The following is a 60,948-nucleotide window of genomic DNA, read 5'->3' as shown; positions in this document are numbered from 1 at the left end:
TGGGTGTTTGAGATTCTGTACATCACACTGTGTTTTGCAAACTGATTTTGGGGTGTCGTTATAATACACACCCGCAGCAGTTCATATCAACAGGGTGTGATTATTTGTGTGTGAACCCGGGCTTAATATGTAAGACTCCAGTTACCACCCTTGTTCAGTAAATGCATGGCCTACTGTACCTACAAACAAAACAAATAGGAAACCTTTGTTCCTAGAGAGACTTTATTTTACAATCAAGGCTCACAGAAGATTCATTTATTTAAAAACAGTCTGTAAACAAAACCCCAAACCAGTGCAGAGTACCCCTTTCATCAGCACAGAGGGTGCAGAGAAAGAAGATCAGGAATGTTGCAGTCTCCCTTGTCCAATACCAAGGGAGGAAGGGGTAGGGGTACTTCCCTTTTTATGGGTGGTGTAGAGGGAGGTGGGTGACAGGGATGCCAATTTGAATAATGGTTAGGCCAGTTTGGCCTTGTGCTAGCTTTATATCTGAATGCACAGAAGAGCTGAGTATGTCCCCTGAGGTCATAGAGCAAAAAGCGGGAGAAGACGGCTGTCTGGTTCAGTTTGCATTATCCCTGTAAGAACAAAATGGCCGTCATCCCGCTTCCTGCCGTTACTGCACCTTTTGGTCTATTCTGAGGAATAAAATCACATAGTTGCAATAAGTACATAGCCTACCATCACTGCCTTTGTGGATCTCACAAACCAAGGCAACAGATAAAACCCACCCATTGTTTTAATTTCCCCAAACAATCACTTAACTTGGCAGCTACAGCTAATGTCACCCCTGCAAACCAGGCCAACCCTATCACCCACTGCCCCCTCACCACATTCAAGAGGCCACATGGGTCCAGGACAGCTCCGTCATAAAAAATGCCAGACTTAAAACCTTCTCTCTACATAAAATCAGAGGGAGCTGTCATTGTCAAAGGAAAAATGTGCACTTTGAGGTCTTCAAGGCCCAGGTGGCATCTGACATTTACAGTTACGCACTCCCACCACCAGGAGGCAATAACTGCATAAGCTACATCCTATTAAAAAAAAGTGCCTTTATCTGCATTAAAAACCCACACGGAGGCACAGGATAGCTCCTACCCCAAGTGCATTGTGGGTGAGGAACAAAGAGCCAGGTGAGTTGCAGGTCAACAGGCCAGTCAAGGAGCTTTATCACCAGGAGCCTCTTGTTCCTTGTGGGTCCAGAGATCCTTGTGAGGGCGGCGTCCAAATCCTTCGTCGTAGTTTCCTTTGCTCTTGAAGAGTTGCTGGAAGTGAGGTTTGCAGTAAAATTCACCATGGAGGGCAGCGTAGGAGCCAAGGCTGATGGGAGAGAAACAACGGTCAATGAATGTATACATCTGGCCAAAGGTTGGCTTTCTCTTCCATAACTATGTACTGTATAATAAAACAGACATCAGATTAATGGGGCAGTGCCATTTTACCTTTAGACACGCAGCAGGAGAACAAGGATGAGCTTCCTAAGGCATCATCGAATCAAAAAAAAATAAAAAGCTACCCTCAAATTTTTTTATTTAAAATATGACTGATCTATTTGGAAGAGCTAGGCCAGGTGAAGCATCTTTGACGCATGCAGAGATATTGGATGCTGAAGATTCATTGTCTGGTGAGGACATTGCTGTTGCCGCACTGGTATGTATTGTATCTCAATAATTAAAATGAATGTTTTAAGCCATGTGTAGCTTCGAATTGTACACGGGGGCAGCCCTATTAGCTCATCAGGCATGCCATGCTTTCCAATTCGCTCCTCTCTCTGTGGGTGAGACCCAACAATAGAATAACAATCTCTGAAATCTTTCAGGAAACCTGTACTGAGAGCATATGGAAACTTCCAATGCTGGCTTCCCATGAAAATGCTTGGCACCTAACTGTCCTCCTAATCCACTGTCCTCCTAATCCACTATCCTCCATGAGTCGCTTATTGGGAGCAAAGATGCAGATTTGTAATTTTAGAAAATTTTAAATAAATCGCCATCTTTCCAGGTCAGTAACTTATGTATTGAAACCAGAACGTCAAATATTATTATTATACAGGATTTATATAGCGCCAACAGTGTGCTCAGCGCTTTACAATATAGTGGGAGACAATACAGTTCAATACAAGAGGATTAGGAGGGCCCTGATCCTGAGAGCTTACAATCAAATAGGAGAGCCCATGTTTTAAGCAGTACATCCTCCCAGTAGTGCAGCACAGTTCCCTCTACTGAATGTGTATGGGTGCAGTTCTGTCCATATACAGTAGTTCTAATTACAGGATATCTAAACCCCAAAAGCAAAGATGTAACATATTGAAGCTTACCGGTCCTCAGATGTGGTGACTGCATACGTTTTCTTTTTTTCAGGCTAAGAACATTTACAGCAAGAACAGAAAATGTCACTTGATCTTGCCAGAAATGCTGCGTCCTTGTCATGTCATTTCCTGTGAGCTGAGAAGAAGCACAAACATTCGTATTGTTTCAGTGTAAACTACCAGTCCCATCAATCAACTGTAATGGAGATGAACAAAGGCAGACACGTTTTAAAACCAGACTGTGTGTGACAACCGTACAGTGTAGGCCCAAAACTGAGTTATTCACACCAGGTGAAAATAAAGGTAAAAAAGGGTTAAAAAAAAAGAAAACTAATGCAGCTACCACATTGAGGCAAGCTGCAATATGTTATTTTTATTGTTTTGGGGTTTAGATATGCTTGAAACATTGCATACTGTGATTGTTCTGCACAATGGACATCAACTAAAAAGGAGTGCCCACAAATCCTGGTATGAAATATGATCATGAAATTGTGACAAAGTAAACAAATATAATTCTAAAAATGAAAGGATCAGTCCACCCAAAAGTGTAATTTTTTTTTTTTTAAATGGTTTTCATTTAGAATTAAGTTAGCTTGCACACTTGTCAGATCACACAATGATAGGTGACCACGTACACTAAGCCGTGGTTCACATATATGCGGCCGTGTAGGCTGCATTTTGCGCGGGCACAAGAGCCCATTCATTTGAATGGACTCCCGTGCCTGGGGGCACGCAGGGAAGAAGTCCCTGCACTTCTTTGGAGACTACAGCCCCCACGGGAACCCCGGTTGCAATTTCCAGTGCGGGCGGCGTGTTGTTAGAACTAATGGCACTCGCCTGCGGGTCCGCAGTCTTCTGCGCAGGTGGTGCAGCTGCATGGATTTTCATGTGGATCTGCAGCAGCACCACCCACACATACGTGAACAAAGCCTTAGGCTCCGTGCACACAGGGCGTTTTAATAACGCTGGTAGCGTTAGCTATGTAAAGTCACATTTAAAAACGCAAGTTTTTCTGCATTTTGCCGTGTTTGCATTTTTAGCGGTTCTTAACCAAAAAAAAAAAATGGTCCAAAAACACCGGTTTACCATGTTTTTCAGCTAAAAAAAAAAAAAAAAAAACTCCTAGCAACCTATTAGTCCTGAGAATTTTTTCCCCAGCCAAAAAACACTGATTAAAGCCTACATGTGCATGGACACCTAGGATAAACATGCTGGGGGGTTTACTGACTGTAGAAAAAAACCCGCCAAAAACAGTCGCCGTAAAAACGTCCAGTGTGCATGAGGACTTATTGTGCAAATGTAGTTAATGTAAGCAGAAGCAATCAGTCCTTCCTGTTTTATGATAACTATCTGTGGAGAACTTAAGAAATGACTACATGTTCTAAGAATACAGAACGTATCACCTACAGCATCTTATGTCAAGTACAACAGCAGTGTAGGCAAATACAAAAGAGTAATACGCTGTATACGATTCATCATGATAAAGTGTAAAAGGTGCACCAATGGAAGCATGCTTTATGTGGTTATTAACCAGTGTAATATAATGTGGAAGGGACATGATGCCTAAAGCCGTTCTTGGAGAACATCAACTCTGGAGGGACAAATTATATTAAGATTTGTATCAAGGGATCCAGAGAAGTTGAAAAGTCATGAATTCTGGTCGGAAGTTCCTCACACCTCCACGATACCATTCCTTAAATTAGAGCAACACAGTTGGGGATATACCCTGATCTCAGTCTCAGAGGAATCTGACATTATCACCTAGGAGTATATGATTTCTTAGTTTCCTTGTAGACTGTCCGTGTGATATTCTGGAAGGGAAGACCCAGGAGGAAATTTATAAGACTCAATGGGAAAGTAATCCAGATGAGAAACCATGATCCAAAATGGATCAATCCATGAAGTACAAAGATATTGCCTTGGCATTTCCAACATCTGTTTGAGATTATATAAAAAGGGCCAATATTTTTGTATTGGGTGTCTTTATGGATAATTTCCACAGACTTTTTCCCAAAGTTGGAAAGTGTCAATTTGAAGCTTGTTCAAATATTAAATGTTAAATATTGGTGGCCGTATAAAACTCCCCTCTATGTGTAATCAAATGCTTTTGACCAAAGCCTGAGGAAGCAACTTTTTTTTTTTTAATTGGTGCATTTGGCCAATATTTTGGGTGGGGGCTTTAGTTGTAGGTGAACTTAGTTGGCTGGGTTGCCACTGGGCTTCTTACATATCTTTGGTATTTCACCAGTGTGATCTCCCTAACATAATTACCAACTTTGCTCCTGTTCACCTGAAGTTTTGGGTGTTTCCAACCACTTTTTATTTTTTTTTATATATATATATATTAGAGAAGATAAAACGCAAAACAACCAGCAGGGAGAGTAAGAACCCCTCATAATGGCTGTGGCAGCTATGCAGAACCTGGATCTCACCAAGGAATGTATTCTTCTCCCCCGCCCCCACTGGAGCAAAATGTACCGTGCTTTATAGGGCTACTCTGCCTTCCGCTGGATCAGTTGTGGGTATAGGATTCTATATATGGAGGTTTTCTATTTATTCTGTTTTTTTTTACATTGGTTGAACTGGATGGACTGATACGTTTTCAACCTATGGGACCAATAGAAGACTCTACAGACTTACGGTAGGGTCAGCATATATTAAACACTGAATATCAGTTTTGGTAGGAGTGATCCTTCAATTACACATAAAATGGGCACTTTTTTTTTTTTTTAACAGAGTCAACTGTGTCATCATTGTGCACCCTGGGCTAACCTTACACCTACCTCAGCTTGGTACTGCAGTGCTTACAGCAGAAGCATCTGTTGTGGAAGATGTGCTTGTCGGCGACTAGTCTCTCCATAGGGTACACAGTCGTCTGACAGGATGAGCAGAGTTCTTTAACAGCAGGCTTCATACTGAAGGACTGTGGAGAAAGAAAGGGACATTAGAGGCGTCTATGTGTTATCTGTGCAATACATATCAGTCATTATACAAGGACTATACCTGCAAAGCTTTATTCGATTGGATGGGATGGAGATTGTGATGTCAATGCCCCACCTCTCCACCTTATTCAATCACAGAATGCTTGCATTCGTTGAAAACATTCAAGTTGTTCACTGAATGGCCCCTGTGCTGAGTGAACAAGTGAATGCCTGTGTTTGGCAGGCAGCTGCTTGGCATGGGACTTGGAAGCTAGCAGAGATCACTGGAATAGCTGTGCCTATTACAGTGACTCCCAGTTTCCAGGGGGATCCAACAAGTACCCTGGCCCGAGCTGGAACAATGTAACTAAAGTTGAAGTTTTAGGTTGATCATTTTTTACATAGAGTTTTCCCTTTACCAAAGACAAGCATGGATGGGGAGTACTAGATCTGAGGCTGGGAGATCACTTATTCCCAAAGGGAAGTTTCTTCTGGTGTAATAGTGCTAGACATTCTCTATTGTGAATTACAGGTTTCATTTTTGCGAAAAGCCACTAAATACAGAAAAGGAACACAAAAGGAGTGTGTGTGCTCACCTTTGACCTCTGAACCACACTTGCTGCAGGACTACAGGCAGAATCCTGAAATAGGAACAAAGCTAGTTAGATAACAAGTCCTCTACGTGTTTCCTGTTTCCAGGCTCTGGAAGGAATCTCTGTTATAGTTTGATCTTTAGAATTCTACATGTCAGCAGTCCTGGCAAAGACCTGGAAGGAATTGGCAAATTTCCTCTTAGCTGGATGCCATTTTTTTTTTTTTTTTTTTATTTTCCCCATCGTTCAACTTTAAACCCCAAACTGAACCCCCTATGTTGACCATAGGCATAGCAATTTTCAGCCAATTTTAAACGAGTATTCACTCCTTCATATGACTGAAAAGGTTTGTAGGACAACCAAACTAGTAAATGGTAGGTTTCCTGGGCCCCTTCTGCACTCTGTGGTTACTTCCATTGGCTCATAAGTCACTACTATGATTGAAAGAGCAAAAATAGATTTAATACACAAAGAATAACTGAGATTGAATGTAAAATCAAGCACAAACAAACAAACAAAAAAAAAAAAGGATATCAGATTTGCTTGGCTGGCCTTGCCAGTAGTCATTCAAAAATTTGGAATTGTTCATGTGATCCCAAAAATTTCTAGGTCTATGGCCAACATGAATGCTAACTTCATCCTAACACAAATTAAAGCAATGGTCACCATTTCTTTGCAAAAGATGAAGAATATTTACCATTCTGATCGGTGGTGAATTCTAATTTTGCTCTTTTGAAGACCTACAATGGCTGGAGAATCTTGTGCATCTGACACTCAGATATGTGGGATACCTGGTGACCGGATACAAGCTATGGTTCCACTCGTGAGACCCATACTGCACTTCATAATTCTGTAGTGACGTATGAGCCAGTGGATAGAATCACAGGAGTACAGATGGGGCTCAGGTATCCCATTAGCTTCAACTAGGGTTCCTCTAAAGCACGGGTGTCAAACTGGCGGCCCTCCAGCTGTTGCCAAACTACAAGTCCCATGAGGCATTGCAGGACTGACAGTTACAAGCATGACTCCCAAAAGCAGAGGCATGATGGGACTTGTAGTTTCGCAACAGCTGGAGGGCCGCTAGTTTGACACCCCTGCTCTAAAGGTTGCTAGGGTTTTTTCAGCAATAAGTTTCTTCCTCTTAGATATGTGACCACTGAAACCAATTAGCTTTTTAACCATCTGCAAGGTAGGCATTCTTCCCACTGACCACCAAGCTGATGTACCATGAGCAGTTTTTCTTGGCAGGGGTTCCCCAAGACCTAAAAAGTTATTACAAGGGTTCTTCCATGTTAAAAATAAAAAGAAGAAAAAGGCTGCACAGGACTCTTTGGGAGCTGAAGCTCCCCATGAGAGCAAGCCAGCAGCTGCTGGACTAATAATATTTGATCTTCTTTTGTGGGAGAAAACCGCCAACAAGAGTTGCATTATTTATAATACAGATACGGTCATTGTGCAGCATATGGCATGATTGACCAATAACACTGGTATGTGTTGCCATCTGTCTATATGTTGAGATCAGGGGTATAGGGGGGCAAACAAATGCTGATCAGATTGAACATTATCAGAAAACATCATTTATCTGTGTATGATTTCCATTCTATGTGTCAAATCTTTGAGTATGGTGCCTTGCTTGCACTCACCAACTCCCTATGGCTGGGCTAGTCCTGGGGCCATTGTTGGATATTTTTATTCTTTTTAAAGGTGACTTCAGAAGTTGTAAATAGGACATGCTCATAAGCATGCAAGGGATTCCGTTTATTTCTAGACATCCCTTCCTAGTGTGCCTGTCCTGCACAAAAGATGGAAACAGATATTACTGTGCTTATATACTTTGGGAGTTTCTGTCCTGGAATAAATATGCAGGCTGACTTTTCTCCTCATTGTCATACTGGTTCGGGTCAGTGACTAAGGTATGAAGCCAGGGAACTAGCATGTTCCGAAGGAGCAGCCACAACCCTCATATTTTTTAATACAAGTTTCCTTTAATTTGGTTTTCTTCTGTCCATAACTAAAGTATTCACTGGCCAAAGCCTTTGTGTGACATCTGCCGTCCATGACGTATTTACTCTAATGTGTAAACTTTACATTCCCTTAAGAGTCCATAAACAGTGACAGAACAGTGCTTCCATTGTGAGCTGCATTTTCCAGGATTCGGAATTTCCACTTAGCCATAAAAAGACCTCTACAGAGCCTTAGTCACCGAGCTGAACTTACATGGCCTGTGGCAGTCGTGGTTGGAATTTTAGCTTGAAACATCTCTGGCTGGACTGCTGCTCCTGGATGGATCAGGTTTATTTAATTCTCATCTGTAGAGAGAGAAGAGAAAGGAATTAGAACGTATCCATCGCCTGAAGTAAACACTGCACCAATATGAGATCATAACCCAGCCCGAGAGAGAAACGAGGAGACAGAAGCCATATTACACCAATATGAGATCACAACCCATCACTCCAGCCCGACTGAGGAAATCAAGCGGTGAGAGAAGCCAGATTGCACCAATATGAGATCACAACCCATCACTCCAGCCCGACTGGGAAAACCAAGAGGAGAGAGAAGCCATATTACACCAATATAAGATCACAACCCATCACTTCAGCCCAACTGAGAGAACCAAGAGGAGAGAGAAGTCATATTACACCAATGTAAGGATTGTACCAATATCAGATCACAGCCCATCACTCCAGCCCAAAAGAGAGGACAGAGAAGCCATATTACACCAATATAAAAATGCACCAATTTGAGACCAAAACTCATCATCCCAGCCCAATAAAAAGAACCAAGAGAAGAGGAGAAATTAGCCATAATACACCAATATAAGAGGGGACAAATATGAGAACACAACCCAACCCATAATCCCAGCCCAATAGAGAAAACCAAGAGAAGAGGAGAAAGAAGCCACAATACACCAATATAAGAAGGGACCAATATGAGAACACAACCCATCACTACACCCTGAGAGAGAGAGAACCAAGAGGAGCCACACTACACCAATATGAGACCTAACCTATCACTCCAGCCTGAGAGACAGAACCAATACAAGACTGCACCAATATGAGACCACAACCCATTATTCCACCCTGAGAGAGAGAACCAAAAAAAGGAGGAGAGAGAAGCCACACTGCACCAATATAAAACCACACCAATAGGAGATCACAACCCATCACTTTAACCCAAGAGAGACAAGGAAAGAGGATGAGAGAGAAGCCACACTAAACCAATACAAGACTGCACCAATATGAGAACATAACCCATCGCTCCACCCTGTGAGAGAGAACCAAGAGAAAAAGGAGAGAGAAGCCACAGTGCACCAATATGGGACCTCAACCCATCCCTCCAGCCTGAGAGAGGAGAAAAGAGAAGAGGAGAGAGAAGTTTTGGCTACAGATATATTTTTCCTTTATGCTCATGTCCTGTATATAGCAGGGCAAAATGAAGGCAGATCTGCTTGCAGTGTACATTGACACCTGTGTATATGTGGTTCAATCCAACTATTTAAATATCCCAATTATATCCATGAAAAGATCTTCAATATTTTACAAATTTAACGTTCCTTGTAAAGTAGCCACAGCCTGAGTGGAAAAGTCTGTCCCCCGGCAGCATGCTGTAGAGAAGGAACCTTGCTCTCTTTGTGGAAACAGTGGTCTCTCAGGCTTTGGCTGCTTTAAAAAAGACAAGGAAATGTAAGATATGAACTGTAAGATGTTTTCTTCCTTTGTGAACATAGAATGCATTCAGCTGTTTCAAACTGAATATTGAAATGGACTTAAACACTTCCCAGGTAGAATCAAGAAAAAGCGATTGTTGGAAAAACAAAACAACAAAAAAAAGAAATCCTTCAATTCTTTGTATAGAAAAAAAGGGCTGAGTGAGTGCTTGAAAATGAGTCAACTCAAAAAAAAAAAAAAGCATATGTTTACGACATTGAACGAGATGCTTCCAAACTTTTTAAAACTTCCAAACGGTACAAAACATCTGGTCTGAACAGATGGCTGTGGCTAGCTTTTAAAGAATGGGAATTTAAGAGAGCAGTCAGACTAAGGATATGCATTATATCTCCAAACTGAAGCTTTACTGTAGCACAGTCTCACTTTCTGGTAGTGGATTTCACTACTTGATCTCCATGTAGAGGAGAGGAGAAGAATAGCTTTAAGAGAATGCCCACTTTCCATAGAATAAAAACTATTCGCACATCTTCATCCAGTCCCCCCACCCTGAAGTCCCGAATTGAACCGTTACAGATCACGCCTAGTGTAGCAGTGCCACCAAGCAGCCCTTCCATATTAACCTCTACCTTGTGGGCCGACACAGTCTATCCTTGGAGATAGATCAATGAGCAAATTACATTAAAGCCCTCATGGACTGATCAAATTTTAGCCAAAATCCAAACTGTGGCTGGACTGGTTGGCACCACCAGGCTCAACAAAAGTTGGAAAGGCTCAAGAGTGGTGTGTAAAAATGGAATGTGTCAGGTCTTCAGCACACCTTGTGCTGGCATAGGCCTTGCTGCCCTCTAAGGGTCGGGGGAGTGCTCAAAGAAAATCGCTGTAAAGATAGGGAAGAAGAGGGCGCACCAGCAAACAATGTGATAGGAGAACAAAGTCCAAAGAAACTAATTGCCCGTTCGGCTCCAAATTGCAAGAGGACCCTCAAAATGGCTGATGTGTCAAGAAGCAGTCTCCTTTTCCTCAGAGCCCTGAGACTGCTCCTCAAAATGCATCAGATTTTTGAGGGTCCTCTCGTGATTTGGAGCTGATCCAGTAATTGGTTGCTTTGGACTTTGTTATGCTCTTTTATCACCATCGTTTGCTGGTGCGCCCTCTTCTTCCTGGTCTTTTCAACAAAAAAGTTGGGTCAGGAGTAAAATGTATAAGCCATCAGAAGCAGTCGCTGTTCAGGTATTCAGATACATTTTACTCCTGACCCAACTTTTTTGTTGAAAAGACAAGGAAGAAGAGGGCGCACCAGCAAACGATGGTGATAAAAGAGCATAACACAGTCCAAAGCAACCAATTACTGGATCAGCTCCAAATCATGAGAGGACCCTCAAATCTGATGCGTTTCGAGGAGCAGTCTCAGGGCTCTGAGGAAAAGGAGACTGCTTCTTGATACAAGTCAGCCATTTTGAGGATCCTCTCACGATCTGGAGTTGATCCGGCAATTGGTTGCTTTTGACTTTATGTTCTCTTACCACAGTCGTTTGCTGGTGCGCCCTCTACTTCCTTGTCTTTTCAACAAAAGTTGGGTCAGGAGTAAAATGTATTGGCCATCAGAAGCAGTCGCTGTTCAGGTATTCAGACACCTGTGTGTATTGTGCCTTTTAGAACACAAAAGCCGGCAGTGGGGATTCCTTCATACATGCGGTTAGTGTAGATGGGGGTATGAACGGATTTTCTTCAGGCCACACAAGAGAGAGTCCAGCCAGCAATGGCCAGCTAAAGAGGATAGCACTTGACGTACGTTAGGCTTCATCATTTCATCCCTTTCATACCAGAGAGAAGCAGATTTTACCCAAATAATGAGCAGGATGGCTGTACCCCTGTTGTTTAATTGCAGCCGTCAAGTGAGATTGTGTTCCAAGCAGCAGCTGGGAGTGAAGCAGAGAATGTGATATTACAGTAGACTTGTACTTGCAAATATGAGCCTGTTCCTGGAATGGGATAACTAAATACAGACGTGTGCATCAATTGGTTGTAGAAAGGGAAAACGCATGCGCTGGCTGCTATTGTTTTCCTGCAGCCTAGGAGCGAGGGAAAGACAGTGAGAGAACTGAAAGTGGGAGAGAAGCAGACAAGATCACATTAGAGAAGTGTGATCAATACACTGTAAAGGACAGATTTTGATCCTTTTGATGTGGATGTTTTTAGATCACTTTTTCTTTTTTTTTTTAAGGATCGATAGGCGCTGTAGACTTATCAGGTTCCAATTTCTGAGATCTATGGCTAGAAACGTGTATTCTCATTAGTAAATCCACAACACAGGCACCCTGTTGTCAGTGAGGTGGTGTGTGCGGAAGGGTGTGAAGGCTTGGAGTTCATCACCTCTGCAATTTCCTGTCACCCTGTGGCTTCTGCTATTTCCTGCATTGTTACTGTGTTCCCTCTGCAGGGTCAGCAGAACGGCCATCCTCCATGGTGACGGGCCTGTACCTACTCCCCTGCCCTGGGGACACCTGCATGCATGGTGACACGGAGCAGATTCAGACATGTCCGGAAAGTGTAAGGAATCTGCACACATTACTTTATACCTGAACTCACCAACTCTGATCATGCATTGTTCTGCAAATATCCATTTCCAGCATTCCATATGAATTTAATGTTTCACATCTATGCGGCCGTGCGAGCTGCGTTTTGCTCGGGCACAAGAGCCCATTCATTTGAAAGGACCCCCGTGCCCGTGACACGCAGGGGAAGAAGTCCCTGCACTCCTTTGGAAAACGCAGCCCACACGGGAACCTCGGTTCCCAGTACAGTTGTGGCTCCCAGTGCGGGTGGCATGCCATTAGAACGAATGGCACCCGCAATTCTCTGCGGATTCTCTGCATGGATTTTCGTGGGGATCCGCAGCGGCACCACCCGTACAGATATGAACCAGGGGTCAAGTAGTAGTTGTCAGGGTTTGGAATGATAAATTATTGTTCAACCAGGAAATGATTGCAGGGTTTCCTATACCCTCCTTAGGAGGAGAATACACTGGTTTACTTGCAGAAAATCCCATATTGGGGGGAAAGAGTGATTAAAAACGTGACGCAAATACCTGTTTTTAGCCCCTCCCAACCACAGGTGTAAAGGTGGCCTAAGGCCATTCTAATAAAAAGACTGCATGATTGACTCACAGACATTTTCCAGCATGCTGGATGATTCACATGACCAGAGCTAGCGGTGTTTGTGTCCTCAGAATCCTGTTGTGTAATGACCAAACCACAAACTGACAACATTCAGAAAGTGTTGCATCACTTGTGACAGTTACATAGCACACGGACTAGGGTCTCCGTACAAATGCAACCATGTGCATCACACCAGAGTATCGCCTCCGACACCCATAACAGTCATGGGCAGAGCTGTACATGAACCACACACACGTGATCTAAATTTTAGCTCACCAGGCTTGAGGCGTGTTCCTGTACCCAGGACCGCACTAGCCACTGACTACTGAGCAATCTGAGCCACCAATAGGCCCACCCAACATTCAGCAATGACAGAAATACACAGACAGCCAACATTTACCTCCTGTCTGGCACACAGATCAGAGTTCTGACTTCACTTGCTGCATCTTTGTGACTTGACTGAAGCCACAGGATCAAAATGACAGGCCACATACTCGGTACAGGCAGACAGGTCACCAACAGCAAGCAGGGAACATCTCCCAGAGTAGGCGTTTGTAGCCAAGACTTTTATTTTTGGACATTTGTGTCCCCTTAGGGAGCTTTCCACCACATGACACAACAGGACGTCAGCTGTCAGGGCTAGAAGATTTACCCTCTATTCCTGTTCTGGTGACAACTGTAAAGCATTGAATTTCCTGTACTGGTGACAGTGGTCACCACGACAAAGGTGAATGTCTGCAGCAGGGACACAGGTTCTGTTCACGCCAATGCATTTTTTTGTGCTTTTTGCAGAAACGCACTACAGTCCATTTAACATGGTTTCCTATGGGACACATTCACATCGATGCTTTTTTGAGCTGCTGCGTTTTTGGAAAGGGTCAGGGACTTTTTTTAAATCAATGGAGAAGCTGCTGAAATGCATGGTAGTGCGTTTTTGCTACATTTTGACTTTTGCATTTTGTATTCTGACCAGCAACAAAAACAATTCCACTTTAACCAAAAAAAAAAAAAAGCTGAACAAAAACGCATCAAAACGCATGTAGAAAAACACAAAACAAACTGTGAAAAGCAAACTGCATAGGTGTGGACGGAACCTCAAGGTGGCTGTATGTAACCCAAGATTCTCCAGCAACTACAATTCCCAGCATACCTTGCACACTATGGCGGCTAAGTCTTAGAGATTTATTTATAATAGCTGTTCACCTATTGACATTGCGTGTAGATTTTTTCTGTACAGACAGAAATGTTCTCCAGATATATTCTTTGCAATTTGAATATGTGAATGGAAAAAAGAATCTGTATTATGGCCACTAGTGTCAACTATCATAGGAAAAAAAAAAAAAAATAGAGTATGCTCCTCAGTGCCATCTAGGGGTCATAATGTGGTATTTTCCACATCCACACATTTGAATTGCACAGAATATAGCAAGAGAACGTTCGATTTTTCCCCATTCACACAACGCATTTCCATGCAGTTTCGATCAAGTGTGCAGATTTAAAAAAAAAAAAAATCCACCCCTTAGCAACTGATCATCCATCCTTACTAACGTGCTTCTCTGGATGGTGAAGTACTCCAACCTTTAGGCTGATGTCCGATGGGCAAGTCCGATGCTAATGATCCTGCTGCTGGCAATTTGTGGAAATACTCACCATTTGTCCCTATGGAATTGCCCTCTCTGTAGCCAGATGCAGTAGGATGTCACGCCAATCGCTGGCAATCCAGATCCAGCAGCATTTGGGCCAGCGACATCTGGCTACAGAGAGAGGATTCTAATCAGGACCATTTATAGTCACCATTTGTAGAGATTTCCAAAATCTCCAGTGTCAGGGTGACTACAAATGGTCCCATTTAGAATCCGCTCTGTCTAGCCAGATGCAGTAGGATGTCACTCCCATCGCTGGCAATCCAGATCCAGCAGCATTGGGGCCAGCGACATCTGGCTACAGAGAGAGTGGATTCTAATCAGGACCATTTATAGTCACCATTTGTAGAGATTTCCAAAGTCTCCAGTGTCAGGGTGACTACAAATGGTCCCAATTAGAATCCACTCTCTCTGTAGCCAGATGCAGTAGGATGTCGCTCCCATCGCTGGCAATCCAGATCCAGCAGCATTTGGGCCAGCAACATCTGGCTACAGAGAGAGTGGATTCTAATTGGGACCATTTGTAGTCACCCTGACACTGAGGATTTCAAAAATCTCCAGGTGTCAGGGCGACTACAAATGGTCCCAGTTAGAATCCACTCCCTCGGTAGCCAGATGTCGCTCTGGCCCAAATGCTGCTGGATCCATTTTCCAAAAATGGCAGGCAGCGGGGTCACTAGGGGCAAAGTCATCATCTGACATCAGCCTTTACAGTTCAATGCAGTGCATATCCTACATGGTTCCATGCTGGTATTTGTAGTACTGCAGTATTCAGAGAATCAAAAGTTACTTATAGCCAATCAATCAGACCCCTTGTTTCCTGTTCCTTATGACAAATTCATAGACGGTACCCAACTATAGAAGGAACCTTTTGCTGTTGCTCTGTAGTTCTCTCCCCCCCCCCCCCCCAATGCACATGTTTCTATATATACCTGTTCTCACACCTTGGCAATGTCAGCAGCACTGAGCGCCCCCCAGCCTCCCCTCATTACAGGAGATCTGGGCACACAGATGGCAGTCGGATATAAATAACCGGTGGGAAGCACCGACTCCTGCCTGCCATCCATCTGCCGCAGGAAGACAGGAGAGGAATAGGAAAAGCAGGCGATAACAGGCAGCAAGAAGCTGCAGGAGAGAGGAAGCGGAGGAGACGGATAAAAAGGAGCGTAGGAACTCACTCAGCCGCCGGGGCTCCCAGCTGCGGACCACTCTCAGCACTGCTGCGGCAGCTCTTGACTTTGGAAAGACACTTCCCCTCCCTTGTACAGACTGCAGGCCTCACGGTCTATAACCCTCCTCCCCTGGGGCACACACAGGATGCAAGCATTAGACAGAACACAACTTCCTGCAACGGAACACGACGCTCAGCTCACTGCAAACCACTATTCATCCAATCTCAGCCAGGAAAGCCTGCAGGACCACAGCAACCAGGTGCCACATTCCCCCTTGTTGCCCCGGGCAGGCTGCTTATCATGGATGGGCATCGCAATATAAATCTATGAAATAGAGACCAGGTGCCTCAAAATGAGAAGTCTGCCAAATCTTATAGGATTCCTTCTTTAGAAAACAACCAGATTGTAAGTAGAAAAGCCTGTACCTTACCAGCATGCTGTAGAACAGTGGTCTCCAAACTGAGGCCAGGTGTGGCCCTATGCTTGCCTTTTTCCAGCCCTTGAGGTACAATTCCTTCCACTGACACCAATGGTGAGACACATTTCCTTCCATTGACAAAACTATAGGGCACAATTCCTGCCATTGACACCAAGGATGTGGCACAATTCCTGCCATTGACACCAAGGATGTGGCACAATTCCTTCCATTGACACCAAGGATGTGGCACAGTTCCTTCCATTGACACCAAGGATGAGACACAGTTCCTTCCATTGACCCCAACAATGGGACACAGTTCCTTCCATTGACCCCAACAATGGGACACAGTTCCTTCCATTGACCCCAACAATGGGACACAGTTCCTTCCATTGACCCCAACAATGGGGCACAATTAATTCCATTGACACAAAAATGGTGAGACATAATTCCTTGCATTGACAAAACTATAGGCCACAAATCCTTCCACTGACAAGAACAATGGGGCACAATTCCTTCCATTGGCACCAACGATGGGGCATAATTCCTTCCATTGCCACCAACGATGGGGCATACAATTCCTTCCATTGACACCAAGAATGGGGCACACAATTCCTTCCATTGACACCAACGATGGGGCACACAATTCCTTCCATTGACACCAAGGATGGACCACTATTTCTCCCACTGACACAAACAACGGAGCCTTATTCTTTCAACTGACACCAACAAATTGGCACATTTCCTTATGCTGGCATTACCGATTGGGTAGAATTCCTTTCATTGGCACCAATGATGAGGCACTATTCCTCCAATGACACCAAATATAGGGCATTGTTTACTCCCAATGGCCTCCAGGACATCTTCCACTCCCACTGACCCCCTTAAAGTCTGAAGGACAGTAAACTGGCCCTTGCTTAGAAAGTTTGGAGACCCCCTGCTGACCAAGTGGAAGTAGTGGTCTCTCAGCAAAGGTCTGACACATCCCCTTCTGAGTCAGGCCTACAACTATGTAATCAGTAAAGCCCATGCTTCCTGCTGATTTGAGAGCTATAGCTCAACAGTAGGAATTGAACCTCTTCAGAAAGACCACTGCTTACACACAGAAAGCAAGGGTCCTTATCTGCACCATGCTGGCAGGGAGCAGGCTTTTCTACTAAGGGTGTGGCTGCTTTCTAGGGGCCTATTTACATTTCCTAAACATATCAGAATGTTAAAAAAATTGGACATACTACAAAACTAGAGAAGGGGGCAGAGAAAAGACCAGTCAACCTGGTACATATTTTTGCTCCCGGCGGGTGAATAGAATGGCAGGTGGGTGGAACAAAGCATGCAATACATGTGCAGGAGGTGGGGCCACCATGAAGAGAACCTGTTGTTTCACCTGCTCATGGGCTTCAGGCATTAAATGCATCAGCGACACCACCACGGCACATTATTCACCCCGGAAGGATCAAACGTTCAGGTATGTCAAGCCGATACTGATGGGCTGGCTGCATGCTGAACTCCATGCTGGTGTGTGGATTCAAACAGAAGTGGGTCACTACTACCGGTCACCTGCACTACCTATGAATATGGTCCGTCTTTAGACTGAAACGCGTTAGCCATTGAATATTTGTACTCCTTTATGCAATAAAGAAGATTTTTATATTCACCTGTTGGCGACATTTTTGGAATTGGACTTTGCGTGGATGCCTTGTCTATAGCAAGTCATGGATCACAATCTCAGCAAGAGCCTGCCATCACTCAAAGTATCACCCCCTATTGGTGTGTTTCAGGACAAGCAAAGAAGTCAAATGAACCGATGTCAGTTTATATTTATGGTGTTGCTACGTAACTTAGCCAGGAGGAAATAATGAGCGAAGTGTTGGCGAGCTCTCTGGCGGTTCCCCGCCGCTGTGTCAGTGGTGCAGGAGACCTTAGAGATGTACTAAACACAGCAATTAGCGCGGTCTCTGGTGACACCTCTCAGAACAGCAGTGAGGTCTCTGCCTTGTGTTACTGACTCACCGCCTAGATCTGCCAAAACCACCCCCTCCCCCAACCGCCACATCACCCTGTACATCCTCAGCTCATCCACATGTGTTTTCTATTTATACGCTTTACATCAGGTTTACGTTGTGACAGACAGCTCTTCCCTATGCTCAGAGCAAAAAAAAGGGGAAAAAAAAACACACACACATTGAGGCATTGGTCCCCCCAAAACAGATCCCCCACCGCCTCGTCTCATCTGCCACGGGGGTTCCCAGCTCCGCCTACCTCCAGCAGTCACTTCGAGGTGACCTCATGTTCCACAATCATTTATAGCACTGCAACATCTCCTCCTGAATGAGAAAGCATGGATTAGGATCCTCCTGGGGCCATCCAAAAAAAATAATTCAGCTCACCAGCCTTCATCCATAAGTGAATTATCAGTTTTAACCCCCTTGAGCCCAGACCAGAGCATGGACGCTCCGGCAGAATCTTCAGTGCCAGCTAACTGGACTACTAAGTCATAACGAAGCAGTTTGACAAGAGATTTCAACTAGGAATGCACACAGGTGTGTGCTCCTAGATCACCCATGCGTGGGGAGACGTGTCACCCTAATCTCAGGGTGGGCACCTGTACCCCCCGAGCTGTTGCAGAACTACAAGTCCCATCATGCTTCTGTCTCTAGGAGTCATGCTTGTAACAGTCAGTCCTGCAATGCCTCATGGTACATGTGATTGCACAACTCCTGGAGGGCCGCAGTTGTCCACCCCTGCCCTAATCCAAGATATCACCAGCATACCATGTTCAAAAACAAAACAACAGGACCCTTGCTGCTTGCCTGGAGTTCAGCTTTAAAAGCAAACTCAGGAAAACTTGAAAATTCCCCCTGGTAGTGAGGCTCCACGCATGAATTGCTCTTTTAGGTCTCGGGGACATAGAAAATAAGATATGGTCCCTGCAGCACCTTCTCCCCCATGCTCCAGTGGTTTAGAGCATGGGTCTCCAAACTGCAGCACGTGGGCCATATGTGGCCCTTTGCTTGCCTTTATCCGGCCCTTGGGACATTATTCCGTCCACTGATATGAGGCACTATTCCTCCCAATGATGCCAATGATGGGGCACTATTCCCTCCACTGATACCAATGATGGGGCACTATTCCCTCCACTGATACCAATGATGGGGCACTATTCTTCCCACTGATACCAATGATGGGGCACTATTCCTCCCACTGACACCAATGATGGGGCACTATTCCTCCCACTGATACCAATGATGGAGCACTATTCCTCCCACTGATACCAATGATGGGCACTATTCCTCCCACTGACACCAATGACGGGGCGCTATTCCTCCCACTGACACCAATGACGGGGCGCTATTCCTCCCACTGACACCAATGACGGGGCGCTATTCCTCCCACTGACACCAATGACGGGGCGCTATTCCTCCCACTGACACCAATGACGGGGCGCTATTCCTCCCACTGACACCAATGACGGGGCGCTATTCCTCCCACTGACACCAATGACGAGGCGCTATTCCTCCCACTGACACCAATGACGGGGCGCTATTCCTCCCACTGACACCAATGACGGGGCACTATTCCTCCCACTGATACAATGACGGGGCGCTATTCCTCCCACTGATACAATGACCGGGCGCTATTCCTCCCAGGGATACCATGACGGGGCGCTATTCCTCCCACTGATACCAATGACGGGGCACTATTCCTCCCACTGACACCAATGACGGGGCACTATTCCTCCCACTGACACCAATGACGGGGCACTATTCCTCCCACTGATACCAATGACGGGGCACTATTCCTCCCACTGATACCAATGATGGGACACTATTCCTCCCACTGACACCAATGACGGGGCACTATTCCCCCCACTGATACCAATGACGGGGCGCTATTCCTCTCACTGATGTACTTTTTTTAATCCCACTGACCACCAAGCCTATGGCATTGTCTACTCTCACTGACCACAGTTCAGCCCCCCTAAAGTATGAATGACAGTAAACTGGCCCTTTGTTTTGAAAGTTTGGAAACTCCTGGTTTAGAATCCTGACGTCATCAAGATGATGCAGGTCTCATAGCCCTGCACTGAACACGGTGACACCAGGGGGCAGTCCACTGGGGAGTGCCATCTGCTTGAGGAGCAGAGCATCAGGCAAATAAAACAGCTTTTTCTCTCCCCTAGACTAAACCGTTAGGTCCCGCAGTGCAGACGCAGACCCACTACATGGGGAAATTTTCAGATCTCCCGGAGTTGTGCTTTAAATGTGCACATGTAAGCTTGTCACATAGAAATGAATGGGAAATCTACTTAAAGTGTATCTAAAGATTGTTTTTCATATTTTGAAGCTGAAATGGGTCAGGGGTTTGTTGCTGTCAGCATCCTGCTTGGGAGATTCCCATTTGTCACTATTGTCACCACAACAGAAACTGTTGGTGACAACTCAAAATTTGGATTTCCCCTCAGAGGAGAAATCATTCAATAGGGGCACTTGTTCTGGTGACAACTGTCTGAGAGGGTGTTTTCCTCTCATTTCCTGTTGCATCTACAAGACAGGAAGTGAAGTCTCCCCAATGGCCCATTCAAAATAAATAAAAAAAAAGGTTTTGACTTTAGATATACTTTAAAAACTTGCTTTCCTGCAGTAAATTGTCTTTTAACACTGGAAACTATTCATAGGTGAAGAGCCCCGAATGTCTGAGACCACCAGGTCATGGAGGATCTCTCTAGAATGAGCGTGAACACAGGTTACCTGCACAGTCAAATCTCTATCTGATGTATGCAGTTATGGCCATTTATTCATTGGACGAAGATAGTCCATTTATAGGAGAAACTATATAGATAAATGGACATAACTGCATGTACCTAGGAGCATAGGTCATATGTAAAGGAGGGATTTCCTACACCGGCTTTGTCAATGTGTCTTGATGGGATTGGAGTGCTTTGTATGGTGGTGTAATAAGCTTTGTACCCAAGAGTTGGGCAGGCGACAAGAAGAAATCCACTTAGACTGAAAGCCCGGCACACCTATCAACGCAGTTCTCACTACATGTAAACCAAGAACACTGGTATGTACCATCAATACAGCTCATATGTCTTTGTTTACATGGGGAGCAATGATCAGTGGGAAAACAGCCCCCCTAACATCGGAGGTCGGTGGGAAAACAGCCCCCCTAACATCAGAGGTCAGAGGGAAAACAGCCCCCCCTAACATCAAAGATTAGTGGGAAAACAGCCCCCCTAACATCAGAGGTCAGAGGGAAAACAGCCCCCCCCCTAACATCAAAGATTAGTGGGAAAACAGCACCCCTAACATCAGAGGTCAGTGGGAAAACAGCCCACCCTACAACAAATGTCAGTGGGAAAAATGCGCCCCCCCCCCCCCTTACATCAGAGGTCAGTGGGAAAACAGCCCACCCTACAACAAATGTCAGTGGAAAAATGCCCCCCCCTTACATCAGAGGTCAGCGGGAAAACAGCCCACCTTACAATCGGCGGTTAGTGGGAAAACAGCCCCGCTAACATCAGAGGTCAGTGGGAAGACAGCCCACCCTACAACGAAGGTCAGTAGAAAAATGCCCCCCCCCCCCCCACATCAGAGGTCAGTGGGAAAACAGACCCCCTTACATCAGAGGTCAGTGGGAAAATAGACCCCCTTACATCAGAAGTTAGTGGGAAAACAGCCCACCTTACATCAGAGGTCAGTGGGAAAACAGCCCACCCTACAACGGTCAGTGGAAACCCCCCCCCCTTACATCGGAGGTCAGTGGGAAAACAGACCCCCTTACATCAGAGGTCAGTGGGAAAACAGCCCACCTTACATTAGAGGTCAGTGGGAAAACAGCCCCCCCTACATCAGAGGTCAGTGGGAAAGCAGCCCCCCTAACATCGGAGGTCAGTGGGAAAACAGCCGTGATAGGTTGCCACCTGTGCAATAAGTCCATCCGTGACATTTCCTGGCTACTAAATATTCCACGGTCAGCTGTTAGTGATATTATAACAAAGTGGAAGCAACTGGGAACAACAGCCACTCAGCCACCAAGTGGTAGGCCACGTCACATGACAGAGCGGGGCCAGCGCATGCTGAAGCACACAGTGCGCAGAAGTCACTAACTGTCTGCAGAGTCAATAGCTAAACACCTCAAATCTTGGTGTGGCCTTCAGATTAGCACAAGAGTACATAGAGAGTTTTATGGAAGGCATGGAGCAATTTGAAAATTACAGCTCCTTAATTTTCCATCTTGTGTTCTCTAGAAATTAAAGTTTATCCAATTTTAATTTTTAGTTTTTGATAGAATGTGGAAGAGTTAGAAGGTGAGGTTTTTATTGCCATCTGTGTCCTCACTAGGGAGACTGACTCTCCCCATTTGTCCTGGTGACCATTGTCACCTGGAAGACAAAAACAATGCCAAATCCCAAACAGGTGATGATGGAAAATCTTTCAACGGGGACACAGAAAGCTAACCTGACAGGGCTTCTAACTATTCCAACTATCCAAAACCTAAAGAAAACATTTGACTTTAGAGCTAGCACTTAAAGAAAGCATATGAGCACCGAAGGTGTGAACTATAATCAAAGGATATTTTAAACACTTATATGTGTCCAAGGGTTTACCTTCACTTCAGTAAAATATATGAGTTGTCCATCAGGACAGTCTGAACTACTCAACGTCGGCAAAACAAGTTCATGAAAAATTGCAATTAAAAAAAAAAGAAGAAGGAGTGAGGTCCTTTCGCTAGGTCAACCTAATACACAAGCCATTCTATGTAATTGACGGTCTCGACTGAGAAGTGTGATAGCACATCATTCCCAGGAGGCGATGGATGGGGCCACAGCTGCATTTATACATAAACAAACAGGTAACGCGACTTACAGGGAATGCAGCGTTGTAGGCAGAAAAGTAAAAAGTAAACCCGATCGGTGTGCAACAAGCTTACCGCCATCCACGACCTCTTTGTTTCCCGCTCCCTCAACCTCCTGGCGATTACAGAAACCTGGATCCAGCCCACTGACTCTACCTCCCCTGCTGCACTCTCCTACGGAGGTCTCACCTGGACCCACTCACCCAGGCCCAACGGTCGTAAAGGTGGTGGGGTTGGCCTGCTCCTGTCACCGCTGAGCACCTTCCGAATCCTCCCAAACCCCCCCTCCCTATCCTTCTCCTCCTTCGAGGCCCACTGCGTCCGACTATTCTCCCCAACCCCCCTGAAGATTGCTGTGATATACCGGCCTCCTGGATCCATACCCCGCTTCCTGGAAGACTTCTCCTCCTGGCTACCCTTCTTCCTCTCCTCTGAGCTACCCACTATCATCCTTGGGGATTTCAACATCCCTGTCAACCTCGACAACCCGGACACAGCCCGTCTCCTCCACTTAACCTCCTCCTTTCAACTTGCACAGTGCATACAATCCACCACCCACTCCGACGGTAATATCCTTGATCTTGTCTTCTCCAACCGCTGCGCTCCCCACAACCTCACTAACACCCCCTTCCCTCTCTCTGACCACAACCTGATTACCTTCTCTATCTCCTCGTCCTCCAACGCCTACCCCTCCAAATGTCACACTACTACCAGCCGTAACCTCCGCAACCTTAACCCTGCCTCCCTCCATTCCGCAGTTGATCAACTCCATGACCGCATCCTCCCCCTGTCCTGCCCCGACTTGGCTATGACCGCCTACAACAATGCGCTGTCAACAGCCCTTGACTCACTAGCGCCTTTAACCACACGCAACATCAGACCCCGACCGCTCCAGCCCTGGCAGACTGATCACACCAAAACCCTCAAACGACACAGTCGTGCCCTGGAGCGACTATGGCGCAAAACCAAATCCCAACAAGCCTTCACCCGATACAAATCTGCCTTCCACACCTACACCTCCTCCCTCCATACTGCCAAACAGAACTACTTCCTGACCCTCATCAAGGCCCTCTCCTCCAATCCTCGCCGACTCTTCTCCACCTTCAACTCTCTACTCTCGCCACCCCCACCTCCACCCAGCACCTCACTCACTGCCCTTGAGATTGCCAATCACTTCAAAAACAAGATTGACACAATTCGCAAGGACATTGCCGCAACTCACACGCCTTCTCAACCCGTCCCCTCTCACACAGCTACCCCCTCATCCCCCCTCCCCCTCGACATAACCCACAGGGACATCGTCGCTGCTCAAACTCCCTCCAACCCCCTTCCCCCTCACTCAGCTACCCCCTCTACACCCCTCTCCCACGGCCCCACCACTGCTCTGACCTCCTCTCCCACCCCACCCTACATTCCTCATACTGAAGCTCCCCCAACACTCCGCACCTTTGACCTTACTACCATCGAAGAAGTCTCCAAGATCCTCTCTGATGCCCGCCTCACCACCTGCCCCCTTGACCCTATCCCCTCACAACTCCTACAACCTCCCTCCCCCTCCATCCTACGCTCCCTCACCCACATCTTCAATCTCTCCCTCTCCTCCGGCACTTTCCCTTCCCCTCTGAAACATGCACACATCACCCCCATACTTAAAAAGCCCTCCCTGGACCCCAATGACCCGAACAACCTCAGACCCATCTCCCTGCTCCCATTTACATCTAAACTCCTCGAGCGCCTAGTCTACGCCCGCCTATGCTCTCACCTCAACGACAACAACCTCCTCGATCCCCTACAGTCCGGCTTCCGTCCCCTACACTCCACCGAAACTGCCTTACTCAAACTCTCCAACGACCTGTTAACCGCCAAAGCTAATGGCCACTATTCAGTGCTCCTACTCCTTGACCTCTCTGCGGCCTTTGACACAGTCGACCACCCCCTCCTCCTCAAAAAACTACACTCCCTCGGCCTCAGAGATTCTGCTCTCTCCTGGCTCTCATCCTACCTGTCACAACGCTCTTCCAGCGTTACCTATAATGCCACCACCTCCCTCTCACTCCCCCTCTCTGTTGGGGTCCCTCAAGGCTCTGTCCTCGGGCCCCTTCTCTTCTCCATCTACACCTCCTCCCTTGGCCAACTCATACACTCTCACGGCTTCAACTACCACCTCTATGCCGACGACACACAAATCTATCTCTCAACCCCCCACCTCACCCCCTCGGTCTCCGCCCAAATCACACACCTGTTGAGCGACATATCAGACTGGATGTCGCTCCACTTCCTTAAACTGAACCTCTCCAAAACCGAGTTTCTTGTCTTCCCTCCAGCCCGGACACCACCCCCCATTGACTTCTCCATCATGTCCAACAACGCCACCATCAAACCCGCCCCGCAGGCCAGAGTACTTGGTGTCATTTTGGACTCCAACCTATCCTTCCAGCCCCAAGTCCACTCTTTAACAAACTCATGCAGACTCCACCTCCGCAACATCGCCAAAATCCGCACGTTCCTAACTCCAGAAACCACTAAACAGCTCATCCACTCCCTCATCATATCACGACTCGACTACTGCAACTCCCTCCTCACTGGCCTGCCTCGCCGCTGGCTATCCCCGCTTCAGTCCATCCTGAATACGGCTGCCAGACTCATTCACCTTTCCAACCGCTCCGTTTCCGCCACCCCCCTCTGCCAATCCCTCCACTGGCTTCCGATTGCGCAACGGATCAAATTCAAAATCCTAACGCTGACATACAAAGCTGTCCACCATACTGCCCCGAACTACATCACTGACCTAATATCCAAGTACCGCCCAGCACGCACACTCCGCTCCTCACAAGACCTCCTTCTCTCTAGTTCCCTGGTCTCCTCCTCCCATGCCCGCCTCCAGGACTTCTCCAGGGTGTCGCCCATCCTCTGGAACTCACTGCCCCAACCCATCAGATTATCACCTACTCTCCTCTCCTTTAGGCGCACCCTGAAAACCCATCTCTTCAGGGAAGCCTACCCCGCCCCCTGCTAACTTGCCGACCTCCTCCACTCTTCCTACCACTCCATCCCCCACAGCTATCTCCTCCTGTGCCACCATCCCCTCCCTCCTAGATTGTAAGCTTGAAAGAGCAGGGCCCTCGATCCCCTCATGTCTTGCATTGTATTGGAATTGTTCTGTCACATGTTCTGTCCCCCTTTGTAATGTACAGCGCTGAGCGAACTATTGGCGCTTTATAAATACTGTATAATAATAATAATAATAATAATAATAATAATAATGATATTGCCTCCATGAATCTATCAAGCCAATGTTTTATATATTCTAGTGGTGTCAGGACAGAAGTTAAAAAACAGGCTTGATATATATTAGTGCATGTTATGTCTGTCTCCAAAAGAGAAGCAATCATGTTCGTGTATTGATTAGCAGTACTGGAGGTCAACGAGAGACCTATTGGGGTTTATTTACTAAAGCTGGAGAGTCCAAAATCAGACTCCCTTCTGCATAGAAACCAATCAGCTTCTAACCTCAGCTTGTTCAATGAAGCTTTGGCAATGAAACCTGGAAGCCGATTGGTTTCTTTGCAGAAGCGAGTCTGATTTTGGACTCTCTAGCTTTAGTAAATAAACCCCATTGAGTCAGGAAAAGTGTGACGACTTGTGCAAAATAACCTATAGCAACAAATCAGAATTCATACTTTTACTGTGGTTACTACAGAATGGAATAGAGACCTATTGTTGCTCTGCATGTCCTGCTGTCTCTTGGCCTGTCCAAGCTTCCATACTTCCGGTCACCTCGCTGCTCTGGGACTAAAGGACTCAGTCAGCCCCTCTCTTCTTTGTGTTTTGGTCAGCCCTCCATTGACCCATCCTAGCTACCATTCCTCCTGTCACCTCAAAGCTTTGGGTCTGGTGGACTCAGTCAGCTCTCTTTCCTCTTCATGTTTTGGCTTACATGTCCTACTTTTTGACCAATGTAAATTTCCATTCCTAATGTCACCTCACTGCTTCTCTGGGTCTGATGGACTTAGTCAGCTCCTCTCTTTGTGTTTTGGCCTGCATGTCCTACCATCTTCTGGCCTATCCAAGCCACTATTTCTCCAGCCACTTCACTGCTCTTGGTCTGGTGGACTCAGTAAGCCCCTCTCTTTGTGTTTTGGCCTGCTCTCCATTGACCCATCCAAGCTACCATTCCTCCTATCACCTCAAAGCTCTGGGTCTGGTGGACTCAGTCAGCTTCCTTTCCTCTTCATGTTTTGGCCTACATGTCCTACTTTTTGACCAATCTAAATTTCCATTCCTAATGTCACCTCACTGCTTCTCTGGGTCTGATGGACTCAGTCAGCCCCTCTTCTCTTTGTGTTTTGGCCTGCATGTCCTACCATCTTCTGGCCTAGCCAAGCTGTGATTCCTCCCGTCACTTCACTGCTCTTGGTCTGGTGAACTCAGTAAGCCCCTCTCTACTTTGTGTTTTGGCCTGCTCTCCATTGGCTTATTCAAGCTTCTCAACCTCCCATCACCTCATCTCTCTGGGTTTGGACAACTCAAGTAAGCTCCCTCTACTTCAAACCTTGTGTCACCTCAATGCCCTGGGTCTGCTGGAATCTGCCAGCCCCCTCTCCCATTTGTTTTTGCCTGCATGTCTTACCCTCTTTTGGCCTGTTCAAGCTACCATACCTTTGGTCTCCTCACTGCAATGGGTCAGGTAGACTTAGTCAGCCCCTTTCTGCTTTGGAATGCATGTCTCACCCTTCCTTGACCTATCCATGATGCCATGCTGCCTTTCACTTCACTGTTCACAGTCTGGTGGACTCAGTCAGTGTCAGGTCCTTCTCCTCTTCCTCTTTTACATCCTTTCACGTTTTTATTGGACTAGTCCTTTGTACTAGTCCAGTTTCTGTGGGACTAGTCCGCTGCTAAGAATTTAGGTCTTAGCAATGTACATGAGGCACAGACTAAAATGAAAGATAGCAAAAGTCTAATGTTTTCACTTCTGTTTCCTTTATCATTTTCATTGGATTCTTCGTCATCAAATTTTACGTATAGCCCCTTTTTTGCTAGTTTTGAGTAGGGAAAGGTTAAACCCCCCTGCCGGTTTTTTCTGTTTGTGCAATTAGGGAGATATCCCTTCACATCCTGTCCCAGAGATGAAACCGGAAGTTAGAGCTCCTCTCCAAAAGTGAGGGGAATTCTCTTTATTTGTCTTGGAAACAGATCTCCCCACTCCAAGATTTCCTCTTGCCTTTTGTTTTTAGGAAAACTCCAAAATTTGGATTTCCTATCACTGTTTCTCCTTCAAAATGTTTACTCAAACTGTTACAAACATATACAAGGTTGATGGGAGGCACATTGTGGAGTAGAAAAAAACAACAACCTACAACTAGCAATAGATTGGAAGTTGATAGAATATCATATCCTACCAAAGAACAGTAGGCCAGGAACTTCCCAAACTTGACCACAGGCACATGCGCTTGCACCCAATTCAGAAAATGACCTTCCTCTCACTTTTTGATTTGGCGACAATGGTCATTGGGACGAAGAGTGGTGAATCTACCCCAGTGGGGACACAAACAGCAGTAAAAGCTTCACAGAGGGTCTATTCCCCACTCAACACAAAACAAAAAGTTATGCTTAAAAAGGACTTTATCCAATAAAATGCTCCATGCCTTATATATACAGTAACCCATGCCCACCAATCAGAATGAATCTTCATTCCAACTAGACAACGTTTGATTGAATGCTGTGGGTTGCTACACTCAAGAATTAGAATTCCTTATCGAATACCTGAAAATCTTTTGTTTTCCCCCCAGCCTAGAGCTGTTATGTAACAAATAATGGTCATCATGCCACTTCTAGTGTTACCCCATGGTGTCCCCATGGCGGCACTCTGATGTCATGCTCTTTCCCACACAATCGGATGGAAGGAATGTGAGCTGAAAATGGGTACAAAAGTTAATATTAAAGTGGAACTCCACTTAAAAGGGGACGTTCTGCTTTTCCATCTCTTCCTTCCTCTACCACATTTGGAGTGTTTTATTTTTTTTTTTTTGGGGAAGGGGGGGGGGGGGTCAGGGAAGAGCGGGTATCTAGTTTTGACAGGTATGCGCTCCCACTACCGCCCAGATCACCTAGGCCACAGGTGCCGAATCCAGCCCTCCAGGCAATTTCATGTGGCCCTTGCACCTCTCCTGCAGGTACCCCACCTTGGCTCAGCAGTTGGCAGCAGAGAGGACAATAGAACTCCTCTGCCAAATCCTGCACCTCTCAGTGCAGCTGCAGCACCCCCTCATCTCTGCCTCCCCCCTGGTCTGAGCATTCAGCAGACTCTGGTAACTGACTCCACTCCTCCTCTGGTCCTCCTCCAGACCCTGCACTTTCTGCTTACCAGCTCTGCCCCCAAAGGGGGTGCACAGCGATGTTAGAGAGGGTGAGGGATTCTTGACACCTGATGTAATGGGGGGGGTGCTCTGGACATCTAGTCTTACAGATACAACTGGCCGTTTGAGGGCAACCATAATACTGATATGGTCCATGATGAAATGGAGTTTGACACCCCTGACCTAGGCAATCTGAGTGGAAGTTTGTGCCCCCCCTCGCCCGCAGGCACATGTGCAATGAGAAGCCATCTGTGAAGTAAAGATGCCAGTGCTGTGGACCCAAAGGCCAGCGCTGGATCCCAGGAGAGGCAAGTGTCCTTACATTAGCTGATTCCCACATGCACGGTGCGGATTGAAGCTCAGGTTTCACAGCTAATTGATACAGTATTTGTTCACCAGTTCATGTCCAATCAGGTTCAGGACAGGATCAGCTCAGGATTATCCTGTTCACACATATGGGGTTTAGAAACGGTTCCCATAGAAGTTAATAGCATTTAATCTGCACCAGAACCTGAAGCCACTGCTCAGAAATCAGACAGGACACCTTTTTTTTTTTTTTTAAACCGCACTGACCCTGTGTTCATATATATGCGGTGCGGTATATCGCATGTAATTCACACAGAAACCGCACCGCATTCCTGTGCAAATCACATTGCGATTTTTGTGCGATGAGATTGAAGCCATACATTTTGTATGGCTCAAATCGCACTACACCCGCACCAGAAAGGTGCAGGACCCTTTTTTGGCTTCGCACTAGAATCGGATCACATGGGTATTCACACCTATGCCATTAGATTCTGCGTTTTGCGAACCGCTTTCGGGGTGTTGTTAACTTAACATACACACCCGCAGCGGTTCGCATGAACGGGGTGCAATTCTGATGCGGTGCGGAATTCGCACAGAAAACGCTGCAAATTCCGCACCGCATCAGTGTGAACCCAGGCTGAATCTGCACCAGCAGTGCATGGGACATATGTCACAGGCACCATAGGAAGCCATGGTATTTCACATGTCATGTAGATTGGATGCGGTTCAAACTGCATCCAATCCGCATATATATGTGAATGGGCACTAAAAGTCAGCAGCTACTGGGTTTTTTTTTTTTTTAATGTTTTTTAAAGTTCCTCATAAATTGAATTGGCAACCTATCCACAAAAGTAGTTTACAATTGAAACAGTCCTAATACTACAATAAATATACACATACATACACACCCATACACTTGAATGTAGCATATACGATTTAACACCTTTCATTAAAAGAACACCCAGTGATCCTGCCATGACAAGTCCTTGTCCAGGTGCTTCCTGTTATAGGGTGACAACGCTCTGTGCCCATCTCCCAGGCATGGCACTCGATAAGGGCCCCCTGCGGGCCCGTTGCAGCACGTTACTGCACACACTTTGCTGTAATGCATTCATTTTAAATGGGTTGCCAAACTACGCCACAGAAACGCAACTTTTTAATGGCAGCCATCAAGTGGCTGCAAAGAGGCCGCAGAAGATCAGCAGCACCGATGTAACAAAGTATGGAAAAGGTTTTAATAACAATTGCTTAGAATAAACAGAACTTTATCCAACCAAACACCATCTGGTGATGGTTTCCATCCACTTTGAATACTTTTGGTTGAAGTTCAAAGACGTTCGCCTGTAAATATGTACTTTGAACCCCCAATGTATGAATAATAAACTCAGAATTTAAAAAAAAAAAAGGTCCAGCACAAGAAAAGTTCCCGGGACCGATTTCCAGATGAAGAATGCGGCGATGGCGGGGGAACAATCCAGCCGGTGACCCCGGTGATACGGGTGTTGGGTTACTGCTTTGCCTGCCTGTGGCTGGTTTTGCATGTGCTGACATGGGAAATGGGGATCATTTGCATCCACGCTCTTCTATACAAAAGCCGGTTTATTCTAGAAAGAGGGGCAAAGAGCGATGGCAGTGGGCAAAGTACAGGAAGCCAATGGGATCTGGGCTCACCGTCAGAGGAGGCACATTCTCATTGGTTGCTATGGGTTATCGCACTTTCCAATCTGAAGGAGTCTGTATGCCATTGCTCAGGTCCCCGGCTCTGCCGGCTGTCATGGTGCAGCAGCTGTAGATGATGGCCTGGCAGAGAATGGTTGGACATAGGCGGGCATGCAGTGCTGAGCTGGCAGAGGGTCACTCACCTCATTCCTGGTCACCCTCCTCTGAGATGACTTGTCCTCCTCCTGCTCGCTCTCTCGGTTTCACAAGCAAGGTCCTTTGTGTGGCGGCTTCATGCAACAGCCTCCCCCTCCCCCTCTTCCTCTCCTCCCTTGTTATCTATCTCCCTCCATCCCCTACCACCCTCCCCCAGTGCCTCTACTGGACTCCATCCTCCTCCTCCTCCTCTTCTCCTCTGTCCCAGATGTCTCCTTACCTAAAAACACAAAAGTGCCCCAACTCTCAGCAGCCAATCAGAAGGCGGCTTTCATTGTGTTTGCTGTCCTCAGCTGATCTCCCATTTGTCGTTGCATCCATTCATTTCCAAAGTTTGTCCCCGGGAAGGTTGATGATTCCCAACCAATTCAATTCTCATTCCAGATTCCTTAGATTGGATTTCGGACATTTATTATTTCAATTATTATATTCTATTTATAGTATTGCGACCACTCGGACATTTATTGTTTCTATTATTATATTCTATTTATAGTATTGTGATCACTCGGACATTTATTGTTTCTATTATTATATTCTATTTATAGTATTGTGATCACTCGGACATTTATTGTTTCTATTATTATATTCTATTTATAGTATTGTGATCACTCGGACATTTATTGTTTCTATTATTATATTCTATTTATAGTATTGTGATCACTCGGACATATATTATTTCTATTATTATATTCTATTTATAGTAAAGCACTTTTCGGGGCATGTTCACACTATGGCGTACGCTTTTCCTGCCGCATAAATTCCGTGCGTTGGTGCCATGCCATGCAGTGCCAGTCATTTAGAACCGCCCCCCCAATGCATCTTGCAGCACAGTGTACTGGCAAAAAGCAGTGCATGCGGCACCGAGGAATTCAACGGGTGTTGTCACACATTACCCCAACGTTATTGTATATACGGGCTGGTATGTGGTCTGCTGACAATGAACGGTAATTCATCTTCAGTAATAAATCGGTCTCAGAACTCTGGAAATGTTCAGGAAGAACAGCGCATCACACGCAAACATAGCGGAAACCTGTTACAGAGCCCCCCCCCCAATTTACTAAAACTGGAGCACTCAGAATCTGGGGCAGCTGTGCATGGGAGCCAATCAGATTCTACCTTCAGCTTGTTCAATGAAGCTTTGGCAACAAAACCTGGAAGCCGATTGGTTACTATGAAGAGCTGCGCCAGATTCTGAGAGCTCCAGTTTTAGTAAATAACTCCCTCTGTGTCTATATGTGTCACAGATTTATTTCATCATTGACCCCCAATGTGCCTCCACTTACTGTATCTCTCCCCATTTCTTGTCATCCATAGTCTCTTATATTTCTCTTTCTGCCCTCTTGTACTTTCAATCCATCTATTCCGCTGTCTCACTCTCCCCTCTCCCTCCTTTCAGTCCCTCATCCATCCATCCATGCCTGTCCCCCCACCCAGCCTTCCATCCATCCCTGCCTATCCCTCTCCCATGCCTATCTCTCCCCTGTTCTTCCATCCATCCATCCCTGCCTATCCCTCTCCCCTGCCTATCCCTCCCCATCCTTCCATCTATCCCTGCCTATCCCTCCCCATCCTTCCATCTATCCCTGCCTATCCCTCACCCATCCATCCCTGCAAACCCCTCCCCTAGCCTTCCATCCAACCATGCCTATCCCTCCCTTGTTTTTCCATCAATCCCTGATTATCACTCCATCCCTGCCTTACCCTCCAATGACCTTCCATCCATGCCTACCTATCTATTCCTCCCCCATACTTCCATCATGCCTGCCTCCCATCTCTGCATGCCTGTCTCTCATCCCTTCATCCATGCCTGTCTCCCATCCCTCCATCCATCCATGCCTGTCTCCCATCCCTCCATCCATCCATGCCTGTCTCCCATCCCTCCATCCATCCATGCCTGTCTCCCATCCCTCCATCCATCCATGCCTGTCTCCCATCCCTTTATCCATCCATAGAGAGAAAACAGGTGGCGCACACACCTAGTGCATTATCCAAGGTTTATTGTAGGAATTCAATCATAAAAACATACTCACAGACGAAGCATGCATCTAAAAAGCATAGAAAAATGACAATGGCCACAACGGCGGGCAAGGTGTTCTCACTGTCAGTGCGGTCAAATGGCTGATGCGTTTCGGGGACGAATCCCTTTCCTCAGAGCTGATGACCAACCTCTGATGCTGATGTATGATGAATGGAAAGTAAAGTAAGAGCCTCGCTGTTGATGCCTGCCTCTGAGGAAAGGGATTCGTCCCCGAAACGCGTCAGCCATTTGACCGCACTGACTGCGAGAACACCTTGCCCGCCGTTGTGGCCATTGTCATTTTTCTATGCTTTTTAGATACATGCTTCGTCTGTGAGTATGTTTTTATGATTTCATTCCTACAATAAACCTTGGATAATGCACTAGGTGTGTGCGCCACCTGTTTTCTCTCTATCCAGTGGCTGATTTCCCCGTCTGAGGAGGGCTGCACCCCTGGAACATTTCCTTTTGGTTGTCGCTGTCCTGGTACCCTTGGCTTCCCTTTTGGCTGTGCATATCCTGAGGCGCTGGAGAGTACATACGCTATCCGGTTCCTTTATCCATCCATGCCTTTCTCCCATCCCTCCATCCATGCCCATCTCCCGTCCCTCCATCCATCCCTGCATGCCTGTCTCCCATCCCCTCCCTCCATGCCTGTCTCCCATCTCCTCCCTCCATGCCCGTCTCCCATCCCCTCCCTCCATGCCTGTCTCCCATCCCCTCCCATTCATCCCTCTATGCCTGTCTCCCATCCCTCCATCCATCCATCCCTGCATGCCTGTCTCCCATCCCTCCCTCCATGCCTGTCTCCCATCCCTCCCTCCATGCCCGTCTCCCATCCCTCCCTCCATGCCCGTCTCCCATCCCCTCCCTCCATGCCTGTCTCCCATCCCTCCATCCATCCATCCCTCCATGCCTGTCTCCCATCCCTCCCTCCATGCCTGTCTCCCATCCCTCCCTCCATGCCCGTCTCCCACCCCACCATCCATGCCCGTCTCCCATCGCTCCAGCTTTCCCACTATCCTTCCATTCCACCTCTTCTCCCCAAGATCCTTAAATTCATCCATGCCTGTCTTCCCCCACTGCATCCATCCAAGCATGCCCCCCCCCCCCCCCCCCCCAGAATCCTTCAATCAATCCATCTATGCTTGTCTTCCCACCAACCTTCCATCTCTTAACCCCCCTCAATCCGTCCATTCATCCATGCCTGTCCCTCACCACCCTACCATCAAACCTTCCATGAATGCACCCCCATCCTTCCATCTATACCCCCCCACCACCCACCCTCTCGCTCTCATTCTCTTCTGTTTATTCAATAAGGCCAAGGGCTCTATGCAAATCCCTGGTAATCAATACCTGCAGTTCATCATTTCGTCATTGACACTAAGTGAATGTGATTGGATGGAGCGGTTTGCTGGCATGAACAACACAAACATTCTGCAGCACACAGTCCAGCTAATCAGCACAAAAACATCATTAAACTAATAAAACCTAATAAAAGGATTGCAGTGTGTAGTGATGTATGGGTCAGCGGATCAAACCACTACAAGGAAACCGACACACCTGGAAGTACATGGGATAAACCACACTGGCATAATGGACAGCAAGTACAGCGCTGCGTTTATTGTCTGAGCCATATAAATGTCTGTACTAGTAAATAATTCCAATCTTTGGTTGTGCAACAAGTGTCATTTTACAGGCTCGGTTACATTTCTGTGAAGTGACAGGGTCACTTTAGGGACCCTTCCTATCCATGTTGGTGCGTTGCGGCACCACGCGGACAGCATAAATCCAACCTAAAGATGCGTCACACACCAGGCACCCGGATTCACTCAAGGCAATGTGTGGCTATACCGAATCATCACCATACAGTGCACACTCATTGACCTTGTATTAGAATCAAATTTCAGATTATATGTATATTTCTTAGGACAGCTGTAGATAGAATCCATTTATTGATGATCTGGTGATATAGAGGAAATATTGTCTCCAATACAGGAATAATTGATCCGTGAGGGCTATACTTTGGTGATCTGGTAATATATTATAGTATTGCCCCAATGCAGATTGATCAGTAAAGGCTCCACATCCATGATCTGCTAATATATAGGAATATCTCCCCAATACAGATCTATAATTGATCAGTAAAGGCCCCACGTCAATGATCTGCTAATATATAGGAATATCACCCCGCTACAGATCTATAATTGATCAGTAAAGGCTCCACGTCCATGATCTGCTAATATATAGGAATATCTCCCCAATACAGATCTATAATTGATCAGTAAAGGCTCCACGTCCATGATCCGCTAATATATAGGAATATCTCCCCAATACAGATATATAATTGATCAGTAAAGGCTCCACGTCCATGATCCGCTAATATATAGGAATATCTCCCCAATACAGATCTATAATTGATCAGTAAAAGCTCCACGTCCATGATCCGCTAACATATAGGAATATCTCCCCAATACAGACCTATAATTGATCAGTAAAGGCCCCACGTCCATGATCCGCTAAGATATAGAAATATCACCCCAATACAGATCTATAATTGATCAGTAAAGGCCCCACGTCCATGATCCGCTAACATATAGGAATATCTCCCCAATACAGATCTATAATTGATCAGTAAAGGCTCCACGTCCATGATCCGCTAACATATAGGAATATCTCCCCAATACAGATCTGTAATTGATCAATAAAGGCTTCACGTTCATGATCTGATTATATATAGGAATATCTCCCCAATACAGATCTATAATTGATCAGTAAAGGCCCCACGTCCCTGATCTGCTAATATATAGAAATATCTCCCCAATACAGATCTATAATTGATCAGTAAAGGCTTCACGTCCATGATCTGTAAATATATAGGAATATCTCCCCAATACAGATCTATAATTGATCAGTAAAGGCCCCACATCCCTGATCTGCTAATATATAGAAATATCTCCCCAATACAGATCTATAATTGATCAGTAAAGACCCCACATTCATGATCTGATTATATATAGGAATATCTCCCCAATACAGATCTGTAATTGATCAGTAAAGGCTTCACATCCATGATCTGTAAATATATAGGAATATCTCCCCAATACAGATCTATAATTGATCAGTAAAGGCTTCACGTCCATGATCTGTAAATATATAGGAATATCTCCTCAATACAGATCTGTAATTGATCAGTAAAGGCCACACGTCCATGATCTGCTAATATATAGGAATATCTCCCCAATACAGATATACACCAATCAGTCATAACATTATGACCACTGACAGGTAATGTGAATAACATTGATTATCTCGTTACAATGACACCTGAAAGTCAGTGGGATATATAGTATTAGGCAGGAAGTGAACATGTTGTCCCTGACGATGTGTTAAACTGAAATAAAACGGACAAGTGAAAGGATTTGTGGGACTTTGGCAAAGGCCAAATGGTAATGGCTTGATGGCTAGGCCAGAGAAACTCTATAACTGCAGCTCTTGTGAGATGTTCCCGCTCTGCAGGGGTCAGGACTGACCAAAAGTGGTCCAAGGAAGGAAAACCTGCAAGAGAGTGATGGGCGGCCAAGGCTCACTGGTGTATGTGGGAAGTGAAGGCTGCCTGTGTAGTCCCATCCAAAAGAAGAGCTACTGTGGCTCACATTGCTGAAAAAGTTAAGGCTGGTTCTGATAGAAAGGTGTGCCCATGCTGACCCATGTCCACAGCCAAAAGTGTCTACAATGGGCACTTCAGCATCAGAACTGAACCACAGAGAAATGGAAGAAGGTGGCCTGTTCTGAAGAATTCAAGAGTGGTTTGAGGAACACAACAAGTTTGAGGTGATGGCTTGGCCTCCAAATTATCCAGACCTCAATTCAATTGAGCATCTGTGGGATGTGCTGGAAAAAACAGGTCTGATCCACCTCTCAGCTTGCAGGACCTAAAGGATTGGCTACTGACAACCTGGTGCCAGATACCACAGAATACCTTCAGGGGTCTAGTAGCACCCATGTCTTGGCGAGTCAGAGCTGTTTTGTTGGCAAAGGGGAACCTGCTCAATATTAGGTGGGTGGTCATAATGCTATAGATCAGGGGTCTCCAAACTGCAGCCCGTGGGCCAGATGTGGCCCTTTGCTTGCATTTATCCAGCCCTTGGGACACTATTCTTTCCACTGACACCAAAGACGGAGCACTATTCCTCCCTCTGACACTAGAGATTATTATTATTATATAGGATTTATATAGCGCCAACAGCTTGCTCCTCGCTGTACAAAATGAAGGTAGACATTACACTTACAATACAATTTGGTACAAGAGGAAACAGAGGGCCCGGCTCGTTAGAGCTTACAATCTAGGAGGAAGGGTTGAGTGATACAAAAGGTAATAGATGTGGGGGATGAGCTGATGGAGGAAATAAATGGCGGTTTACTAGGTAGAAGCAGGATAGACTACTTTAAAGAGAGAGGTTTTTAGAGATCTTCTAAAAGCTGGATAGGTTAAGAGACAGCTGGACTGATTGGGTTGAGCGTCCATAGGATGGGAGAAGCTCAGGAGAAGTCCTGGAGGCGAGAATGGGAGGAGGTGACATGGGAACTAGAGAGCAGAGGTTCTTGGGAGGATAGAGATGGAGAACTAATTCTCCAACTGACACCAATGATGTCTTTTTTTTTTTTTCTTTTACTCCCTCTGACCACCAAGCCTATGGCATGGTTTACTTCCATTGATGATGGGACATTTTGTACTCCCACTGGTCACAGTCTGGCCCCCCTGAAGTTTGAAGGGCAGTACACTGGCCCTTTGTTTTGAAAGTTTGGAGACCCCTGTTATAGATGATCGGTGTAGAATAATAATAATGTTCCAATACAGATACAGTATATAATTGATTGGTGAAGGCCCCACTTTCGTAATCTGGTAATATATAGAAATATCGTCCCAATACAAAGAAATAATTGATGGGTGAAGGCTCCAATTCTGTGATCTGGGCATATATAAAAACATTGCCCCAATTTAGATATATAATGGATTGGGGAGGGCCCACTGAGTCCTGCCTCGGCAGGGGCCCCACTGAGTCCTGCCTCGGCAGGGGCCCCACTGAGTCCTGCCTCGGCAGGGGCCCCACTGAGTCCTGCCTCGGCAGGGGCCCCACTGAGTCCTGCCTCGGCAGGGGCCCCACTGAGTCCTGCCTCGGCAGGGGCCCCACTGAGTCCTGCCTCGGCAGGGGCCCATTGAGTCCCATCTCCAGAGGCCTTTCCTTATATTATATATACATACAAACACACACTGTAAATGTACGCACACACGGCATCTATAAATCAATAGAGAGCCCTCCAGTACTGTACATGGCTCTCCTGTATGGTGGGTTGGCCCTCCAGTGTCTGGCGTAGACTGAATTCCCACGGTTGGGTACACAGCAGACGGCAGTGGCGGTGCAGCCTGCGGGCACAGCACAGGAGGTACACCTCGTAGAACAATGATTCTTCATAGATGAATTGGGAGGATTTATCCCGGCTGCTAGCTTCATACACAAACCAGCCAGACAGAATAGATTGGTTTCCATGACGATGGTGAGGATGCTCCCAATTTCCATGACCAGTTACCATGGAGACAGAGGGAGGTGTGCCTGGACAGGTGTATGGTGCTGAAGGTGACGAGGAAATGAAATGGGGTTAGGGTGGCATTACCCAGAAAGGGGGGTGGTGGAAGGATAAGCATCAAGAGAAATCATTACATGAACCCACCAGTAGCTAGTCCCGGTCCCCCAGTTATTTGCACCCGATATCTGGCTTGCTTATTTTCTGGACTGGGCCACCAGAGCAAAGTTTTCATTGCATACTTCACGACCACCAATCAGAATCCATCTGACAACCACTGTGGCTTCAGGAATATTAATTCTGATTGGCCACTGTAGACTCATACTCTGCAAGCTTGCCTCTTACATTGCTTAACCCCAGATTCAAGCATTTTCCGCTGCATTTTGCAGAAACACAGTACCGTCCATTTAACATGATTTCCTATGGGATAGGTTCACATATCCGTGTTTTCACCCGCTGCGTTTTTTGGAATGTTTTAAAAGGCAAAAAGTTGGTTTTTGGTTCTATAGACTTCAATGAAAACGCTGAAGAAAAGCATGTAGTGCATTTTTGATGCATTTTGCAATTAAATCTGCCTAGCAACAAGACAAAAAAATAAATTAAACGCAAAACGCATCAAAAACGTGGCAAAAACGCATCAAAAAGGCATGTGCAAGAACACACCGCAGAAATGGATCAAATATAAACTGCATAGGTGTGAACCTAGCCTTATGGAGATGGGCACCCCAACTGATCGACATGTAGTTAGCTAAACCACAAAGCTAACACCTCGGGATCATTAGATGTATTTGGGGTTTTTTTTTTTTTTTTAAAGTGACAGTTATTTTCATCCTTGTGTAAATGCTTTGTCAATTGAGCCTTGTAAAATAAAACAATTACCACATTTTTTATTACAATTCTATTTTCACATTTTTTCATCCTTTGTTGCATCCAAGTACTGCTGATCTCCTGCAACCACTTTGCTATCACTTTCTGTCTAAATGCACTCCAGTGATAGCTGCATGGCATTTCCCAGGACGGGTTTCCTGATGTGACAACAGTGGACCATGCCTGTATAATGTCCCCCTTACATCGAGGAGCGCCCATCAGAGCTCCCCTCCTTACATCCAGGAGCGCCCATCAGAGCTCCCCTCCTTACATCCAGGAGCGCCCATCAGAGCCCCCCCCCTTACACCCAGGAGCGCCCATCAGAGCCCCCCCCCCTTACACCCAGGAGCGTCCATCAGAGCCCCCCCCCCCTTACACCCAGGAGCGTCCATCAGAGCCCCCCCCCCTTACACCCAGGAGCGTCCATCAGAGCCCCCCCCCTTACACCCAGGAGCGCCCATCAGAGCCCCCCTCCTTACACCCAGGAGCGCCCATCAGAGCCCCCCTCCTTACACCCAGGAGCGCCCATCAGAGCCCCCCTCCTTACACCCAGGAGCGCCCATCAGAGCCCCCCTCCTTACACCCAGGAGCGCCCATCAGAGCCCCCCTCCTTACACCCAGGAGCGCCCATCAGAGCCCCCCTCCTTACCCCCAGGAGCGCCCATCAGAGCCCCCCTCCTTACACCCAGGAGCGCCCATCAGAGCCCCTCTCCTTACACCCAGGAGCGCCCATCAGAGCCCCTCTCCTTACACCCAGGAGCGCCCATCAGAGCCCCTCTCCTTACATCCAGGAGCGCCCATCAGAGCCCCCCTCCCTACATCCAGGAGCGCCCATCAGAGCCCCTCTCCCTACATCCAGGAGCGCCCATCAGAGCCCCTCTCCCTACATCCAGGAGCTCCCATCAGAGCCCCCCTCCTTACATCCAGGAGCGCCCATCAGAGCCCCCCTTACTTCCAGGAGCGCCCATCAGAGCCCCCCTTACTTCCAGGAGCGCCCATCAGAGCCCCCCTTACTTCCAGGAGCGCCCATCAGAGCCCCCCTTACTTCCAGGAGCGCCCATCAGAGCCCCCCTTACTTCCAGGAGCGCCCATCAGAGCCCCCCTTACTTCCAGGAGCGCCCATCAGAGCCCCCCTTACTTCCAGGAGCGCCCATCAGAGCCCCCCTTACTTCCAGGAGCGCCCATCAGAGCCCCCCTTACTTCCAGGAGCGCCCATCAGAGCCCCCCTTTCTTCCAGGAGCGCCCATCAGAGCCCCCCTTACTTCCAGGAGCGCCCATCAAAGCCCCCCTTACTTCCAGGAGCGCCCATCAAAGCCCCCCTTACTTCCAGGAGTGCCCATCAAAGCCCCCACCCTTTACATCCAGGAGTGTCCATTAGAGCTCCCCCCCTTACATTCAGTAGTACCCCATAGGGTGTACAGGGGAAAAGTTCTTGCTGGCTGCCAGTGGACACACCAGTCTCCATACACACACAAAATATACAGACCACTGCTCACCAAACGGGCAGTTGTCAAAGACTGGATTAAATCCACAGGTCACAGTTTGGAGACCCCTGATACAGACAAATAGCCTGGAACAGAGAAGAGGAGTCCACAACACTCCAGAACCTCTGCATACACACCAGCTTTATTTAGGGCTCATGAACACGGTGCCGAGGACCGTACACCATCAAGATGGAGGACATTTCTGTGCCTGGGAGTCACTGGTGTTGGTCGGTCAGCCAGTCATTGACTTGTACATCTGGGTATCACATGATACAGGTACAAGTGAGCGGTCCTGGACACCAATAGTTCACACCCAGGGCCATTCATCACCTCCATACATATGGAACCACCCAGGGCGGACTGACAACTCATGGGGCCCCCGGGCAATAGGGGATCATGGGGCTCCTGTGTCCTTGCCCACACTCAAAAAAGCCTATAAAAAAAGTACCAGGGGCATTTCATGGGGCCCCCCTACTGACCCCAGGCCCTTGGGCAGTGCCCGGGTGCTCGAATGGTCAGTCTGCCCCTGGAACCACCTGAATGTACATCTGTCTGTCAGGCTGGCTTTTGATTTTTAAACCGTCTGTGACTCCTGGGCACAGAAATACACTCCTTCCTGATGGTGTGTCACCCTCTACACCCATGAGCCCTAAGTGTAGAGGAGAGAACCCTGCCCTCTGGGTGACGTACATACATTGAAGGGTTATATCAGTTATAGATTCTTACCATTCCCTGCTATGAATTAATAGCTGTGTGCTGTCTCATGTCCTCCCTCACACTGACCTCTGAATGGAGAATCAGACTTCATTATCACCACCTGAGCAATCTCTGAGCTATAATCAGGACTAGGGATGAGCTCAGATGTGTTCAGAGTCTAGTAGTCCAAACCCATCGCAGCTATCCTGCCTGGGAGATGACACCGCAGACCACCAGTCATAAGTGGCCAAGGCATTACCAGCATGTATGGGTGGGGAATGCCTTAGCTGCTTATGGTCACGATTGGACTAGGATCCAAACTAGGGTGGCCACCTCATTCCTTTAAAACCGAACACATATTAATGACAGGTTCTGGGGCTGATTGAATGCAGATAAGGCGCTAAGTGAGTTTAATTACCACCTTCATCAGCCCCAGAACATGTGTCATTAATATGTGTTCGGTTTTAAAGGGATGAGGTGGCAACCCTAATCCAAACATACATGCACTCCTCACGGATCAGGAGAGCTGCACTCCTCACGGATCAGGAGAGCTGCACTCCTCACGGATCAGGAGAGCTGCACTCCTCACGGATCAGGAGAGCTGCACTCCCTGCATCCCTTTAGGGCTTATGTATAGGAGCAGCCACCAGTGAGTCTGCAATGCTTGTAGGTGGAGAAACTCTCCCCTTACACAGCTTGTTCTGGCCGCAGATAATCCTCCAGTTTGTATGTAGCCATAGCACAAACCGCTGTTGTGTCCAAATGCACCGCATAACGGCACCTGAAAGCTGCAGTGCAGTCACCCATCTGAATGTGCCCTTAGGCAAGCATGAGTCTAAAGCAGGGATCTCCAAACTGCGGCCCAAGGGCCAGATGTGGCCCTTTGCTGGCTTTTATCTGGCTCTTGTTACACTATTCCTCCCACTAACATCAACAATGGGGCAACATTTCTTTCACCAGTGATGGAGTACTATTCCCCCCACTATTGCTGATGACGGGGCACTATTCCTCCCACTGACACCGATGACGGGGCACTATTCCCCCCACTATTACTGATGATGGGGCACTATTCCCCCCACTATTACTGATGATGGGGAACTATTCCTCCCACTGATACCAATGATGGGGCACTATTCCTCCACTGATACCAATGATGGGGCACTATTCCTCCCACTGATACCAATGATGGAGCACTATTCCCCCCACTGATACCAATGATGGGGCACTATTCCCCCCACTGATACCAATGATGGGGCACTATTCCTCCCACTGATACCAATGATGGGGTACTATTCCTCCCACTGATACCAATGATGGGGCACTATTCCTCCCACTGATACCAATGATGGGGCACTATTCCTCCCACTGATACCAATGATGGGGCACTATTCATCCCACTGATACCAATGATGGGGCAATATTCCTCCCACTGATACCAATGATGGGGCACTATTCCTCCCACTGACACCAATGATGGGGCACTATTCCTCCACTGATACCAATGATGGGGCACTATTCCTCCCACTGATACCAATGACGGGGCACTATTCCTCCCACTGATACCAATGATGAGGCACTATTCCTCCCACTGACACCGATGACGGGGCACTATTCCCCCCACTATTGCTGATTACGGGGCAATATTCCCCCCACTATTACTGATGACGGGGCACTATTCCCCCCACTATTACTGATGATGGGGAACTATTCCTCCCACTGATACCAATGATGGGGCACTATTCCTCCACTGCTACCAATGATGGGGCACTATTCCCCCCACTGACACCGATGACGGGGCACTATTCCCCCCACTATTGCTGATTACGGGGCAATATTCCCCCCACTATTACTGATGACGGGGCACTATTCCCCCCACTATTACTGATGATGGGGAACTATTCCTCCCACTGATACCAATGATGGGGCACTATTCCTCCACTGCTACCAATGATGGGGCACTATTCCTCCCGCTGATACCAATGATGGGGCACTATTCCTCCCGCTGATACCAATGACGGGGCATTATTCCTCCCGCTGATACCAATGATGGGGCACTATTCCTCCCGCTGACACCAATGACGGGGCACTATTCCTCCCGCTGACACCAATGACGGGGCACTATTCCTCCCGCTGACACCAATGACGGGGCACTATTCCTCCCGCTGACACCAATGACGGGGCACTATTCCTCCCGCTGACACCAATGACGGGGCACTATTCCTCCCGCTGACACCAATGACGGGGCACTATTCCTCCCGCTGACACCAATGACGGGGCACTATTCCTCCCACTGACATCAATGACGGGGCACTATTCCTCCCACTGATACCAATGACGGGGCACTATTCCCCCCACTGATACCAATGACGGGGCACTATTCCCCCCACTGATTCCAATGACGGGGCACTATTCCTCCCACTGATACCAATGACGGGGCACTATTCCTTCCACTGACACCGATGACGGGGCACTATTCCTCCCACTGACACCGATGACGGGGCACTATTCCTCCCACTGACACCGATGACGGGGCACTATTCCCCCCACTGATACCGATGACGGGGCACTATTCCTCCCACTGATACCGATGACGGGGCACTATTCCCCCCACTGATACCGATGACGGGGCACTATTCCTCCCACTGACACCAATGACGGGGCACTATTCCTCCCACTGACACCAATAACGAGGCACTATTCCTCCCACTGACACCAATGACGGGGCACTATTCCTCCCACTGACACCAATGACGGGGCACTATTCCTCCCACTGACACCAATGACGGGGCACTATTCCTTCCACTGACACCAATGACGGGGCACTATTCCTCCACTGACACCAATGACGGGGCACTATTCCTCCCACTGACACCAATGACGGGGCACTATTCCTCCCACTGACACCAATGACGGGGCACTATTCCTTCCACTGATACCAATGACGGGGCACTATTCCTCCCACTGACACCAATGACGGGGCACTATTCCTCCCACTGACACCAATGACGGGGCACTATTCCTTCCACTGATACCAATGACGGGGCACTATTCCTCCCGCTGACACCAATGACGGGGCACTATTCCTCCCGCTGACACCAATGACGGGGCACTATTCCTCCCGCTGACACCAATGACGGGGCACTATTCCTCCCACTGACATCAATAATTGGGCACTATTCCTCCCACTGACACCAATGATGGGGCACTATTCCTCCCACTGATACCAATGACGGGGCACTATTCCCCCCACTGATACCAATGACGGGGCACTATTCCCCCCACTGATTCCAATGACGGGGCACTATTCCCCCCACTGATACCGATGACGGGGCACTATTCCTTCCACTGACACCGATGACGGGGCACTATTCCTCCCACTGACACCGATGACGGGGCACTATTCCTCCCACTGACACCGATGACGGGGCACTATTCCCCCCACTGATACCGATGACGGGGCACTATTCCTCCCACTGATACCGATGACGGGGCACTATTCCCCCCACTGATACCGATGACGGGGCACTATTCCTCCCACTGATACCAATGACGGGGCACTATTCCTCCCACTGACACCAATGACGGGGCACTATTCCTCCCACTGACACCAATGACGGGGCACTATTCCTCCCACTGACACCAATGACGGGGCACTATTCCTCCCACTGACACCAATGACGGGGCACTATTCCTTCCACTGATACCAATGACGGGGCACTATTCCTCCACTGACACCAATGACGGGGCACTATTCCTCCCACTGACACCAATGATGGGGCACTATTCCTTCCACTGATACCAATGACGGGGCACTATTCCTCCCACTGACACCAATGACGGGGCACTATTCCTCCCACTGACACCAATGACGGGGCACTATTCCTTCCACTGATACCAATGACGGGGCACTATTCCTCCCGCTGACACCAATGACGGGGCACTATTCCTCCCGCTGACACCAATGACGGGGCACTATTCCTCCCGCTGACACCAATGACGGGGCACTATTCCTCCCACTGACATCAATAATTGGGCACTATTCCTCCCACTGACACCAATGATGGGGCACTATTCCTCCCACTGATACCAATGACGGGGCACTATTCCCCCCACTGATACCAATGACGGGGCACTATTCCCCCCACTGATTCCAATGACGGGGCACTATTCCCCCCACTGATACCGATGACGGGGCACTATTCCCCCCACTGATACCGATGACGGGGCACTATTCCTTCCACTGACACCGATGACGGGGCACTATTCCTCCCACTGACACCGATGACGGGGCACTATTCCTCCCACTGACACCGATGACGGGGCACTATTCCCCCCACTGACACCGATGACGGGGCACTATTCCTCCCACTGATACCGATGACGGGGCACTATTCCCCCCACTGATACCGATGACGGGGCACTATTCCTCCCACTGATACCAATGACGGGGCACTATTCCTCCCACTGACACCAATGACGGGGCACTATTCCTCCCACTGACACCAATGACGGGGCACTATTCCCCCCACTGATACCAATGACGGGGCACTATTCCTCCCACTGACACCAATGACGGGGCACTATTCCCCCCACTGATACCAATGACGGGGCACTATTCCTCCCACTGACACCAATGACGGGGCACTATTCCCCCCACTGATACCAATGATGGGGCACTATTCCTCCCACTGATACCAATGATGGGGCACTATTCCTCCCACTAATACCAATGACGGGGCACTATTCCTCCCACTGATACCGATGACGGGGCACTATTCCTCCCACTGACACCAATGACGGGGCACTATTCCTCCCACTGACACCAATGACGGGGCACTATTCCTCCCACTGATACCAATGACGGGGCACTATTCCCCCCACTGATACCAATGACGGGGCACTATTCCCCCCACTAATACCAATGACGGGGCACTATTCCCCCCACTAATACCAATGATGGGGCACTATTCCCCCCGCTAATACCAATGACGGGGCACTATTCCTCCCGCTGACACCAATGACGGGGCACTATTCCTCCCACTGACACCAATGACGGGGCACTATTCCTCCCACTGATACCAATGACGGGGCACTATTCCCCCCACTGATACCAATGACGGGGCACTATTCCCCCCACTGATTCCAATGACGGGGCACTATTCCTCCCACTGATACCAATGACGGGGCACTATTCCTTCCACTGACACCGATGACGGGGCACTATTCCTCCCACTGACACCGATGACGGGGCACTATTCCTCCCACTGACACCGATGACGGGGCACTATTCCCCCCACTGATACCGATGACGGGGCACTATTCCTCCCACTGATACCGATGACGGGGCACTATTCCCCCCACTGATACCGATGACGGGGCACTATTCCTCCCACTGACACCAATGACGGGGCACTATTCCTCCCACTGACACCAATAACGAGGCACTATTCCTCCCACTGACACCAATGACGGGGCACTATTCCTCCCACTGACACCAATGACGGGGCACTATTCCTCCCACTGACACCAATGACGGGGCACTATTCCTTCCACTGACACCAATGACGGGGCACTATTCCTCCACTGACACCAATGACGGGGCACTATTCCTCCCACTGACACCAATGACGGGGCACTATTCCTCCCACTGACACCAATGACGGGGCACTATTCCTTCCACTGATACCAATGACGGGGCACTATTCCTCCCACTGACACCAATGACGGGGCACTATTCCTCCCACTGACACCAATGACGGGGCACTATTCCTTCCACTGATACCAATGACGGGGCACTATTCCTCCCGCTGACACCAATGACGGGGCACTATTCCTCCCGCTGACACCAATGACGGGGCACTATTCCTCCCGCTGACACCAATGACGGGGCACTATTCCTCCCACTGACATCAATAATTGGGCACTATTCCTCCCACTGACACCAATGATGGGGCACTATTCCTCCCACTGATACCAATGACGGGGCACTATTCCCCCCACTGATACCAATGACGGGGCACTATTCCCCCCACTGATTCCAATGACGGGGCACTATTCCCCCCACTGATACCGATGACGGGGCACTATTCCTTCCACTGACACCGATGACGGGGCACTATTCCTCCCACTGACACCGATGACGGGGCACTATTCCTCCCACTGACACCGATGACGGGGCACTATTCCCCCCACTGATACCGATGACGGGGCACTATTCCTCCCACTGATACCGATGACGGGGCACTATTCCCCCCACTGATACCGATGACGGGGCACTATTCCTCCCACTGATACCAATGACGGGGCACTATTCCTCCCACTGACACCAATGACGGGGCACTATTCCTCCCACTGACACCAATGACGGGGCACTATTCCTCCCACTGACACCAATGACGGGGCACTATTCCTCCCACTGACACCAATGACGGGGCACTATTCCTTCCACTGATACCAATGACGGGGCACTATTCCTCCACTGACACCAATGACGGGGCACTATTCCTCCCACTGACACCAATGATGGGGCACTATTCCTTCCACTGATACCAATGACGGGGCACTATTCCTCCCACTGACACCAATGACGGGGCACTATTCCTCCCACTGACACCAATGACGGGGCACTATTCCTTCCACTGATACCAATGACGGGGCACTATTCCTCCCGCTGACACCAATGACGGGGCACTATTCCTCCCGCTGACACCAATGACGGGGCACTATTCCTCCCGCTGACACCAATGACGGGGCACTATTCCTCCCACTGACATCAATAATTGGGCACTATTCCTCCCACTGACACCAATGATGGGGCACTATTCCTCCCACTGATACCAATGACGGGGCACTATTCCCCCCACTGATACCAATGACGGGGCACTATTCCCCCCACTGATTCCAATGACGGGGCACTATTCCCCCCACTGATACCGATGACGGGGCACTATTCCCCCCACTGATACCGATGACGGGGCACTATTCCTTCCACTGACACCGATGACGGGGCACTATTCCTCCCACTGACACCGATGACGGGGCACTATTCCTCCCACTGACACCGATGACGGGGCACTATTCCCCCCACTGACACCGATGACGGGGCACTATTCCTCCCACTGATACCGATGACGGGGCACTATTCCCCCCACTGATACCGATGACGGGGCACTATTCCTCCCACTGATACCAATGACGGGGCACTATTCCTCCCACTGACACCAATGACGGGGCACTATTCCTCCCACTGACACCAATGACGGGGCACTATTCCCCCCACTGATACCAATGACGGGGCACTATTCCTCCCACTGACACCAATGACGGGGCACTATTCCCCCCACTGATACCAATGATGGGGCACTATTCCTCCCACTAATACCAATGACGGGGCACTATTCCTCCCACTGATACCGATGACGGGGCACTATTCCTCCCACTGACACCAATGACGGGGCACTATTCCTCCCACTGACACCAATGACGGGGCACTATTCCTCCCACTGATACCAATGACGGGGCACTATTCCCCCCACTGATACCAATGACGGGGCACTATTCCCCCCACTAATACCAATGACGGGGCACTATTCCCCCCACTAATACCAATGATGGGGCACTATTCCCCCCGCTAATACCAATGATGGGGCACTATTCCTCCCGCTGACACCAATGATGGGGCACTATTCCTCCCGCTGACACCAATGACGGGGCACTATTCCTCCCGCTGACACCAATGACGGGGCACTATTCCTCCCGCTGACACCAATGACGGGGCACTATTCCTCCCACTGACATCAATAATTGGGCACTATTCCTCCCACTGACACCAATGATGGGGCACTATTCCTCCCACTGACACCAATGACGGGGCACTATTCCCCCCACTGACACCAATGACGGGGCACTATTCCCCCCACTGATTCCAATGACGGGGCACTATTCCCCCCACTGATACCAATGACGGGGCACTATTCCTTCCACTGACACCGATGACGGGGCACTATTCCTCCCACTGACACCGATGACGGGGCACTATTCCTCCCACTGACACCGATGACGGGGCACTATTCCCCCCACTGATACCGATGACGGGGCACTATTCCTCCCACTGATACCGATGACGGGGCACTATTCCCCCCACTGATACCGATGACGGGGCACTATTCCCCCCACTGATACCAATGACGGGGCACTATTCCTCCCACTGACACCAATGACGGGGCACTATTCCTCCCACTGACACCAATGACGGGGCACTATTCCTCCCACTGACACCAATGACGGGGCACTATTCCTCCCACTGACACCAATGACGGGGCACTATTCCTCCCACTGACACCAATGACGGGGCACTATTCCTTCCACTGACACCAATGACGGGGCACTATTCCTCCCACTGACACCAATGACGGGGCACTATTCCTCCCACTGACACCAATGACGGGGCACTATTCCTCCCACTGACACCAATGACGGGGCACTATTCCTTCCACTGACACCAATGACGGGGCACTATTCCTCCCACTGACACCAATGACGGGGCACTATTCCTCCCACTGACACCAATGACGGGGCACTATTCCTCCCACTGACACCAATGACGGGGCACTATTCCTTCCACTGATACCAATGACGGGGCACTATTCCTCCCACTGATACCAATGACGGGGCACTATTCCTCCCACTGACACCAATGACGGGGCACTATTCCCCCCACTGACACCAATGACGGGGCACTATTCCTCCCACTGACACCAATGACGGGACACTATTCCTCCCACTGATACCAATGACGGGGCACTATTCCTCCCACTGATACCAATGACGGGGCACTATTCCTCCCACTGACACCAATGACGGGGCACTATTCCTCCCACTGACACCAATGACGGGGCACTATTCCTCCCACTGACACCAATGACGGGGCACTATTCCTCCCACTGATACCAATGATGGGGCACTATCCCCCCCACTGATACCAATGATGGGGCACTATTCCCCCCACTAATACCAATGATGGGGCACTATTCCTCCCACTGATACCAATGATGGGGCACTATTCCCCCCACTGATACCAATGATGGGGCACTATTCCCCCCACTAATACCAATGATGGGGCACTATTCCTCCCACTGATACCAATGATGGGGCACTATTCCCCCCACTAATACCAATGATGGGGCACTATTCCTCCCACTAATACCAATGATGGGGCACTATCCCTCCTCCTACTGACCACCAACCCTGAAATCATGTTTATTCTCAGTGATGCTGAGCCTGGGACATTTTCTACCCTCACTGGCCCCAATCCAGCCACCCTAAAGTCTGAAGGACAGTAAACTGGCCCTCTGAAAAGTTTGGAGACCCCTGTTCTAAAGCCTCATGCACACAATAAGAATATCCAACGAATGATCGCCCTTTTTTTTACCCCGCAAATTGTGTGTTTTGTGATTGTATGCGGAACGTATGCATTTACACACTTTTGGGCCAGTTCACACTACGTTTGTGTGTGCTTTTTTTTTTCTGCACAGAAAGTAGGTTATATGGGTGTCAGTGTCATAGTTCACATCAGTGTTTGCAGTTCCAGTGTGTTCCGGTTGTAGAGAAAAAGTAGAACAGGCTGCATTTTTCCTGCACAGAACTGTACTGGATCGTGGTAAAACGCATCAAAAACGCACTGGAACACCAAAAACGCACTGAAATGCTCATGTCCCTATTTAAGTTGAAGAAAAAGAGAGGGGGAAAAAATGAACCGGAAATCATCCAAAACGCACCAGCATGCATCAAAATGCACATGCAGAAACACATCTGGAATGCATCTGGATTGGGTTGCTATAGTGTGAACCGGCCCTTAGGCTCGGTTCACGCCTATGTAGTTTGCGTTTGATCGGTTTCTGCAGTGCATTTTGCGGTGCGTTGTGTGTTTTTGTACATACGTTTTTGCCGCATTTTCTTTTTTTACTTGTTGCTGGGCAGATTAAAATGCAAAACACAAAAACGCACTGCATGCTTTTCTTCAGCGTCTCCATTGAAGTCTATAGAACCAAAGACGCAACATTTGCGTTTAACCCCTTGTCGTGAGCGCACGCAAATATGCGACCTCTCAGTGTCTGGGCCTAGACGCCGAGCAGCCGCATATTGCGTGCCATTAGAAAATACATGTGCTGAGAGCGTGTGCCCTGCAAGTTCCCAGCACATATGTCCGTGACTCATGGAAAGGTCCCAATCTCGCCTTGCGATTAGAACCATTTCTGATCATGTGACTGCCGTGACGGCGAATCACGGCGGTCACATGACCCTAAAACCCAACCTGCCTCCCAGCTTCTGAAACTCTTAAAGGGCCGGGATGCGCCAGTGCAAAAGGGGTTAAAGAAGTCCCTGACCCTTTCCGAAAATGCGGAGATGTGACCTTGTCCCATAGGAAATCATGTTGAATGGACTGTACTGCGTTTCTGTGAAACGCAGCGGAAACCGCATAGGTGTGAACCTAGACTTAGACCCATTCAGAGTATCTCATCAGCCCCTAGACACTAAGATTTTTTTTTTCTAACCGTAGTTAGAGGGTTAGTTCAGCTTTACCAAAACACTGCCTATGTAGACAAGGAACATTTGCAGATAAATACAATCTGTGCAGCTTTGACTAAAGCTGGATAATGCCCTTGCTGTAGGTGTAGGCCATTTATGTACTTTCTCAAGCCTGGCTTGAAAACTCCTGGGACGTTGCTATGGACGTTGCTAAGAGAAGCCTAGCTGTTACTATTCACCTTCACCATCACAGGAGTGAGCTCTTTCTCTGATTCAAACCCCTTCACATGCGTTCTCTCCCAATTCAGTAGCTCTGAGTTCAGTGTTTGAGAGCTCACTCCTGTGATGGAGGAGGCGACTAGTAACAATTAGGCCTACACCTATACCAAGGGCATCATTCAACTTTAATCCAAGCTGCCCAGTCTGTTTTCATCTATAGACGCCTCTTACCTGCATAGGCAGCTTTTTTGGTAAAGGTGAACTGTCCCTTTAAGCCCTGTGGGATTACCCTTTGATGACTGTTTTTTCCCTGGTGATGACATTTTTAAGATTTCGGTTTTCTGGGAATCTGCTGACCTCACCGTCCCTGGCTGATATGTAGAAGGGGCCCCAGAACTGTTCATAGACACATGACAGCTGTGTAATACAGAGAATGATGTCATGGCCCCCCCACACAATCCAATCCCATCCTGGAATAGATGAATGAAGCGTTTGTGCTTGCAATGACATACATACAGACCTGGTAATGAAAGCATGGAGCCCTCAGCAGCAAAAGAAAAGTCAGTTTTCCAGGAGATGATTCTTTAATGCTCTTATCTCTTCAAATAAATGTTTACTGGAAACATTTTAATTCCCGATTCCCGCCAACACTGTTGTCTTTGTTTGGTTTTGGCTTGTGTCAGGTTTTTTATCTCTGTGTCTCTACTGGGGACATTTCCCGCACTTCCTGTACCAGTGTCACTAGATGCTATTGTGAGTCGTAGAGATAGAAGGGGAGTAAAAATCTTGCCAAAGGGTACACAGACTGTAATAAAACCTTGATTGAAGTTGGGAATTATAGTGGACCTAACCTCAGATATACAGTAGTACAGTAGCTAGCTGCTTCTTCCCCCGCACAGTGTGGGCTGGAGGGGCAGATAATTGGCAGGCACTGTTCTGTGCTCAGAGAGGATCCAAGAACTGAGTGATCAGCCGTTTTTGATCACTCAGTTCTTGGTGTAGAGCTGGAGGGGGACAGCTGCAGCATTGGAGCAGTTCAGAGTTACACCGGAGGTCTGGTGCTAGAATTATTGCTCTTGCTCACATGTGTGGTGTGATGACAGTAACATATGTGTGGGACCTATGTATGCAATCATATTTGTGCCTTAGCCTTGAAGGGATGGGGATGGGGGCGCTTTAAAAATATTTTGTTTCATATTAACAATTTTATTGAATTTTTTTTTTCACACTGTACCTTTATGTTTTTTTTCAACTTTATTGCTACACAAGGAATGAACATCTCTTGTGATAGCAATAAGCACGACCGGTTCTCTCTTGATGGAGAGATCTGGGGTCTAATAGACCCCAGATCTTTCCTCTGCCCTGAAAGCATCTGATCAAACCAAGATGCTTTACAAGCCAGTAATAGGTTGTAAACATCAAACAAATTCAGAAGTGATGAAATCCTCATTGCTTGTAGTTTCTTACATCACAGGGGAGAGGTGGTTACGGATGTAACTTCCTATCCTCACGAGTACACAACATGACCAAGAGGAAGCAGTACTGGGCTCTCGTGTGCATGGGACAGCCTGGTAAAGGTGGTGGGGGCTGTGTAAAAGTGATCGAACAGCTGTAGAGCTGCTGGGATCACTTCTACATGAAAACTTATCGCCAACTGAAAGTATTGATACCGGATAGGTGCAGGCATCATCCCTGTATAATAACTTCAACCCAGGTATATCTTTCTAGGGTTTAAGTGGTAAAAAACATTCCTCTAAATATATATATATATATAAATCTATGTGCACACCAAATGCCTTTGCAAATCCAGATAGAACCATGAAAAAGTGGCAGTGACATCATCACTGTGCTGTAAATAGCTTGTACAGAGAACAGAGCTGTGGGAGGGGCCAAGCAGGTTCCACCTACTACAGGCTGCCTGCAGAAAACTACAGGAGTGGGCGGAGACAAGACCAGTCACACTGCACAAGGAGAGATATCAGCAGTGACTGGTCCAGGGGCGGACAACTCTTGGGACCTCCCGTGCAATAGGGGATCATGGGGCCCCTGTGTTTTTGCCCAAACTCTAAAAAACCTATGAAAAAGGTACCAGGGGCATCTCATGGGGCCCCCTCCTGACCCGGGCCCTCGGGCAGTGTCCGAGTTTCCAAATGGTCAGTCCGCCCCTGGACTGGTCTTTATTATAGAGGTAATACAATTCTTGAATAAATACACAAAGCACACCAAGATTCAGTCATACGCTTTGCATGTCATGTCTTATCCATACATATTTCAGTGCTTGAAGGCCCTATGCACAGCGCTCTCTGAGAATACAGGAAATGTGGGAGAGAATTAAAAGCACCACCACTAAACATTCATCATTTTGTACAGGCAAAGCAAAGTCCATTATGCTGACCTTCAGTCTTGCTGAGTGGTCCGGGCTCCGCTCCTGTACTGAGATTGCCCAACTCTGATTTCACAGCACTCTGAGCTTCTCACAAAGTGCATTAGAAGATGCAGCAAGTCACATAGAGCCTGCCTTATTTCCTGGCTGAAGGACATTCGATAGCTTCGGGGCTCGCCCCTTTCATTCATTGAATTTAATTGCTTTCATTCATGGAGGATCATATATAGGTGTTACCTCAGGCAGTCTTCTGTTTTTAGCAAGCTATATACAACCCCTGCCACCATCCAGGATCTGCCTGCATTGCATAGAGAAGCACAAAGACCTAATAATGACATCACTGAGTCTAAAAGAAAGAATAGAATGAAAAGGCAAATTATTAGCATGTCAATGAAGGGATAGGGGCTGAATACGGGAAGATATCATCTAAGTCAGTGGTTCTTAACCTTGTTGGAGGTACTGAACCCCACCAGTTTCATATGCGCATTCACCGAACCCTTCTTAATTGGAAAAATAAAATATGATTTTTAAAATTCAAAACATAGGTATATATTTATACATAGGTGCACAAAATGAACAAAACCGTTAAGAACAAAGAACAAAACCATTAAAACATGATTTTCACACAAAAACAAAACAATGAATATTTACTGCACGAATCATATGAGTCGGGTGTGGGTCTTCACCTCTGCCGAACCCGCGAGACTGACTCACTGAACCCCTGGGGTTCGATCGAACCCAGGTTAAGAACCACTGATCTAAGTGGATTAAACTTCAGTTTTAACACATACACTGTATTGCCAAAAGTATTGCACCAGCACTCCAAATCATTGGATGCAGGTGTTCCAATCACCTCCATGGCCACAGGTGTATACAATCATCACCTAGGCATGCAGACTGCTTCTACAAACATTCGTGAAAGAATGGGTCGCTCTCAGGAGCTCAGTGACTCCAAGCGTGGTCCCGTGATAGGTTGTCACCTGTGCAATAAGTCCATCCGTGACATTTCCTGGCTACTAAATATTCCACGGTCAACTGTTAGTGGGATTATAACAAAGTGGAAGCAACTGGGAACAACAGCAACTCAGCCACCAAGTGGTAGGCCACGTCACATGACAGAGCGGAGTCAGCGCATGCTGAAGCGCACAGTGCGCAGAAGTCACCAACTCTCTGCAGAGTCAATAGCTAAAGAGCTCCAAACTTCATGTGGCCTTCAGATTAGCACAACAACAGTGTGTAGAGAGCTTCATGGAATGGGTTTCCATGGCCGAGCAGCTGCATCCAAGCCTTACAGCACCAAGTGCTATGCAAACGTCGGATGCAATGGCGTAAAGCATGCCGCCACTGGACTCTAGAGCAGTGGAGACATGTTCTCTGTAGTGACCAATCACGCTTCTCTGGTTGGAAATCTGATGGATGTGTCTGGGTTTGGCAGTTGCCAGAACGGTACTTGCCTAATTGCATTGTGCCAAGTGTAAAGTTTGGTGGAGGGAAATTATGGTGTGGGGTTGTTTTTCAGGGGTTGGGCTTGGCCCTCTAGTTTCAGTGAAGGGAACTCCTAAGGCGTCAGCATAGGAAGACATTTTGGACAATTTCATGCTCCCGACTTTTCAGGAAGAGTTTTGGGATGGCCCCTTCCTGTTCCAACACGACTGCACACCAGTGCACAAAGCAAGGTCCATAAAGACATGGAGGAGCCAGTTTGGGGTGGAGGAACTTGACTGTCCTGCACAGAGTCCTGACCTCAACCCCATAGAACACCTTTGGGATGAATTAGAGCGGAGACTGCGAGCCAAGCCTTCTCGTCCGACATCAGTGCCTGACCTCACAAATGTGCTTCAGGAAGAATGGTCAGACCTTCCCATAGACACCCTCCTAAACCTTGTGGACGGCCTTCCCAGAAGAGTTGAAGCTGTTATAGCTGCAAAGGGCGGGGCCAACTCAATATTGAACCCTATGGACCAAGACTGGGATGCCATTAAAGTTCATGTGCGTGTAAAGGCAGGCCGACCAATACTTTTGGCAATATAGTGTATGCCGAAGAACTAGAAATGTAGGGAAGAGTAATCCCTGTTCAACTGATGCTCTTCTGTATCACGAATATGTGCTCTGTATAGTATAGTAGAGTAGGGACTGGCCAGATAGGGAATATTTTGATGCAGTTGGCCGACTTAAATAAGTACTGCAATGTACATGAACTAAAAATCCCTGTTTTATGCAGTTTGCTGGAAAAGGTATATAGCAGTGTGCAGAAGGTTCATCGAGAATGTTTAGTGTTAACATGTGGTCTTATTCCTTTAACACCTGGTGGGTTATATATGTGTATAAGTTATTCGTGTTTGAGCACAGGTATATCTTATTTCTATTGCATAGTTCATGTCAGTGACCAGACCTGTCCTACTTGTGTCCTATAATGGCACTATATCCACTAGAGCAGTGGTTCTCAACCTGGGGGTCGAACGACCCTTCCACATGGGTCCCCTAAGACCATCAGAAAACACATATTTTCGATGTGTAAAGAGCAGCTACGGTGTAAAAAGCAGCTGCTGTGTTGAAAGCAGCTACTCTGTTAAAAGCAGCTACTGTGTTGAAAGCAGCAGTATTGGAGGTAAAACGACACTCATGAATTATAATTACTGGGTAAATAATTGTATGGTTGGAGGTCACCACAACATGAGGAACTGTATTAAAGGGTCATGGCCTTAGGAAGGTTGAGAACCACTGCACTAAAGCATCTGTATTTTGCAGAGCAGAGTACAAACTGGCCAGAGAGGGATTCTTTGATGCAATTGGCCAGCTAAAACATGCATTGCAATGTTTGTGAACTAAAAATCCCTGTTTTTGCGCAAAGTTTGCTGGAAAGGGTGTATAGCATTATGCACAGGGTTCATTCAGAATGCCTTCTGTATCATGAACTGGTGGTGCAGGAGTGAGCAGGGGACCGCATATGTATTAGGCTGTCATTGGATTAGGATGTTTAGATAAAACCTTTGCTCCCTTAAATCAGATGTCTGTATCAGAGCTTCTTTCCACATCAGGGTCACCATCAGTGTGCTGACTTAGATCAAATGTCCTCATTAGAGTGCCCACGTATATCAGTTGTACTAATCAGACTTGCCCTTTACATCAATAGCCCCAGAGTGGCTGCTTACATCAACTGTCTGCGTCAGAATACCCGCTTACATCAGTTGTTCTAATAAGAGTTACCCCATATATCAAATGTCTACACCGGAGTTCCCCCTTCCGTCAACATTCAGCCTCAAAATGCTCTTACACCAATTGTTCTCATCAGAGCTTCCTCATACCTCAAATGTCCCCTTCAGGGTGTCCTTTTACATCAACTGTCCCCATCAGAATTCGCCTTTATATTGTCCCCATCAGACTGATTAGTGGATACATTCTCAGTGACCTAGAAGGGTGCAACCCCCTAGATCCAGACCTGATGGAGACCCTCCAGACAGAGCACTAATAGATCTAAAATACATGTTTCTTTCCCATTTTCTGGTATGGCTGAGGCATTGGTGACATAGCTCTGGCCGCACAGGTGCCCACTGGGAAGTTTACATCATCATTGCCTTCCAGGGAAATCACATGTGTGTGTGTACTACAGGAACTTCTTGTTAAATAGCAAACGGTGCATGCATGAGACTGGTGGATTGAACATGCACAGTATGGAAACTGGAGCCATTTGTTACTGTTCAGATTTCATATAGTGCACATGCAAGAAAAGTGCAACGATTACTGGTGGGTTGGCATAGAATAAGGAAGCAGAAATAGCCGGGTAGCCGGTGACATTTTCTGAACATAGCTGTGCAGATATGTGGGCAAAAGCAGAAGAGAACCTTTGATAATGGTGGCAAGGTAAAAAAAAAACATAAGTTGCATTTATACATGTTTACTTGTTTTCATATATGCTATAAAGAGATCCTTTGCCATGCAGGGCAACATAAGCATTAATGCAGAAAACATCAACCAAAGCTTTTTCACTTAGCTTTGGATAGAGTGCGGAGCGGTTGCATCCATTCTCAGAATATAGGTTTGTGAGCCCATTGGGGATATTTCCTTTCCCTGCCAACCTAAAGGCTTGAAGTGAGAGGACATGAACCATGTAGAGTGGAAATCGGACTTTTGTCACTTGTCACTAGAACTTTCTTTATTAGAACATATCCCTTCTGGTGATGACCTTTTCTTTCTGTCCTATTTGACAATGGTGGAAGGGACAAAGAAAAAGAAAAATTCTCTCCATAAAGGGAAATAGATAAAACACAGACATGGAAGGTCTTCTAACATGAGCGGCCCAGTCCAACGTGTGCTCTCCCATCACATGCAGTGGAAAGAAGAAATTACGTTTTTTTCCAAACCTTATTTGGATACAAAATGAACATATTTCAGGAGAAAGACATTTCCTTTCATCAGGGCTTATAAAGACGTGGGGTCGGAATGTGAAGACTCTGATTTGTAATCTGTACTATCTTGTAAATATGTACTTATACTTGTAACTTTCAAAACAGAAACATTCAGCAGATGGTTGAAAAGTAACGGACTATTAACCAGCTGCTGAACATACAAGAACATATTTTCAGATAATAAATTACATCTTCATAAGTACTAAGTGACATATCGGCATGGATGTCACTGCACTTCCTCAAACTCAATCTTTCCAAAACTGAGCTCTTAGTATTCCCCCCAGCCCGTGCCACCTCCCCTGACTTCTCCATCAAGATCAATAACACAACCATCAGTCCCTCCCCTCATGCCAGGGTACTAGGTGTAATCCTGGACTCCCATCTGTCCTTTCACCCCCAAATCCAATCACTGTCCAAATCTTGTAGACTTCACCTCCGCAACATCTCCAAGATATGCCCGCTCCTAACCTTGGAAACCACTAAGCAACTTATTCACCCCCTTGTTATATCACGCCTCGACTATTGTAACTCCCTCCTCATTGGCCTACCTCATCGCAGGCTATCCCCTCTTCAGTCTATCATGAATGCTGCTGCCAGACTCATCCACCTTACTAACCGTTCTGTATCTGCCATCCCTCTCTGCCAATCCCATCCACTGGCCTCTACTCAGTGTCTTCCATCCCTCTCTGCCAATCCCTCCACTGGCTTCCCGTTGCCCAACGGATAAAATTCAAAACATTAACAATAAAGTATAAAGCCATTTATAACTCCACCCCAAATTACATCACCAATCTTGTCTCTAAATATCACCCAAACCGTCCTCTCCGCTCCTCGCAAGGCTTCCTACTTTCTAGCTCCCTTGTCTGCTCCTCCCATGCTCGTATCCAGGACTTCTCCAGAGCTTCCCCCATCCTCTGGAACTCTCTACCCAAATTTATCAGACTATCGCCTACTCTGCTCACTTTTAGGCGATCTCTGAAAACCTCTCTTTTCAGGGCAGCTCAGCTAATACTGAAATCTTCTACTCTTCCTACCAGTCCATCCCCCACAGTTTACTACCTTTTGTACCACTAGCCCCTCCCTCCTAGATTGTAAGCTCCAAGGAGCAGGGGCCTCCTATCCCTCTTGTGTTGAACTGTATTGTCTCCCGTTATATTGTAAAGCACTGAGCAAACTATTGGCGCTATATAAATCCTGTATAATAATAAGCCCTAACAAAGAGGGTGATGTCTGACCCTTGCAATGTGTTAGATTTTGTATCTAATTTAGGTTTGGCATAAAAACTAATTTCGGACATGCATGTTGGTGGAGCACTTACTGCCAAGATTCATATAGTATAGCCTTTACTACCCAAGGAGACTGGTAATCCCATGGAGCTTGGAAGCTTCCTACAAAACATCCACATACCCCAAGTCTGGAGTATCCAGACTCATATTTACATATGTACTTGGAGGATTGAATTGCTACAGATCATTACCTCAAGGTTC

At 47.5% G+C, this 60,948-nt stretch overlaps 1 protein-coding gene across 2 annotated transcripts; it reads right to left on the bottom strand.

Moving 5' to 3' along the window:
• Positions 1-204: 204 nt before the first annotated feature.
• On the bottom strand, positions 205-31,398 carry LIMD2 (LIM domain containing 2). Of its 2 annotated transcripts, none has more exons than XM_089674673.1 (5): positions 31,264-31,398; positions 8,040-8,131; positions 5,826-5,870; positions 5,092-5,231; positions 205-1,320 (listed from the first exon to the last, which is right to left on the bottom strand). In XM_089674673.1, the coding sequence occupies exons 2-5, from the start codon at positions 8,079-8,081 to the stop codon at positions 1,158-1,160; spliced, it is 390 nt and encodes a 129-aa protein (XP_089530799.1). In that variant the 5' UTR covers positions 8,082-8,131; positions 31,264-31,398; the 3' UTR covers positions 205-1,157. The 2 variants fall into 2 exon arrangements, with proteins under 2 accessions (XP_089530799.1, XP_089530800.1); XM_089674674.1 differs by lacking the exon at positions 31,264-31,398 and adding an exon at positions 15,470-15,608.
• Between the last annotated feature and the right edge of the window lie 29,550 nt (positions 31,399-60,948).

This window comes from Staurois parvus, unplaced genomic scaffold (genome assembly GCF_062004578.1).
Source record: "Staurois parvus isolate SC_StPar_1 unplaced genomic scaffold, SC_StPar_1.0 ptg000151l, whole genome shotgun sequence".
NCBI classification, from domain to species: Eukaryota; Metazoa; Chordata; class Amphibia; order Anura; family Ranidae; genus Staurois; species Staurois parvus.
This window is presented reverse-complemented; position numbering and strand designations above follow the sequence as displayed.

Excerpts from the sequence above, each read along its gene's own strand:
- LIMD2 (XM_089674673.1), bottom strand. The coding sequence starts at position 8,081 with ATGTTTCAAGCTAAAATTCCAACCACGACTGCCACAGGCCAT. Across the intron at positions 5,232-5,825 it reads GTGTGGTTCAGAGGTCAAAG|TCCTTCAGTATGAAGCCTGC; the intron begins GTGAGCACACAC and ends CTTTCTCCACAG. Across the intron at positions 1,321-5,091 it reads CACTGCAGTACCAAGCTGAG|CCTTGGCTCCTACGCTGCCC; the intron begins GTAGGTGTAAGG and ends CTCTCCCATCAG.